The following is a 55007-nucleotide window of genomic DNA, read 5'->3' on the forward strand; positions in this document are numbered from 1 at the left end:
ATAAAACAAGAGTTGAAGGCCAATGAGAAAATAATATTTACAACAGTTTAAAACAAAAAATCATCCATTAACTGCCAAAGAGAGCAAAATTTGAGGGGAGGAAGGGTTGTCCTGAGAGGACCAACTTTTTCTTTTGAAGTAGGGAAGCACTTGCCTGAAATTCTTTTCAAGCTACCAAAATCTTCTGTGAGGTTCTTGATAAGGAGCACCTTTTTCACCCTGTTCGAAGGCAATTCGTGTCGGACAGCTCTTCACCCAATAGGCAAGATCTTATCCCAGAGCGACACAACGGACTTCCACTTGTATATGAAAAAGGAAAGCAGAAAATGAACCTATTTTGTTCTTTTTCCCTAGAGAGGTAATCAAAGATATGGGAATTGGGCGACGTCTTTTGCTAATCAAATCTGTCTTTAGGAGCTACTTTATCTTTTGATCTTAAATTCATATATATAAAGTGAAGACATTTATTGATTTAAAAATGTTCACGCTCAAGAATGTTTGACGCACAGAGCATCTAACATCGTCCCTTCTTTTCATCTCTCTCTTAAACTCAGGTAAAGTTAGAGTTCGTCGTCAAGGGCTCTCGTACTTAAAATAAAAGGAAGGCGAGAAAAATTTGAAGGGTCTGGAATCTGAAGTTTTTTTTTTTAAACTCTGGAGAAGTTATCCAGAACAAAAGATATCATGGACAATGTCTCCAAGGGGATTCAGGACCTTCTGTTTCCCCCTCGTTGCTTGGCACCTGTAGACAGAGAGAATTCTAAAAGGCGTCAAACAGGGACCAGAGGATTCAGGTAAAACGGCACGAGCACGACTACCAGTTAGATAAATAATTGGTGGGTTAGACAGGTAGACTTGAACAAGAAGAACTTTGTAAAACTTCGCCACGGTTTTGAACAACCAGTCAGATAAACAATTTCTCGTAGAATTGGAAAAAGAAAACTTTGAATAACTATTACCACCGAGCGCACTTGAGGGCTTCAGATGAACAACAACTTCGTGAATTTAAAATATAGAAAGCTTTGCTTTGCCCGTAGCATAAATTGAATTAAAAGCGAAAAAGAACCATCTTAGCATCATTGTGTGCGTTTCTGATTCAAACACTGGGGGAAAGGGCCCCCTTAATCGTAGCATCAGTGTGTGCGTCTGATTGCCGTAGATTTGAAACTTAAAAATCTGAAGATGCATGTGCTTTCAGTTGATTGTTCTGTTTTTTTTTTTTTTTCCCTCTTACCGGAATCTTAACGGAAACATGAGTTTCAGATCTGCTTTTCTATGTAAAATACTCTTTCTTCCAGTCAAATATTTGACTGGGCTATAAATTATTGGCAAATATTCGCAGATAATTTAGTTCAGAAAAAATCTTTATAAAAGAAATAACAGGAACTGAGACTTGGTTGTTTAAAGCAAGACCCCATCTTGCTCATTTTAGTACTGTGAAAATGGAACAATATCTGCCAACATGAATCACATTTTTTTTTTATTGGCCGCTGTACTAATTAAATATAATATAAAATAAGCACCGAAATGAATCGTCAACGAGGGCGTATTCACCTTGATGGAAGGACAGAATGAGGTCGGATTCTCGAGAGCTTGGTACCATAAAAAAAGGTCCAAATTAAATGTGACGTCGTTAAGAAAGGACAAAGAAACTGCCATGTGGTAAAGGCAACTGAAAAAGTTTAGTCTTCAAAGAGTTGGTTTAGTGGGACGGTTCTGACTTTCTGTTGATATATATAATCAATAATCAATGTTGTTGATATCGGTTCGCATCGACCCATATCAATTGATACGCTTTGTATCAATCAACTCCTTTAATTTATTAAATCAACGTAAACTATTTAAATTATTCCATAAATCCAAAACAAAATAAAGGCGATGCATGCCAATACGCAATGATGTGTATAGTCAATATAAATTTTTATATTCAATTTATTGAGATCAATATCCGGTAGGAAATGAAAATGCATATTTACATATGTGCCCGCTTAGAGAAGAAAAAAAAAACCGAAAAATAACCAAATAGAAGAAAAGGGAGAGAAACGCACCGCGGCTCCAACGGAAAGGGCGAAGGTTCCCAACATCTCCGTCATCGGCACCTCCCCGCCCTTCTCAATCCCAACCAATTGAAGAAAAGAAAATTAATAAAAATGAATCAAAATCAATAAAAACAATTCACCGAAAAAGTCAGGTCGGGATCTCCTCGAAGAGGAAGACGAAGATGAGAACCTCCATTTGCCACGCGAATCTGTAGTAGACGGAAGCGGCAGCCATGGACGTGATCCCGACGCTCGAAAGTATGGCGGCCGTTAAGTAGGTGTACCTCTCCATCTTCCTCCTCGCCGATCGCTCCATCTGCCTCTGGTTCGTCGGTGCCACAGGGAGCGTCAACTCAGGAAGCTCATTGTCCTCCTCTCCCTCCTCATTCTTCCAGAGCTCCTCCTCCGCTCCTCCTTCTCCCGATTTCTTTTCAAGTCTTAGCTTATGGTCAGCCGTTTCGTTCCTCTTCTCCATGAAGAAGCAGACGGTCAGCTTCCGCAACCCCGGCGACCTGTCGCGCCGCCGGAGGAAGAAGACGCAGCCGTTCCCGCTCGCGCCACGGAGACGGACGATCGGAACTTTACGGCAGAGGCAGCACGTCGTGGAGGCCGCAGCGGCCGAAATTCTGGCCGTCATCACGACGAAGAAGTCTTCTGCAAGAGAGGGGGAGAGAGAGACAGAAGGCAAATCGCTCGTCGAAGCAGAGCACCTGCACTGCCCCTGCAACTTATTTAAATGAACGTGTACGGTTCGATCCTTCTGTTTTCAATTATTTACGAAAATGTTCCAAACTTTTTGTCCCATTTTTTTTATCGGGATGTTATCGTCTCTGAAGTTATTGCCGTTAAATAATCTTTTATTTTCCTGGAGCCAGTTGAAATGGAACACGGATCTCAACTTGGGGTAAGAAAATAAGTTCCCATAAAATTCTAGTGGCGAATTGTCTTGAAACTAGTATTCAAAGCCATGAAAGAATTTAAAAGGAAAAAAAAAATAGTAGCTAATATCGTGTTGATAGTTGAAAATATCGCGAGTTGATAAATTGGTATGGATCTACACAACAAACTTACTAAAAAGAAATTAAACAATTCAAGAATTTGAACGTCCTAATATACGTTTTAGTAATAATCGGTTGTTCTAAGCTACCAATCAAGGTGATGGCCCTAAAACATGTGAGTTAATTTTCCGAAAATTTCGTATTTATCAATTTAAAAAAATTTAAGAGCATTTGAGTGTAATCTCTTTGTGTTGTTAATGACGGATCCCGTCCTCTAATAGTTTTGATTTTGGTACGAAAAAAACTAGGAATTAAGATTACCAATTACTTAACAACCACCAATTATAAGCCCTTGCAGATCTCTCACCATCTTCAATACAAGACTAAACGTCTCAACATAAAGGATGCTTATGTAGTTTTTAGTGATAATTAATTATCAACTTTAGTGAATGACAATCTTTGTTTGTCCAGTAATTACTTGATACAAACATTGAGTTCTTGGGTGGGTAGGGATGCTTATGGATCATATATGAGACAACTAAATGCATTGAAACTCAGGCAACCAACCAAAGAGAAAAAGCTTATATCAAATCCAACTTAAGAAGCACATTGTCCAATTGGTGTTTTCTTTTTCTAATGTTTGTTCAAAAGATAATAACGTCATTAGATCTTCTTTCAGTTTCTTTTCTCTATTTGCTTATTGAAAAACAATTATTTCATGGCCAAAGAAAACCAACACCGGTTTTAAAGATCGGTGGCCCGAAAAGTGCATGCTCGTCGACCTATTTTCATTCTGTTTTCACGACTTGCAGCGTCGCGCCAAACACAAGCACCATGAACAACATTCTACACCATAAATTTTATGGTGCCTATTGCTTTCACCCTTTTGCTTAATTTAGACGAAAAGCAAACGCGGAAAAGGGGACCTTTTAACTGTTACTGTCTCTACATAATGTAGAGTTTTAAGAAAATATGATGCAGAAAACCCCAGAAAAGAACCCATTATTTTGAAATCGTGGAACGGGTAAATTTTTTTGGCTTAAAATCTGGACAGGTGATTCACGTTTAAATGTTTCTATATACAAGCTACAAGTAAGGGTGAACACGAGCCGGGTCGAGCCCGAGTTCAGTCAGCTCGAGTTTGGCTCGACTAATGAAAGCTCGAGCTCGAACTCGAGAATAGCTCGATGGAAGTAGCTCGAGCTCGACTCGGCAGTTACGTGTTGAGCTCGAGCTCGACTCGATTAAAGCTCGACAAACTCGTTTGAATTGAATTGATATTCATTGTTATGTTTTGAGCTTTAGCTCGACTCGATTAAGGCTCGACAAACTCGTTTGAATAGAATTGATATTCATCGTTACTTGTTGAGCTCGAGCTCAACTCGATTAAGGCTTGACAAACTCGTAAACTCGTTTGAATATATCGACTTGATGAAGACTCGACGAACTCGATTAAGGCTTGAGTTTGACTCGGCAGTTACATGTTGAGCTCGAACTCAACTCGATTATTTGAATGGGTCGACTCATGAACTCGAGCTTGACTCGTTAAGCAAATGACTCGGATCGAACTCGTTCACGAGCCGAGCTTTAACGAGTCGAGCTTGACTCGTTGTTCACCCCTAGCTACAAGGTACTTGATTAACAGTCAAATGCTTATGGTGGAAGCTAGAAATGTTTTTTTCACGAGGCACAAAATATACAACTAACAATTTTTCTGTTGGCTTTGGAACAGTGACCCGGATCTTGTGGGGCTGTCCTATATAATTAGACCCAAATTGACTGATATAAAACATGTAAATTCAAAGTTTCAAATTGAACTTCATACCTATCTCTGTCTACCCCTGAAGATACCCTCTCATACCCTCAAGGTTCCGTCTTTAGCCTAGCTAGTCTGGTTGATGAGCAGGTCAAAAACCTATCGTCAGTTCGACATTTCGATTATCATGGGTCTTAGGCTTCTGCAGGCAAGTTGGCTCTCTTTTTCTCTTTGTCCTGCTCTTGATATTTCAAAGAAGAAAGAATCGAACACTCGACATGACAAGGTTTGAGAAAGACCAAGGCCTTCTTTCATTGAGATTCCAAAGAAGAAAAAAGAATTGAACACTCGACAAGACAAGGTTTGAGAAAGACCAAGGCCTTCTTTCATTGAGATTTCAAAGAAGAAGGAATTGAACACTCGACAAGACAAGGTTTGAGAAAGACCAAGGCCTTCTTTCATTGATATTTCAAAGAAGAAGGAATTGAACACTCGACAACACAAGGTTTGAGAAAGATCAATGCCTTCTTTCATTGAGATTTCAAGGAAGAAAAAAGAATTGAACACTCGACAAGAAAGGTTTGAGAAAGACCAAGGCCTTCTTTCATTGAGATTTCAAGGAAGAAGGAATTGAACACTCGACAACACAAGGTTTGAGAAAGACCAAGGCCTTCTTTCATTGAGATTTCAAAGAAGAAAGAATCGAACACTGGACAACACAAGGTTTTAGAAAGACCAAGGGGCCTTCTTTCATCCATGGCCGCAGTAAGTCTCCAATATTTTGAACAGCAGTTACAAGAGATGTTGGCCCTCTTTAAGACAGGGATCTAGAGACGAATTCACCAACGCTATGTTGATAAGGAAAAGAAGTTTACTTACTTCAGAAAGATAAAAAGCATGTAAAGGAAGTCCAGCTGAAGCGACTGCACTAAGTCTCGACGCTGTCATTTCGTTATTGACAAACTTTCCCATGTTCAGCACAAACAATAAAGTAACGACATAAAGAAAGTTCTTGTTTTAAAGATGAAGGTAATTTCCTAGCTCGGAAAAGGCCATCCCATCTTAAAGTCGACCTGATTGGCTACTTTCGGAATGCATCTAAATTTCCGCTTGCGTTGAAATTTGAATCCACCAAGTTAATGGCAGAACTTGCAAGCAAGGCCTATAATGGATAAATTCACTTAGACAAACTATTTCTAAGTTTGTCAACATCACTAGCTCGGTGCAGGAAGAGAGGAAGAGGAGATAATGGAGATAAGGTTTCCAATGGTAAATTTTTTCTGTCCAATTCAAGCAACTATTTATTGATAGGAGATGTCAATAGAGCGGATTGTAATCTGATATAATTTTAACTTTATCTCATTTTCTAGACGCTCACACGTTCGAATTGGAATATAAATTTAAAAAAAAAAGATTCTATACCAGATGATTAGTTTATGCCATATGCAAATGGGAAATGTAATTCACAAATCCAAATTTGTCTCTTAAATTCATGTTGACTTAAATCTAAATCTAATCCGATGTCATATTTTAACGTGAATCTGATGATGCTGATCTGATTTCTTAATTTAATGTTAATTTTTTTATGTCCAACTTTTCTAAACAGTTTTGGTCAGATATCTTATTCGAATTAGATTCATTCACATGTTTATTTATCTGTATAAAAATTGGAAATCTTATGTTAATTGTATTAGGGCGCCACAACAGGGTGGGAAGGCAAGTCTTGAAAAAAGGGCCTCGGTTTCTAATAACGATGATTGTTATATATTGCAAATGGTGGCATATGTTCTCTCAAATTAAAAGGCATAACCGTAAGTTCACCTCACCTAAATTAAAAGGCATAACCGTAAGTTCACCTAAATCCCAGTGTAACTCTAGACCCCGAGCCTCTCATTCACAGAGTGGGATTCACTGTCACTCACATTTGCTAATCCCGGAGCCTCTCATTCACACAGTGGGATTCACTGTCACTCACATTTGCTAACTTTGAACTTGGTGGATATATCTTATATCTAGGGGTGAACACGAGCTGAGTCGAGCCCGAGTTCAGTTAATTCGAGTTCAGATTGACTAATGAAACCTCGAGTTTGACTCGCTCAAGCTCGAGAATAACTCGACGAAAGCAGCTCAAGCTCGACTCAGTAGTTACGTGTTTAGCTCGAGTTCGATTTGACTAAAGTTCGACAAATTCGTTTGAATATAATTGATATTCATTGTTACGTGTTGAGTTCAAGCTCGAATCTATTAAGGCTCGACAAACTCGTAAACTCGTTTGAATAGATCGACTTGGTTAAGGCTCGATTGAGGATCGAGATCGACTTGACAGTTATTTATTGAGCTTGAACTCAACTCGATTATTGAAACGAGTCGACTCATAAACTCGAGCTGGATTCGTTAAGCAAATGACGAACTTGAAGGATATATCTCCTTTATTCAAAAGCACCTTGTGGGATTGGGGGGCTTAGCTCTTGGGTAGTTGACACGTGTACTGTGAAGGCAACGTGAAAGCATGTCCCATCCAAATCGGGCAAAAAAGGGAAAAGGGTTAGTGGTTGCTTATGCCAAATGGCATCTCTTTTTAAGGGAGACCAATTCAACGAAGCATCATAAATAAAGAGAAAATATCTCCCCATCCTTTCACCTGTCATGGCTTCTCACTCACTCCACAAGCCAAAACGCGTGATATTCTAAAAGCAATAACCCCAGTAGTTCTTCTTTTATCTTTTATAAGATTGTGATGCATTTTTTATAGTTTTTACAAGATTAATATTGCGAGCCTCTTGTTTACACAAAAAATTAAATTAAATATCACACTTTAGAATATGAACCAATCCAAAACTTTATAAGGAATGTTCCAAGAAGCATTATTTCTACGGAGATTATTAATTCCTTTGGTATGAAAGAGAGAAATCGCATGTAGCGCATGGCAACACCAACCTACTGCTCACAGTAGCTTCTTCAAAAACTTCAAGCTATTTCTACTTAAAATACATTCTTAATAGACTGGTTGGTCTAATCAAAGCGATTAAGAATCTTCCTAGGCTTCATCTTTCCAAAGTTTATGAAGATGTTTATCCAAAACTTCTCTCTCTTTCTCTCTCTCTCTCTCTTTCTCTCTCTCTCTCTCTCTCTATATATATATATATATATATATATATATATATATATATATTCTTCTCGTATTGTTATTGTATTCATCGTGAATCTGACCAAACTCTTAAAGGGAAGAGGCTGCGGATACATGTCAAGATTTCATTTCAAGGAAGCAACCTGGTCGCCATTTTCAGAGAGTCGGAAAGAAACATAGATTTTCTTGCTTCTCCCGGGCGAGTGAATTAGCTGGCTTCAAAGTTGACCGGACATCACAAAGTTTGAAAATATGTGCCGAGTCTTTTTTTTAAAAATAATTTTATGAGAATTATTTATTTTTTTCAAAAATTATAAGAGGTGCCAGTCTATATTTATTTACAAAATTAAAGTGGGCTGAGTCTTTTAAAAAATTATGTAGAAAATTGTTTTTTTTTTTTAGCAAAATCACAGGCCAGAAAATTGAAAAACATGAATATGTGAGCAGTGACGTTGCCAAAAAATTCAAGTATACGGGGATATATTAAAAAGGAATTCTGCAAGTCAAAATGACCATGCAACCTTCTACCCTCATATTTTAAAAATTTAAAATTTACACATTAAATTTTTTAAAAATCTGAATTTGACCTCTGTTGAACTTTTGAAAAATTGGTATTGGGCTTTGTAAAGAACTTTCAAAGGTTCTATCTATTGTGTCGTGTTTCCATTCGGTGGCCCTAAAGGCGAAATCATGACTCTTCTGCCCCTGTCCATGCCCCTATGGGCTCCGCCTCTGCCTATAAACATTCAGTCAACTACTACTACTCCTCGATTTTTCGAGCAATCCAGCCTAATAGAAATCGAGCAACGCTTGCGTTGGCCTTTACTTGTCTTCGATGCGAGACACTTTTCAAACCTGACTGGCCCAACCCACTGTACAATTAATTAACCATATATACTTGTTGTTTCCATATGGACCATTTTCAAAATTGACCCAAGCCTCATAAAGCACTTGGATGATTTTATTTGACATGAATGATTTCCATCTTCAGCTTTCATTGGTACAGATCTCTCTCTCTCCGTCTTGCTCATCCAAAACCCAAAAAGGTTTAAACAGTCCCCAAAAGGCATAAACAGTAACGAGTTCCTTTCATGTAGCCTGCAGCGACTTCTAAAAACATACCTAACTTATTAAATATAAATTTTGGAATCCCCCTTTTAATCATGGATGTAAAAGGTTCCAATTTATCTTGACATAAAGTAATCGAATCCAAATCTATTGATCAGTGCAGTTCCTTCATTCGAACTAAAATTGTACATACCAAATCTTAAGCCAGCCAAAACTAAAATTGTATGAGATTCTATAAGTTCAACTATACCACGTACATTCTGCCTTAAGGACCATCGCATAACTAGTCGGGCTGAGGGCTTGTAAACAGGCAGGTCTTAGTTCGATGCTCGAGAACACTATGCCTTGGCATCTTAAGTGATCCCACTTTTTTTTTATTACCCAAGGCTTCGATACATTTAGAAATCGAGAAATATCTACCGAAGCTATTGCAATCAGAGAACAATTAGTCAATCTGGATTTGCGAATCATTGTAGATCGTTCATTGGTAGAATGGAAGGAATTGGGAGAAGAAGGATCAACCGGGAATGATTGGGAAGATAGAGGAGCAAGATACCTAAATTGAAGGGTGTATAGTTGTCATTGTTATTACCAACACAATCCAGAACCCGAAAGGCAGGGTGAATGAAAGGGCGGCCTCTTTTCTCTGTAGTGGGTTATCAGCTTCTCGCTCTAAGGCAGTTAATATTTAGTTCAACTAACCTTTTATTTAAGATATACTGAACCAAACACAAAAAAAAAAAAGTATAGTTTTGAGCTCATAGGGTGGTGTGGATGACAAAGTAGGGCGCGTGGCAGAAGCACGCGGGTCTCGATTGGCCAGCCACCAATGGCATAAGAGCAACACACCACGTATCTCCGTTGTTGTTAGCGACACGTTGCCCCGCACCCCACCCCCACAATAATACACGTGGCTGTTATTCATTGGGTGGAACTATTTGACATGACTTCTCTTTTGTGTCATTGACCGCATAGCCACGTGTAAGCTGGTATAGGCATTTGCCGATGCAGCCACAAATTTCATGTTTTTACCGTTTCTAGATATTGATGCCCTCAACAATTTCCACATTTGTATGTATAGATGCCCTTAAGAATCTAAAATTTGCGTCGATCAGTGCTCTTCAGCCAAAAAATGCCTCTTAGAACTTTGAAATCATGTCTTTTCGATATCAATCAGACTGAAACTGATCATCCATGACGAAAACATTTATTAAAGAAAGCTGACTTCTGCTGGGAGTTGGTTGGTTTCGGATTAATGGTTGAGTCAGAAAGTTTTAGCTGAGGAGCACTTATATAAAATTGGGTCGGGTTGCGGCACCACATATCATTGGTCCCAGCTCCGCCACTGATCTAGATCTGGGTCACATTAATTAGCCAATATCTTAACCAACGCTTCCAAATACAACATCTGTTTAAGATGTAATGACCACTCGGATCCGGCTTGAGTGAACCGGGGCTTTAAACAAGTCTTAAATTCTCAGTTACAACAGGATCCAAATTGAGTTTTGAACATGGATCTAACTTTTTGAAGTGAAACCCATCGTAGATCCACTAAAGGCATACATTTATATTCAATCTACCTACTACCATTTTTGCTTTAGTTTAGATTGTGAATCATTAAGGGGGGGGGTGAAAATACAGAAATTTTTTCTCTGGCTTCTGAATTTGTGAGAGACCCTCAAATTCAACTAGTTAGCCCCTTTAATGCTAATTGTTGATTGGGCAATCAGACAAATACATGATCCACATTAGTGTTCTGGTAGGGGCCTCTTACATATGAGACGTGAAAGTAAAAGCAGCCATAGTCACATGGAATGGCCGTATAAAGGCATCTGCCTCCTCATAAATAATGTGGATTCGAAGTCAGAAGCAAAAAGGTGGATACTGTGGAATATCGGTGGAGCAATCAGGTTTTCTTTAACTATTGAATTGCTTTTCTGAAAAGGTATCCCCATATTTTTTGTAATAATCAAAAAGAAAAATTGCACTAAAGTTTTAAAATGTACATGATTCTCCGACAGGACCTCATGGGTTGTTTAAGCATTATGACTTCTGAGTCTTCTGTTCATTCATAAACTCTGTTGCTACTTTTAGGGGAAAAGAGTGCCGCCTTCACTTGTGGAGAACAGAATTCTTAGCTTTATTCTAAATGCGTTTCCAAGAAAACCCAGAAATCAAACCTGTTTTAGGAGCAACAACAAATTTCAATTTCCAAGTTATTTCAACTGGTTGGACTCTGATCACGGGGAAGAAGATATTTTCTCTGTGCATCGATGAAGAGACATGTGAATGTTTTGTTCCCGATCAAATACAAATTGTAGTTAGATTTAGATTATTGTTAGTTTTGAGTTGACAGCATCCATGTACAGATTTAACCCAAGCACAACATCCTTCTTGTTTTCTCTTTTTTCAGCTCCTTTAGTTTACGTATCTCACATGCGAACGCAAAACTATATGATGCACCAAGTTGCGTTTTGGATGAGTTCTTGATTCTCCAAGTCGAATTGTAACATTCACAGCTACCATTTTGATAATTGGTGAAACAGAACTCTGTGTAAAAGCATGATCGGTTGACACAGTAAACTGTTGGAGTTGCTTGGCTATTTATGCTCAGTTGTTATGTGGACTACAACATTCTTCTGCTTCCGAGTAGTTCAAGGGTAAGATCCTTGACTCCCCAATGCTGAATTCTCAACCTCTGACCCTGATTTGTGACTGCAGTTTCTTAAGTGACTCGTATAATCAATGCTTTTGCTTCTCATTTCTTATGTGCAGTTTTCATGGCACGTTCTTTTCTATTCTTTCTTCTCCTTCAATAAGATTTGAGGCTTTATCAAGAGTTTAGCCCGACAAATAAGGTGCACTGCAGAAGACTCTGCTTACAGTTGGCTCCTGTTCTATTAAGGTCCTATCCTATACTATTGAAAAAATAATTATATATATATATATATACATATATATATATAATTATTTATTTATTCTCTCTCACATGTGACTGCTGCTGCTGCTCTAAGTGCAGAGCTCCAATTTCGGCTTATGAATTGGAACCCTTTCCAGTGGAAAGGGGCAAGGGCTCTTCTGTGATCCCGGTGACAGCTGACGACATGGCACTGGACTAACATCACCGGACACACCATGAACATCAGTGCAGTTCCATGCTGGTGGCGTTTCACACTTTCTTGGTGCTAGAGAAATGGTCACATTAGAAATGCAGATTCCAGTGTATGGTGCACTCTGAATCCCTTCCATCTTTGCGGCCATAGTTGCGTTCTCGACGACCATGTTGCTGAGACTGATGCCATTGACAACGGGAAGAGCTTTTGGATTGTACTTATCATCAGCATGGTCCTTGTAGAATCCCTTGCTGTTGAAGGCATACTTCATGTTCTTCATGGTCATGCCCCTAACGTATATCCCCCTCACAAAGCCACCTCTGCCTGGTGCACTCTTAACTCTAACCCCAACCTCCGAGTCGATTGTTGTAATATCTTCAGCAAAAACATTTTGAATCCCCCCTGACATCTCACTGCCAAGTGCAATTACAGCACTTGTTGGGGAGATGCAGGTGAGACCCTTAATGTAGATGTATTCACTTGGCATGTTGACGCGAATCCCATACTCATCCCACCCACTCTTGATTGCAATGCAATCATCTCCAGAGACTATGTAGCAGTCCTGTATCCATACCTGGGAGCAGGAATCTATGGAGAAAAAAGGAAACCAACAAAAAGAGTGAAATAAGTACTGTGGAGCGGTATCTGAACAGAAAATATTGCTGCATGTTAGGTTCAGAGAATTTAATATGCAGCAGAGCTGAGAAAATGATTAAGAAAGAAAGATGTAGATCTGCTGCATACTAAATGCTTTCTGCAAGAAGATAGAGTGAGGATTCAAAGACTATTATATCATCATTCAAACCTACCTGGATCGATGCCATCAGTGTTTGGTGAGTTCACTGGTGCGAGAATTGTGATGCCTTGAACGACAATATTCCTGAAATTTTTAACCTTGGTTAATTTACAGATAATCAAGTTTTAGAACTTTGGGGCCTAGTTGATTACCAGAAGCCAGAGACAATGAGCTAATCAGATTTCATAGGCTTCACCTAAATCCAACTAATCAGATAGAAACTGGATAGTAATAGAAGGTGAGTGAGAGACAGCTTAGCAATGCCCAAGCTACTCCACTCCATTTTTTCATCTATCAGTCCAATCCCTGATTTTCAAGGTTAAACCTAAACCTGCTTCTCTGTTCCTGCAATATCCTGGTCTTAGCAACCTATTTAAGGCTCTGTTCCCACAATAACTTTGCAGATTGTATAATCTGTTTCCTCAATTGTCTTGATCATCTGATCTGGATTTTTACAAACGCATGGCTACCGTGGTTGATCTTCGTGAATTTGTGTACTGTATTCACTTTTTAAACAACTACATGCACCACATATGTACAAAGTACAAACATTTATAGCGAGTGAGGAGCAGAAGAAAAGAGAGAGAGAGAGAGAGAGAATGCAGACCTGCTGTAGACAGGATGAACGTTCCATGAAGGAGAGTTGAGGAGTGTGATGTTTGATATGACAATGCCAGTGGTATACACGAACTCTATGAGATATCCTCTTGTATACTTGAGCTCTTTCTTATGAAACTTATCCCACCAAAATTCACCCTGCCCGTCGATCGTGCCATTGTTGCCTTAAATCAACAAAAGATGCCATAAACAAATATTTTATTGTTTGCCAAGCATGTTTTAGAATAAAGATGAAGTCCTAGTGGTAATAAGAAGTGGATATGGGTTTTGACATTGCTAAACAACAATTAATTTTTCTGTATTCATCTAAAAATGTCAGTTTACTTCCATCAAGTTCACTGTTGAATGGCATTGAAGATTACCATTTTGAGCTCCTCAGGAAACTTCAGGCACCAATTTTAGACAACACCAAGTTAAGTTAAACCTATCTTTTATGGTGCTTCGATCATGTTAATGTTAACTTACTTCAAGGAAAATATTGAAGTTGTTTTTCCTTTTGCACTTCTTGTTCTTTGCTGAATGGCATTAAGGGTTCTTTCCGCGTCGATGTCTTAGAAGAACATGGCAGAACATGTCCTTTGCAGACGAAGGTTAACATCAACGATTCTCATAATAATGTAAAATTATATTTAGAATGCCATATGTCAACTATGGAAGAAAAAATCTTCATTGAGCTTGAAAAAAGAATGAACAGTACCTGTGATAACCACATCTGTAAGGTTCGTTCCGAAGATGAAGTTGCTGTATCTGGCACCAGGAGCATCCCTTCCCCTCCCATATGAAGGCAAGGGATCTATAAGGGGCCATTCGTTCATGTCCTGTCATTTGGTGGGGATAAGAATTTCAATCATTCCTTACTTTCCAGGTGAATAAGTAATAATATCTAACCATGAATCAAATAATAAAAGTTTATGTTTCTCTCCTAATTAAAAGTCACATTCACCAAGATTGCCATGCTCTCTCTCTCTCTCTCTCTCTCTCTCTCTCATATTCATTTCCCTAATGTTTAAAATCACCTGGAAAGTTCTAGATCTAACTAAATGAAGTTGTAGCAATAAACTTTGAAAAATTGATGGTTTGAGAAATAGAAAAACCAGAGTGAAATGCAATTAGGAAAAAAATAACAAACAAATCGGTAGATTTGAGTTTTAGTCTACCAGGTTAATAAGGGACACACAGACCTAAAAAAAATTATTAAAGTGTTTCTTTATGCAATCTAACCTTATGGATATGATCTTAAGAGTGATTTGATGAGGAACATATATTAAGTTAGACATTTTTTTCTTTAATTATGTTTTCTTGATAATGAAAAATGAACTGCTCTTATAGCATCAAAATCTTGATAGTAAAACATCAATGTTTTCTTTACAAAAATAAGTTGAATTAATACATTATTTACATTGAATTACTATTGATCAACATGTTAAGGTGTTCACACTGTGTTTACAATATTTTCTAACACAAAATTAAGAGGTCTGTTACCTTAATGGTTTGTTTTTTACCAATTACTCTCTCTCTCTCTCTCTTTCTCTCTCTGTCTATATATACATATATATATATACACACACACACACACTCACGCTAAATAGAAAAAAAATGATTTCAGCCCTTGATATTTTAGAAACCAATGGTTGAAAGATAAACAAGGAAAAAAATGTGCATAAACTGATACTAGATGACAAAAAATGCACCATCACTTTTTCTTACTGTTGTTATTTTTCAAGTTAAAAAATACCATAGGCTGAGATTGTTTTTTATCTGTTTAACATCTAAGTGTACAACTTCTATCAATATATATATAGATACTAGAGAACAAAAATGCGTCGTCACCTTTTTCTCATTGTTTTTTCTAAGTTGAAAAACATATGTTTTTAATCTGTTTAACATCTAAGTGTCTAACACACACACACACTATATATATACATATATATGAAATCTTTCAAACGGAAAAGAACATGAGACTAGAACCAGCAATCAAACCCAGAGTCCGAAACCCACCTGAGAGGCAAGGAGGACGGCATCCCGATCAAGGAAAAGAGTGAAGTTGCTGGTGAGGTTGAAGCCTCCCGTCAGCCACCTTCCCGGAGGCACGTACAGCAGCGCCCCTCCCTGTGCCGAGAATTGGCTGAGGTGGGCGACCGCGTCTCGGAAGGCCTTCGTGTTCGACGTGGACCCGTCGCCCACCCCACCAAAGTCCTTTATCGATGCTCTGTGCGCTCGGCATGACGGTGCATAGTGCGCCAACGATGTCGCCGGAGCTGGTGCACCCGGCTGCTTGCACTCACCCATCACGCAGAGAAGGCGAAGCGCTAGCGCCGTCACCCATGCCAATTTCATCAAACCCTGAAAGAAAAAATTCCGATGAGTTTTATGTAGAAGGCTTCCTCATAGAGAAATGAAACTTCTTATGCTCTCCCACCCTTATTCCCTTCCACAATAATCCACTAAAATGGATTCCATACGTGTATAGCGGAAATTCATGCGCAGAATTGGTGATTCTTGGCACATTGAAGTATGGAAAACCAAAAGAAAAGAGAAAAACAAATGTTAAAAGAGAAAAACAAATGTTCTTCAAAACAATATGATCTAAAAAAAAAAAAAAAGCAGACTGAATCTGCGTTACGAAAAGATTCGCACCCTGCAAATGTAATATACGTGATCTGTTTAAAGATCCCCGGCGTTTGAACCACCAACAAATAAAATAACTCGATAGTTGATGAACCATCTTCAGATTTTAATAACCTTTCGAGAAATCTTGTGATTAGAGAATTGAATCTCATCCTGAATCAAGCATACTGAATCTACCTATATGTCACAAACCTAAACGAAAGACATCCAGAATTCTGGCAACCACAAAAACAATAGTAATTGCCAAGAAAACAAGAAAATGTGGATGCATATATATATATATATATATATATATATAGAGAGAGAGAGAGAGAGAGAGATTTACGTTATTGGAGTGAGGATCCATGGTTGTACCAACAAGTGTGGAAGCCATGAAAGAAGAGGCCCTGTTTATATAGATGCTTACTCCCTTGAGTCCTGGTCCTCCAATTTTTTGGGGAGACCAATTTCTTCGCTTAAAATGATTCTACGAACCGAACGTTGGTTGGTTTTAGATTTCCAAAGATGGCTCAATGTGGTCGTGAAGTCGGAAAACTTAATAATAGGGTTCTCTAGATAAAAATTAGTAAACTTCTCAACTACAAAACCTACCTTTGTACGAAACTTTGAAAATCAGACCCGTAGGAATAAGTGGCCTCATTTAAAAATCTATCAGTTCACAGTTTATGCTATGAAACTGCCCATCCGTGAGAACGTTTTTCTTATCCTCCTCCGCTAAATATTTAATTAAGGACGTTACAAGTGATCTTAAAATAGATAATGCTTAGTGCCAAGAAGAGGAGATATAACGGAAACAAATTTCTACAAAACTATCCATCATCCGAACTCCAGTTGAAGAAAATGTTTCACTCACTAGAATTCTTTTCCCCTTCCTGCCAAACAAAGAATGAAAGAAAGAAAAAGGAGCTGTCATTTTGGAATTGCATATTTGCCTTAATTTATTTGAGCTAGTTGATTAATTTCTCTTGTTGTTCCCTTCTTCTTTGAAGTGAGTGGGGAATCTTATACCATCGATTTATGGTTCACGCAAACAGTAAAATTGTGTTGGTTCTTTGTTCCATCTTCAAGTCCAAATTATGCAACTGCAACGTCCACGACTCACTTTATTTGCGAACTTACTCTTAGATTACCGGAGTATTTATATTCTAAACCATTTAATCCCCGGCGTTTTTTTAATCTGGTTGAATGCTAAATCTCATTGATTTACGATGTGGGATTTGATAAGAAAATTAAACTTTGTGCTCTTAGAACACGTAACTTCAGATGAACACATGGTCCAAGAGTACAGTAGTTGGATATAATCACATCATATTTCTCGAAATAAGAATATGGGATTAAACATATTGTAGTAACAATATCGTATATCTATCAGACTTTTGATTAGATGGATCCTGTTTTCTCTTTTTTATGACATTTTTAATGCTAAAGCAGTGGATTCCGATGTCCCCGCTCTTTATTGAGGAGAGAGATGCATACGATATTATGATTATCTGCTGCCCATATTGTAATGCACTTAAAATCTGACATCCCCATCAAGGCTCCTGCAATTTAGAAAAAAGTGAGCCTTGAAGTGGTTTTCGATACTGTCCTCAAACCGAATCTACATTTGATTACTCGGTTTGGTAGTGCAAATCAGGATTTAATTAATAAGCAGCTATACCCAATTGGAATCAGATTCGGAAAAGGAATTTGCTGTCTGCTGAAATATCAACCTGAGAGTACAGGTAAAAGTCAGAAACCAACGCTAGCTCAGATTTAGAAATAACTTAAAAGAAGAAACCTAAGAGGTGGTTTGGTAGTATGGATATTATATAAGTGTTTCATGAGTATATCATAAAGATTGGAGGAGACTCATGAAACACAAAAACTAGGTGAATAAGAGTTTACTCCGATCTCTATGTCAGATTCATGATACACTTTGTGAGTGTTCCATGAATCTGCGGTAAAGATTAAAACAGATTCATGGACACTTAATTCTAGTGTCTCATGCATTCTAGTGTCTCATGCATGAATCTACTTCAATCTAGTGTCCACAAGTATAACCCAATCTTTAAAGCAGATTCATGAAGCCCTGATAAAGTGTTCCAACTACCAAACGATCCCTAAAGTATAATTTACGAAAATTCAACGAAGGGTTATAAGTTTCACCGGTTACAAGTTTCACCACTAGTTTACTAAAAGGTTTTCATTATCATTTGTAGAGATTTCAACGAAGATTTTAGGTTTTCGACTGAAAGCAGGATTTCAATATGAATGTGTCGCCTATAGCATCTTTAATTCGTAGATTTGATGCCAGAAACCTCAATTTTCCCTTGTCAGATGTTTATATAAGCGACAGTTTTCTCGAAAATGTAAGCTTGTATGTCTGTAAGTAGCTTGTCGATATGCGATGAATTTGACGAGCCTAGATAGCAGAGTGGTTTATGAGCCTGAGTTCGAGCCATGAGCTTCTTGGTTTGTTTCTCAACACTGCTGATAGGAGATGAGGACGGCCCTGTTTCGAGTCTGGAGAGATGCTACTACTAGATACAGGAGCAACCATTTAGTCGCAGAATTGCAACCAAGAGAGAGTCTGACATTAGGTTGAAATCTCAATGGAATTCTACCTACTTGACTAAGTGATTTTGGACTGGAGACTTTCAAGTTAAAGGAGGTCAAGAGTCTAATATTCGAGTCACATTTATGTTGACCTGCCATCGTCTAGTTTTCCTTTAGATGTCGATGGGAGTTTGAAGAAGATGATCTTACTTTTTATTGCATAGAGTTATCAAATCAGAAGTCCTATTTTCCCGTCAATTTCGCTTTGATTTTTACCAGCTTCCGCGGCTTCTGATGCTTTTTTCTCCGGCACTATCACATAGTCTTGCTTCCAAGGCCTATACGAGAGGATGATTCTCTTGAGTTTTGAACTTTGGCTGTCTTTTTGACAGACGAAGCCTTACTTTCTGCACCAACCATCCCCTTTAAATCAGCAGGCGACTCCTTCCAAGCCCCCCATGTGGCTCCATGGAATCTTTGTCAAGTGCATTAAAATCAAAGCTCACAGTGAATTATAATTTGGAAGGTCGAGAAAACATGATTTCCTTTGTCAGAAACCTCTATTTTCCCTTGTCAGATGTTCATAAATTTGGCGGATAAATCAAATCTACCATGAAATAATTTGGAGGTAAGTCTGCATCAGATTCAGCTTTCAATTTCCGATTTGAACTAAGCGTCTAAATCTTAAGGGTGTTTGATTGCGTCAAATTTTAAATTTAAGATAAGAGTTCAGCTTATATCTAACTTATATCTAATGTTGTTAGCACACACAAAAAGTTTGATACCCATAAAAATTAATGTCGTCATTATCTCCACAAATTCATGGAACTCTCTAGTCAAATATTTTAGGATCTTTGCTAAAGGTCAAGAAACTAAAACATTGATACGTAGGATCTCAAGATAGAGAAGATGAACTACAAGATTGACTGTGAAAGAAAGAAAGCAAGAAAGAGAAGGAGGGAAAAAATGCAATCATTTTTTGCGGTTCTTCACATTGGATATACAAATGCCAAACGGGTGTTTTATTTTTCCAACCCAATCCGGCCTGTCCGTCTCCACAACAAAGATTAGCAATAAACACCACGAGCATTTGGAAGAAAATCTAGATAGATGGGGGACCAAAAAGAGTCCGAATAGCTTTTCATCAAACAGATGTTTGAAATAAAAATCCCGAGTAATGCCCAACTCCATGCCGGCCGGCGAACGGAAAATCGCCGGCTTTGTTCCGGCGTCAGGCCTCTTTGGCATCGTAAGACAACTGCGGCGTCTTCCTTCGGTTCTTTAACCTCAGGAAATTATACAACTTCCTCAAGTCCGTGAGTGAAAGAATTTCCCGGCGGAAAATTCGGCCGGAGCCCGGCAAGTCACCCTCGTCGTCGCTTGGGTAGCTGATGCGGCACCTCCTAGCCTGCCGATTGTTGGACTGCAAGGCGTTGATGACCGACTTCAGGGCGCGGCTGGGAGAACACCGGTTCAGGATCATGATCTCGCCGATGTCGGCCGGAGTGAGCGACGAGCCGGCTTGGATGCTTTCCTCGACGAGGGGAAAGAGTTTATGGTCCTTCAGGCCGAGGTAATTGCAGGCGAGGGTTTTGAACGCCGCAAAGGTGCAGGCCGGGAAATACACGTGTACGTCGAGCCTGCCGGCCCGGAGGATCGCGGGATCGATGCCGTCCCTGCTTTTCATCGTGAAGACCATGATCCGCTGCTCCTCGCAACACGACCAGATCCCGTCCAGTATGTTCAACACGCCGGACAGGGTTACCCCCGTTGTCGTCCTTCCGATGGTCAAGTTCTTGTCAGCAGTCAGGGCCGGGAAGAACTCGTCTAGGTCCTCAACGACGAGAATCGACCGGCCGCCGGTCTGCTGGACGAGGATCTTGAGCTCGGAATCATCAGCAATCTGCGAGAGCTCGAGGACGTAGATATCGAAGTTGAGAAAATTCGCGATAGCGGCGATCGTCGTGGATTTTCCGGTGCCAGTGGCGCCATAAAAGAGGTAGTTGCGCTTCCAGCTCCGGCCAACGCGAAGATAGTATTGGCGGCCCTTCATGAACGTTTCTAGGTCGGACTTGAGCCAGCGCTTCACGTCCGGTTCCATTGCCACCGTAGCAAATGTGGCTGGGTGGCGGAAGGGGGCAGACCGCCACCGTTGATTAAAGTTCGTGAAGAGGCGGAGCTCCTTGCTGTGGCCGGAGATCTCCTCTGCAACAGCCTGCACGTGTTGGAGATACGGCCGGAGAACGCCGTCCTTGTCCTTCTTCCTGACTCTGAGCACGAAGGCTCGCCTTCCGTGACCGTCTTCCTCGTTCTTCCACCACAACTTGGCTCCAAGAAACGAGTCCGTCACCGTCCGATTGGCGTCGAGGCGGAGGGAGATCTCCGCCGAATTTGTCGCCGTGAAGAGAGTCGTAAACTCTGTGTCCTGTGCCGCGGGGAGCGAGTTCACATAGACGGAAGCCCGTCGGTAGAGTCCATTCTCATGGAACCCATCACCGTCAAATTCCGGAATACGGTAAAACTGATCTGCGTTCTTCCGCTCGTCCTCATTCCGCCTCTTCATAAAGGCCACGACCAAGAAGAGGAAGATAAGAGTCTGGATTCCGCAAAAGACGAGCAACAGGCCACTCCCCTGAACCATATTTCCGGCGGCGGCCAGAATGCCAGAAGCCCGGAATCCCAACTCCATTGAGCCTAGTGGGGACCCATCAAAATGCATTAAAACGGATGGAATCATGAGGAGGCAGCTGAAACAGGAAGCCTGAAAGGAGATTCGGGTGAATGGTCGGCGAGGCGTTACCACCACCGACGTAGACTGCCATTATTCTTCGCCTTTTCCGATTCCACCACGAGGAAAGATCAAGTCTGGTGGGATGCGGAAAAGCACTTGTGGAGTGGAGGCCACGAGCGACTGCTTCGGAAGGGAACGGAACAAGAAGCTGACGACGATGAAGATGACGATCAAGAAGAAGAAGAAGACGGAGGAGGAATGATAGCTGGGATCTGATACGGCAGCAGGAGGTGCGACGTCCGTACGAAATTTAGTAAAAGCTAAAAAGGGTGGAGCTCTCCATGGCTTGTTTAATTGGAAAAACCAGGAAGAAGGAAAATCTTTCAAGGGACAGATTCTTACCAGAATTTGAGAAAACTGCCACAAGTTTTTGAGTTTCTTGATATTGCCTCTACTTAGACAAGCAATTCGCAATCGTGAAATGGAGACGCTTTTTCTCTTACCGAACTCGGACTTGAATGAAATTGCAGTAAGCTTTTCTAAAATAACAGTGAAATGGAGTTGTGATACCAATATGGCTCTGTACATCCGGTTCTGATTCTTGGACTATTTGAATAAATTTTATCTGTGATCCAACTTTGCAACGGATTAATACTTTTTATCTCGAAAGAACAGTATAAAAATACAAAAAAAAAATGTATAGTTTATAACGTGAAATTCTTTTTCCCGTTATAACTTTAACCCTTTTTTTTCAATTTTACCAACCATGCACGATATGAACCGATATTATTTGCAAGACAATAAAAACTACAACTAGGTTTGAATTGGGTGTTGTATGCAACATATAAGGAAAGAATTTGATAGCTTCACATGTGGAAGAAGTCTACAGTTTGATGAAAAAATGGTGACACCACATATAGATATGACCGACTTAGTAGAGGGAAACGGGTGTTTGCTCGTAAAGCCGCTGATATCAAGAATTTTCAAAATACGGCTCATTCTGGAATTCCGGCAAAAATTCATGGGCCTTCAAGTGAAAGCAAACGGCTCCGATTTAGGTAGGGGAGGGGACTAAATTGACGTCGACGGTTCGGTCCAAGCTCTTGACAGTTTACGGCTGAACGTCGGTCCTGGAAGAAAGGACCCCACTTTTAAATAAAGGGAAACTTCTTTTCAGGCCTACCTTTCATTTAAACCTGCCAATTTGTTCGAATATATGCTGCACCTTTACCAAAAATTGCAAATAAAAATGTTACTTAAACTTCAGTAAACAGAAATATTAACAGCAGTTTTTTTTTTTTACTATTTATCACTAAATTGTTGCGCCCTTACTTTTTCTCTTGCTAATTTTAAATATTCCATCTAAAGATATTAAAACGTAACTTAGTGATAAAAAACGCAGTATGGAATAAAAAACTGCAAAAGTTAAATTCAAAAGCAATGTTGTAAACCTTGGTTTGGAATATATCATATGTAAAGAATAAAATTTAAAATGTAATAATTTTAATCATCCTTAACAACGCACAAGAGGCTGCGACATTAATAACACCACACCGTTTCTCTTATTGAATGCCAAAAATGGTCTCTATGTTAAAATAATAATTAGAAAGCAGCCAGAAAATGAGAATTTAACTACTGGGACAAAAATACACGGATCCAAAATCTTTTGTGGTGTGACTCACTCCAAAAAAAAAAAAATACAACCACAAATCTAATTGTGAAAATATGGTGGCCGGAGAACATATTTTGGAACAGTTATCCGGAAACCGGTTTTATACCCACATTGTTTTAGTAATTCAGTTCTCACTTTTGTCATTTATTTATCTATATAAACCTAATTGGTTCATGGTAACCTAACGAGACGATTTAGTACAGGTGTTACCCTCCTCTTTGGTTTTGTTATCCTCTGGCAGCCACTGTTGATACACCCAAGTTAAACCAGAATGGTCACGTCTCTCACATTAAGATGATATTTTCCTGGTTTTGGTCCATTGGTTTCACATGTTCTTGCTCAAATTCGTAGCTTTGTGGGGTGTTTAAGCAACTATCAGTTTATGCCAAGATGACAGAAGGCTCATCTGTGTGCAACACCAAGCCACACGAGAAAGCTTTCATTTGCTTACCACATCTAGGTGCAACTAAATGAATCAGAGTGGGACTTAGATATCAAGGAAAATTAACAAACTCGAGTAATTACATTTAGATGTCCATGCGATATCCCTCAACGAACCTGCAATGGAATCAGATATCTGAAAATCATATCAAAAAAATCTAAATCATATTAATTGAACACTTATGATGAATGTTGAAAATCATATAGAAAAAATCTACACCTTATAAATTGAACACTTTTGACGAATGTAGCTCATTGACTATCCTCCTCTCTGCTGACATATGCATGCGTGTGCGTGCGCTCGCGAGGGAGAGATAGAGAGAGAGGACGCAGTAAGGTGAGGGAATTCTCACTAGGTGGCAGTTCACCCAAGATGATAGCTGAGAGGCTGTGAGCAGAAATCTTTATATATATATGTACATAGAATATCCATTGCACAGTCTAATAAGACTACGCAATGTCTATTTTATAACCCAATAAAAGTAAATGATTCAAGTGATCATATGGTCGACTCCATTTGACTAGTGTAACCTACATATTTTGGAACCCTATCACTTTGATGAAATCAAAGGGATAAGGATTACGAAAGCAATGAATCATAATACCTCTAAATTTTGATAGCAGAAAATGAGTTTAAATCCATATGATTATAGTTAAACTAGACCTGATTTCAGTAACATGTGATGCCCACATTAAACCCCAGTTGGTGGCTCAAAGTGCTTCTCAGCAAAACAAAAAAAAAAAAAATCTAGCTCCGCCAGCCCATTGATTGGCAACTCAAACTGCCTCACAGTTTTGTCTTGGCCTTGGCCCTGAGCCTGGGCCAGGATTTTCTGAGCCTGGGCAAAACAAAAAAAAAAAAAAAAATCTAGCTCCGCCAGCCCATTGATTGGCAACTCAAACTGCCTCACAGTTTTGTCTTGGCCTTAGCGCCCGGCCGGCCCGGTTGGCCCTGAGCCTGGGCCTGGATTTTCTGGGCCTGGGCCGGGCTCTCTCTCTCTCTTTATATATATAGAGGCCTGGGCCGGGCTCTCTCTCTTTATATATATATATATATATATATATATATATATATATATATATATATCGCTCGAAGTTTTTCGATATTTTCTCTTACCTGATTTGCTTCCATCTGCATAATTAACAACTCTTCCCACGTGTCATAAGAGGTACTTCAACAGCCCCCAAACACATTTCTCCGGCTATCACCCAACAATCTCTTTCTCCTTTTGAGCTATCAGGGAACTCAGGATAATATATTAAAAATTCATACCCCAGGGCCCTCTACAAGGAAATTAACCCTTCTTGTCTTGGGATAAAAAAAAAAAAGAAGCAAATACAAGAACTTGAACCGACCCAAATTTTGTACCCAGCCCCTGCTGGTCGATAACACTTGGCCAGCAGATATCGTAAAATGACTTTTGGTATAAAGTGATCGGAGTTAGGCTTGTTGCTGGGCTTGACCATGACCTTTCCTGTGGTGGGTACTCCCACCTGGTGTTTAACGGACTTGGTTGGTGTTCACCCATCGAGCTATTTCGGAAATTATTCAAAGAGAAGAGAAGGAAGTACCAAAGGACTGGTGGAAAATTGCTAACAGCTTTCACCCTTTCAATTTAAAACTTACAGGGCAAGTTTTATTTTGTCAAACATTGAGAAATCACAGGCTAACGAGTTACAACGCCAAAATCATATCCGAGAGAGCTAGGTTACAAACTCTATATGGCTTTTGTTTTTCACAAAGGCTACTGAACTCACTATTTAGTTTGTGAGCAGCCATAAATGCCTGCCAAAATCCTTGACTGTTACATGGGCAGCCATATTTGAAATTTTGTCTGTTACCAGTCACTCCGTATAAAACAGCAAAGATCCTGGGTCCAACAGGTACGTACAAGGAGAATTTACTATTATTCGCAAGAAGGTTTAGGTCTAAATTTCTCTTGATGTTGTCAAATGCAAAGACACTCTTTGGGCAGTTAGAATACTTAGTTTTTAGTACGTAAAACCCTGCGGCTAACTGGTACCCTCACCTCCACAGCCTATACATGGTTGTGCTGCTTTGCTCACTGCTAAAGCACTAGTTACTAAACCAACCAACCTCACTGGAGCCACTAACTTAAGGTTGTGATGTTTCGGTGCACCAAGCATGGGATAATAAAGATTTCCTCTTTCCTGATAGCTCAAAGGAGAAAAAGACAGTGGAGTGCTTTATGTCGCCCATCTTCCAGCAAGACCAAGTACCCTTTCCGAAAATGCTCTTCACTATCTGCGAGAAGAAGAGAAGAGCCATCAGGTTACGCGCCAATACTCACGCTACTGATTTTTAAAATAATCATTACGTTGAAACATGGTTTTAGATGTATTTTTCTAAATAGCTAAACTTTGATATTTTCATAAACCATCCAAACCTCATACACAGAGCAGATGAGACAGGTTCAAAGGCCGATTATTCTTGCTGAATGAATCATAGTGTCGAAAGGATTCTAAACTAGTGAGGTTCAGTGAATCTGATTTAGGCATTCTTTGGGGTAGAGCCTTCACTGGGTTGGACCGACCGGAACCCAATCCCAGAGTCCGGTTCCTTGGGCAACGGGAGGCACCGAAGCCAATGGCTCGACTGACAGCGGCCAGTGGCTCAGCTGCTGGCAGCACGTGCCGAAGCAAACAAGTAAACTACAAGCTTACCCTCGCGGAACGAGCGTTGGGACGCAACCCACAGAACGCAAGGGAGGGCAATCTCGTCATGCCGTTCAGATGCATGTGACCTTCGAAAGCACCTGACAGCGACGGTTCCTCGGTCATCCAAAACCCGAAGACAGGGGGTCCTTTCGTAATTTTGTCCTAGTAAAACCAGGAGCCCCACCTCCGGCCCGAATCGCCGGTCAGACGCCGGAAATCAGGTGCCCGGGGCGTCCCGACGAAGATCAATGACATCGAAGCATTCGAGGGGAAACACAAACAATACGAAAATGAAACTGATCGATACATATAAATGGAAAGATCGCAAGATCAAACATCAACAATAAAGAAAAACAGAGACAGACAAACACAGCAAACAGAACGTGATAGCAAATCAACAAATAAAAAAAAAATGTTCAAGAGAAAGAGTTAACAGAATACGGAAGAGAGAGATTTTACCAGAGATGAGGGAAGAGGCCACGGATGAAGAGGAGGCTGGGAGCGAGTGGCTCGTGACCAAGGAAGGGGGTTTCAGGGGAGTGAGGGTTGTGGCCTTTAAATTGTGAAAGGGGAGTGGAAGCGCCACTGTCGTTCCCGTAATTTTCAAGAGTGCCACTCGTCCCTCCCGCTCGTTCTAGCTTTTTCTGTCTTTTGTCGCATGGGAGTAAATGAAAAGCAGTGGGGCTTTTGGATACGTCATGGAAGGCGACAGAGCTTGGAAAAGTTTGATGGGGACGAGCAGCGTTGGCTGTTGTGCATCGTCTACAAGGCCCGATAACGGAGCGACCGAACCCACCTGGTGGTTCCGTTCGATCCTTCCGGGCATTATACCCCGAGCTGTTGCCGGCGCCGGCTTAGACCCATCTACTGGCACCTTGGGGCCTCAAGATTAGCCCATTGGCTCTGGACTTGAAGCGGGGCTCTCTCAGGCTGAGCCGGCTTCCCACGTTTCCGTAACCTGTGTCCTTACGGAGCATAACAAAGTGTCTTCTTCTTTTTGGCTTGATTTGGACTCTTGAATGTCCTGCTGATATCTTTATTCATGACTGTACCTTCGGCTCAAAAAGTTGGGTCAGGAAGGGCGGTCTTTGGGACTTGATTTTCTAACTTTTCCAAATTATAGCATAATTTGTTTTCTAAATTAAAGCACATATACTTTATTTATGTAATACATTGTCTGCTAAATTACAAAAAAAAAAAAGTAAGGTTTTAAGAGCATAACTGGTTGTGTTGGCCAGGAGTTAAGGCATCCATCATCAGTTTGATTCCCATGTAGGGTAGGCCACCTTATCTGGTTGATGGTACATTGTCTCAACAATACAACACTGAGCAAGCGAAAAGAGAGACTTGGGCTCTCATTGTGTAGAGAATGAAATACTTTTTCTGCTCAACCAGGGCTTTTTAGAGAGAGAGGGCTTATGTAAACCTCAAATGTGAGTTCCAACATCGTACATTATTCAGCTTCTCTCTCTATAAACAGCCAAATATCGAATGGAAGGAAGGGAACCGCTTGAAAAAAATCCATACAGCTCTGGAAGGAAAGGACAGAGGACCACAGGAGCGAGTTGCTATTGGTTTGGATAGAACATTTCCAGCCATCTCAGCTATTTGACTACAAGCCTGTCGTCAACTGAACACATGGCTCGTTTTCTACCCAACGAGCAAGGCCTTGATGCTTCGCTTTGCCAGTGCTTGTTAGTTCCCAATAGGCACTCTCTGGGATTAGAATTATAATCATGGAACGTTTTGGAGTATGCACGAAAGACTACCGTCTACTGTATCAGAGGTTCAAGTATTACAATCATGTTGATATGAATACATGGGGAGAAACAAGCAAGGTACTGTGCTGTACTAAATTGTGGTGAAGTCCACCATGTCCAGAAATAGCACTTAGCTCTACTAGCTCAACCCAATTTGGATTAGAATGTACAGCCTCAACAGTGTTTTCTTTACAGAATGAAGTTCAAAAGTTCAGTGGTTTTAGGTGTGCTTGTTACAGTGAGTGTAAAAACAGCAGGACCTCTGCTTGCACATACATCAGCACCATATTTACACTGTCTCGTCTTCTGAAACTGCTGGTAAATCTTCTTTGAACCAAGTATAAAGACCACCTTCTAGGTGGAAGACATTCTCATAACCATTGAGAGTCAACAAATAAGCTGCAATCAGAGACCTGCGTGAAGGGGGGAAAACATTAAGTTTATAGGGAAGGCAAGCAGCTGCGTTATGCTGGTGCAGTGTTGCTTTAAATCAGACAATGTTTGATTCTAGGGGCCAGTTTCTTTTGGTTTGGACAATATTTCAGTCATTACCAAAACTTTTTGTTCGTGAAGGATTAATACCAGCAAAGTGGAGATGTGAAATGTAACTGGTGACTGAATGTTGTTGATGAGAAAAAAAAGGGCAAGTGATAGCGGGTAGAAGTGAGAAAAAACTGGTGTTATTTGGATAAGAAACAAGATAGTGGACATTGGAGAAAAAAGAACAGGGAAAATGGTGGTATTAGCAATAAAGATAAATAAAGGAGAAAGACGTACAGGGGTTTTAGCTGTCTGATTGGGATTTAAGGAAGCTGTGTGAATACATTCATCCTTTTTTTTTTTTTTAGTTATGAAGGTTGACCACTGTAATTACACTTCATCACTTATTTGAAATAATTATGTAGCCCTAGTCTCTTACCAAAAACACTAGTATTTTCATACAAGAGAAAAGAATACCTAGACTGTTGTCCTTCAGGGAGGTTTTGGGAGGGCTTCATAGTTCCTCCGGATGAACATGCTACTATTATCTTTGCACTTTTCTCTATTTTTGATTCCACATCTGCCAGCAGATATAATCCGAAGTAATACTTATAGAAGTAGCAATTGATTGATTGAATTTCAGGATGTATCATCACGATATCAACTCATAGGCTTGAGCAATATACCATGAGAAAGCAAGAAAATACCTTTCAGAAATTCTGGATTTTCTTCTGTGCCAGCAAATATCCCAAAGAAAGCAAATGCAGCACGTCGAGCAATATCCCATGCAGTCCATTCTTTTATAAGCCTGTAGATCTGGACGTTTATGGCCCCAGGAGGGTGGCCCTAAACATTATATGGTACCAGGCAAGGTTAAGTCAGGTTTACTGATCAAAGGCCGTTAACAGACAAAAACTAATCAATAATGCAAACTCAAAACTGATCTACCGTAGACCATAAAATATCATATTTATGATTATTCAGATAAAGAAAAAAGGAAAAAGAATCATGAGATGGTAAGTAAAGAAGATTGATATCAGAAGAATATATTTACAAGAAAACGACTGTTGTTTCCTTTCAGGATTACGAATCCAGGATAAGAGAAGAATGAAGAAAGATATTAGGCAAACAAGCAAGAAAACTTCAAGAGGGACAAGAAATTAACCTCTTTAAACTCTGCCTCAGGCCGCACATCAAGAATCACAAATCCATTTTCCTGCTGAAGGCGCAATGCTTCCTTTACCTCAACACTTCTCACCTGCAATAAAAAGCAGACTTTCATGATTAGCAATATATGAACTAGTCATGGCTTGAGTGGAATTATGGGCTAATTGCACGCTTGTTCACGTGTATATGTCATGGCTCCTTCTTATTATTTTGTTATCATAGTATACTTTTGGTCATGTATACACAAACAATGGAATGGCCTATTTATTTACCAACGAATTGAGGTTTCAATCAAGCATGAAAACCCAGTTGAGTTCCCTGTCATGATAACCTCAATATGATATGGATCAACTACAACAAATCACGAACTGGCACACCAGCTGCATCTGATCCTTTTGAGTCCAATTTTTTCATCTCAGGGTGCTAGTTTTCTTGGCATTCATGATCAACATATCCATTTGAAGTGGTTGAAAAGGCAATCCATAAACATATACAATAGCAAGCATGAATCATACATAATTAACTGATTTTTGGACACATACACCATAAAAGCACAGATAGCGACACACACAGGAAATACCCATTACATTGTAAATGGAAGTCTTAAATTATAAAACCATAACACAGTTCTCTTTGTAACATTGAAGCATTTGGCTATTTTCCAACAAGTTCCTATTATTCTGTTTTTCTGCTAGAACACTAGAAATTGATGTCTAGGAATAACTTTGTGGAAGCAAGATGTTTCTGTTAGCCTATACATGAACCTTACGACATAACTGTTTAGTGACAGCTATATCATCTTCTCCACATGATATCCCATTTCTAGGAGTTCCTAGCAACAGTCCAACATTGGAAAACCGAAGTATATGTGAATCAATACGGACAACAGATAATCAACCAATTTAATGAATTAAGCGACACTTTGGTTCAAACAAGCATCTGTAGACCGCAAAAAAGTGACTTCCAACTTCCAGCGCTCTAATTCAGTTCAACAAGCAGTAACTTGCAAAACCCTTCACTTACATAATAAGTACAGTGACAATCATCAAAATCAACAGTAACACTTCATTACCATCTAGCAAGTAAATAAGTACTTTGCACTTCACCATAATTAATCAATGTCATCGAAATTGTGCATTATATTAAGTATCATTCTGCACTGCCGAAGACAATGATCAAAATGAAAATGTGACTCTGAAACGTTCTCAGTCAATTTCTTCTAACACGTAAAATAGGTAGGAAATTAGCCCTTGGCATTTAAGACCAATCTTCTCTATATCCATTCTAAAGAGGACTAATAGATACAGATTTCCCATCATCATTATGAATACAGTATCTGAAACTTTATTGTTCACATGATATAACACTCACAAGTATAGGAAGATCAGTATGCCAATTTTACAAAACCGCTACTTAGACCAAGCTGGCAGGGGAATTAGATGGACATGGGAAGACGTACCTTTTTCTTCAATAGAAACTCACGTTTAATCTTCCAATCCTCTTCAGCTAAAATCAAGAAAAGAACAACAGCCACTCAGCACCATTGACAAAATAAAATAAGTATACATGTGTACCAAAATCAAATACCCCCTCCCTCCCCAATTAAAAAGAAAACTAAACAGAAGTATAAAGAGAAGGCAGAAAGGGAAAAAAAACCAGGTGTCTTTGGCGTCTTTGTTGCTGCATTTTTTACTGTCAACGATCTTGAAGCTCCCTCTCTCTTGAACGGAAGCAGTGAAGTTCTGCAAAAATGAACTCCATGGTTGGGTCTGGCAAGGCAAGTATTGGGGAGTGGAGCAAATGAGTGAGTTGAGATTGGAACAACACCACTCATCGCTCCTCCTTGCGCAGATTAAACAAAAGAAAACTAAACTACACAACAGGCAAAACCAATGACTATCTACGGGCGTAGGGAAGATGAGCAAGCACCACTACCTTGATCTTGCTTCCACGCCTTTTGGGAATCAAAATCTGCAGATGGGTGAGGCGAAAGATGGTGGGGCCATTGGTTTTGGACGCAGTTGAGGTCGAATCTGGGTTTGTGGTCGAGAGTTGAATGCCTTTATCACGATGGTCCACCATTGCTGCGGAACTCCAACCAACCCCACAAGATATCTCATATCTTCGCCTCCTCTCTAAATCTAAATCCAATTATTTGTCAAATCTAAATCCAATTATTTGTCAAATCTAACTCCAATTATTGTTTAATTCGTGCTTGACCCATAAACAAATCGAGGACGCCAATTGCCAAAGGTTCAAATTCAAAACAAATGTCTTTACTATATCGGTTTTCTTGAATGTTCACATTTTATTTAAATACAAAAAATTAAAAGTCTATGTCATATCCAAATCTAAATTCACAATTTCAATTCTTTTAGAATCTGATTTCTGACAACCAAATTCAAATCTGAACCCCCACGGTCGAAAAAAGAAAAAAAAAAAGGGAAAGAATTTATATCTTTCCATCAACACTCGAAAGAGATAAGGTAAAGGTAAGGACATTTTAAACGGACGGCATATTAAACGTGATTTATATCTTATTAAATTTAGGAAAAAAGCAATATGTTTGGATTGTAGTGTTTGAGATAATCAGGTTTATCGAAATTCCAAGAAGGAGCTAATAAAAGAATTACAAGTTTACGGTCACAAAAGGCAACGAACTAGTTAATTTATCCTCATAAAATGATATAGTCCAAGAAATTGAGAGCAGATCCAGATCGAATCGAGTTCGGGGTTCCTTTCTCCCCGCCCTCCGAGAAAGAGGGGAGTTCGCTTCGCTGGTGAACTACAACCGGAATTTCTGAATTGGATCGGGTCAAGGGTCCACCCGCCTTGTGGCCCTCCCACAACTATAAGAAAATTCAGGAAAAGGGACCAATTGAATCCCTTATTCGGAAATAAGCTTGACATTTCATGTATTTGTTTTTTAAATATGCGAGGCGACCTTGACCTCATCCAAAGTTGCGCGAGGTCTCTTTCGCGATCTTCCCCTTCCCCTTCTGCTGCCGTCTCTCCGATCTCCTCCTATCTCCCCACAGAAGTCAAGGTGTTTCTCTCTCTCGCTGTCTCTCTCTCTCTTCGTCATGATTTAGTGTCTTATATTTTGTTTTCTGTTGTTTTCGTTTGCTAGATTGTTTGATTGATTTCAGAACAGAGTGAAGCAGGGTTCGCAGAGGTCCGGATTCTCTCTCTCTCTCTCTCTTCCTCTCTCTCTTGTACTTTTTCTTCAGATTTTGATGATGTGTTTTGGCCTTCTTGTGACTTTCCGGATTTCAGTAAAGATGAATTAATAAAGCACAATTTTGCTCGTTTTAGACCGGTCTATTGTCTGCCACCATTTACTTTTTGTTCGGATGAAGTGGTCCTGCAATGTTGTTGATGATCTTTCCATATATTTGAGGATGCTTCTGTAGGGCTTCTGTTATATTGGGGTTTCAGGATGGATGGAACTATAAAGCTGATAGCTTTCAATGAGTTATGATGATTCTTATTTGTGTTTCGTACTTTATTTATGTTAGCTACCTTTACAGTGTATCTCTTGTTGACTTTCTTTTGAGAATAGCTTTTTCGCAAGGTTTTTATTATTTTTAGTTTAGTAGACTATATCCTTAAGACTGGGGGCTGGCAGGCTTGGAAGGTCTCAACCGTAGCGCAGATACAGCCTAGAAGTTTGTGTTCTTTTGCGTCATGATGTTTCCATTATTTGTGTTTCATTTTCTTGGTCTCATGCAGTTTTTGTTTATGTGGAATACCATTGCACTAGTAATTACATTTGAAATTAATTTTGATTAATGTTTCTTCTGAGACTAAGGTTAGATAACCTATTCATCAAAATAAGAGGAATAATTCAAGTAAGTTTCTTAAAATGACAATTTGATAACGAATATCCAATATTAATTGGATAAAGTTTCTTATGTTTCTTCCACCCTTGTTTGTAAGACCAGAAACTGGATGGAAAATTGACGAATTGTAGTTCTTTTAATCTATCAACTGTAATGATCACTTCGCCTTCTGCTACTACATTTGACGAGTGTAGTCTCGGTTACTGAGCTATTAATATATTTTGCATCTGAAAACAATACATAAATTCTTTTTTGACTATTGAATGACCTGATTTCTAGTTTCCCATGGAAAGGAATGTTCTGTATTATTTTCTTTTGTATTTATTAATTTCATTGCTCATGATTGTTTTTTTTTTCTGCTTGATTGGTTGCACTCTCTTCCATATTCCATCTAGTTCCTGCTCCACCATTCTAGAAAAAAAATGCAAGACACTTTGAAATCTTTAGAGCTTTAACCCTGAAAAATTGAGATTGATTTTATTTAAGCAGATATTTGCTATAGCCTATAGCACTGGAAGAAGTGGCCAGTTTATAGTCTAGCTGAGTACATAACAATGTCTCTGTTTCTTTGAGGACTTGTATATATGGAGGTAGGTGTTGAGCATCACCATCTTGGGAGCAAGATAATGGCAATCACACATGTTTATGGATAAAGTTGTTAATCCCGATGGAGTTTCTTGATTTATGTACTTTAACATCAATTGTGCTCCAATTTTCCTATTAGAGGAAATCATATGTTTTATATTACAATTAGTTACTTCTTTAGTAATTCAACATGCTCGGGTCTTTGTTGTATTACTCCTTGATGGCAATAAGAAGTAAGAATACAGTGGTCACATCACATGTTAACTGCCACATTTTGTTGTTGCTGTTGCCTTTGGCATAAATGGTTGTCATAAATCATATTGATGGTTATGGGGTCTTCACAATCATGATGCAGTCCATCTGGGATTCAGGATACTTCTCCATCATTTCTGGGGTACTACTTTAAATAAAGTTTTAGCTTCCTTTGATAATATCTGTTCTGAATCATTAGATTCTCTTACCAATTGTCTCAGTATAAAGCGGACATATATATGCGTGGAGCCTTGGATCTGTTTGGGTTCAGCTGCAACCCATTTTTGTCAGATTGTTTGTTGAAATAGTTGAATAGTGTGGTTTTGATGTTTTAGACATTTGCAAGGAGCATGTACTTCAATTCATTTAGAAGGTAATTTTCTGTACTTAGCTCCATTGGGGACTTCTTTTTGGAAAATTGGGTGAGAATTTAGGAAGTAGGAGGCACTATAGCAGGTTTTGGGGAAGAGTTATGAAGAGTTGTTGATTGTTACTATGAGATCATAGGTTACTGGCATTGTCAATTGATAGGGTTGTTGACTGGCGATATACAGTCCCTTTAAGGCTTGTGTATGTTACTATGTATCATATGGTAGCCTATGGATGGATGCCTGTGATGATGCCAATTGGCACACCAGTTTGAAGGGCAGTTGAATCTATTCTACTTCTATCTGTCTATCATGATAATTATCATCATTATGGCCAATCGTTCTTGAGCACCCTTTCACCACTACCAAATACAAATCCTTTTTTCTTTGCCATGACTGCCACATAAGGATCACCATTGTTAGTTCTTATTAACGCTATTATTTCATCTCCATCATTATTCCTGCACCTTCATTCACCACTATCATAGCCACTCTGTGAGCATTAATACTATCAGTTCTTTGCCCCAGCCCCACTGTTACCCTTTTTTCTTCCACCTTTACCCCTCTTAGCCTCTTTCTTTTCCCCTAAGTCACCCGGACTCTTCTATTTTACTGCTGCACCCGAGTCGCATCGAGTCGGGTGCGCACCGGACATGGGTGCGGCTCCGACTCACACCCGAGCCCAGTTAGAATGTCATATTACAAAATTACTTATATAATATATGTTGTTCTGATATTTTCCTATACAATGCAACTATTCAAGTATGTTATATACATTAATAACTAAATTGTAATAATAATATATACATGTTTATTCTGTTATAAATATAGTAAATTAAAAATAATAATAATAATAAAATACCATCGCCGCACCACCGCACCTAAATTTTTTGGGATGCGCTGCTCCGGCACCAGCATTCGCACCCGCACCCGGCACTCAGGTGACATAGCTTTTCCCTTCTTAATGTTGTTGTTTTGTCTCTTTCTTATTATTCCATTTCAAATAGTTTGATATCCAATTACTTATTCTACTAGGTACTTTTTATGTCTGTGATGGTAAGCAAGAACAATCACAGGGCATAAGAGAACTGCTGATATTAATTCTTAGCAGATGTCATTAGCACACTAATTCGTTATTTATCACCTAAATGCTGTTCCCTTAGGATTCTATCAATAAGGTGTATGATATCATAGAATATCTTAAATTGCTTCTTTGGGCATCTAATTCCAGATTCTCATAGAACTGGGTTTTAAGCTTCACATAATGTTCCTTGCCTACCTTGGATTCAAGTAATTGAAAGTTAAAACCAGTGTTAGAGATATCAGTATATATCGCAAGATTTTTATATCTCTTGCAATATTTACAAGAAAATCAAATAAAACAGAAATTTTGGGAAAAAGTCGTGAGGTTTTGAAAATCTTGCCAAAATGAAAATCTCACTATTTTATCGCTATTTTTCCAAAGATTTTAATCATTTTTTATTTTTACAATTTTTAAGGTCTTTTACAATTTTTTTTAAATTATCAAGATTTTCTCGAGAAGAACAGCTTCGCCACAACATACCTGAGAAAACCTCACCGATAATTTTCCAAGAACAATATTTGTGGCAATGGTTGAAACTTGAGACTCTTCTGGCGTGTTCCTAGTTCCTAATCTAAGATGATATTTCTCTTGCTATCATGTTCTTCGGTTCTCTAGCTATCATGTCCTTCCTACCATCCGAAAGCACCTTGTTGCACCTCTTCTGGTACCATATTCATCGGACTTGTGTACTCCTGCTGTCTAACACCATGGGATGGCTATCTTTCCTTTTGTTCAAAAATGACAGACTGGCGACCGCTATCCAATGCTTATTTGCTTTGAAGTATAATTTTCTTTTTCATATGAGATTGATAACGTTGTTTGTTCTGCTCTGGAAATGAATTAGATATTTACTTCTGCCTCCATGGTTTGAATAGGGTATGGCAGCACATAAGATTGCTCACGCAACCTTGAAAGGTCCAAGTGTTGTGAAGGAGATCCTTATTGGTCTCTCTCTCGGCCTCATGGCAGGCGGACTCTGGAAGATGCATCACTGGAACGAGCAGAGGAAAACTAGAGCATTCTATGACATGCTGGAGAGAGGCACCATCAGTGTTACACTAGATGAATAAACCTGTTAAAATATTAAACCTTGTTTTTCCAACAAATAATTGCTGGTATTCAGCCCTACTGTTTTTCACATGCATTCATATCTATTTGTGAGGCATAGTAACTCAGTACTCCACATTTGAGAAGGAAACTGATGACACTTGATTTATTCACTTAATCCTGCAACTGTGCTTGCTACCATGTTTTTTTTTTTTTGTCATTGTAGAACAATGCATCTCTCCCTCTCCTTCTCTCTCTCTCTCTCTCTCTCTCTCTCTCTCTCTCACACACACACACACACACACAACGGGTCTTTAAAAATATGAGCCTTTTATACCCGAGCCTGTTTTGTGGTAATCAACTGCCTCTTAGAACTTAGATCTGAAGACCTAAAATTAAGATCCTAAAAACTGAGTTCACCTTATATATAAAATATATGATCTGATGAATCTGTCCTTAAAAATAACACTTTGTCTCATGAATCTGTACTTAAAAATGATAAATTGTAGGATGATAATGTGTTATTATTGTCAAACGACCTCTTACAGTACATTTACAAGGCTGTGACCGAGGGGTATGTACAATCTTTTTTGCAAGTTGTATGAACACCTGGCGTGCCGATCACAATTGAAAGCAGAAGTCAATGTAGCGTAGTCGATGGAAAACACAAAAAACAAGTTCCCTGGTAATTACAAGTTGAACGAAAAGCTCCTCGAGGAGTCCTCTTTCGTTCTCACCTCTCCCTCCTAAAATGACTTCCGTTTGTTCTGAAATAGGAATGCAAATACATTGAACGTGGATCAACTAAGCACATTAAGTTCACATTTAGATCTTTCATGTTACAGGTAAAAATTGCAAAACCCCAAGTTATCTGGTCAATCTACAACCTTACGTGAAATTTTTTCCCAAGAAATCACACCCAAGTGGAGACTATGCTGGTGGCATGTTACCCCGAAGCTAGTATCCTTGCCCCCAAGATCTATGCATGCTTAGGTTTATGCAGAGATTGATGCATACAAAAATCAAAGTAGCGGCTCACCTTAGACCAGCCATTAGCCCAACCAGTGCCAAACCGCTTAGAGCATAGGGTTTTTGCTTTGTTATCCCGTTGGTCATTCAGATGCTACCACATGCAATTTTGGGTTGGGTATCTGATTTCCTTTGTTGAATCAATTCATATCCTTAGAGTAACCATATTCAGTTAACATGAGAGTATTTACATGTTGATTTCAAATCCCTTGAAGCAAATCAATAGTCCAATCTGCGTTTGGTTACAGTTTCCACCTCTGGCGCGAGTGGCCACAGAAGCTGAACGGCCGGACCTATTTCCTGAATCAGGTCAAAATCTAGTAGAAAGAAAAATCGACAGCGTCAGGGTGAGACGGTACAACTTTTACACCAAAAAAAAAAAACTTGTGATTTAAACCAGCCTGAGGTACATCCTAATATGAGGTTGATGTGGAGCTTCTTTTGACAATCTATTTTGAAGTTAATTTTTCTCACATTGCTCATGTTGCTATTTAACATTGTTTCAATTTTGACTGTGCATTATATTGTAGCTCTTGGATATCCATTGTCTAGTTTTACAGTCACTTTGCTCTCATTCCTCAACTTGCATGTTGTCTACCTGAGTTCGTCAGAATAAACCCCCATTCGTTGTTTTGAACCATGTTTGCTTATAATGACCTTGTTATGCAAGAGATGGAGCTGTCGGCAGAAGTAGACCAACGAGGTAGTCTCATCGAAAACTATGTGACTCAGTTGAGCTTTGTGTTGTCACGGAAAATGGCAGTCCAATTGCCCTTCAGGTATGGGTAGCAAGGTTTCAACATCGGCTAAAAGAGCAGGAGATACTTAGTCGGAAGTAAGTCCCACGATGACTGTTCTTTGTACAGTTTGCTCATACAATTGTGGGCAATCTGATATATTTCCTTTGTCCAGTTGCCCTTGTTTCTTTGCGATAAAATGTTAATTTGCTCACCGTTTGGTGATATGTATCAATGCAATCTTCTTGTGTCTTACGGCCTTGTAGACGTGAGCATGTTATGTGTGTTTTCTCAATATTATGCACGCAACACTGCGTCAGATGTCAGATGAGATTGTTATGTCAAAGTCTATTCTGTATTCTTCAACATCAAGTTCAACAAGCGTATCTTCAATAGATAAGTTTGAAGCAGAAGAATCACCAACCACAGGCTTTTCTTTTCTTGATGCATGTATCAGGTGCAGTGCATCCCGCCTAGTTTCAACTAACATATGCTCCCTGATCATGTATCTCTCTGTACTATTCAGAGGCGCATGTCTAGCTTCTTTACTTCTTGTGCCTGCTCCTTCCCATTGCTTTGCAGATGAACCTGCCATATATTTCAGTGATCTCTTTGGACCTTGAACCTCTCGCTCTAGTGGAGAAGGAGGGGGCAGGAAGAGGCTAATCGGTGACACAATTGAATTGTTTTCAGAAGACTGATTTGAAGCTCGAGCAGCCAGAACTGGCTGAGGAACAAGTGGCGCAGAACCAATCTTTTGCTTTGCAGGGATTAACCTTGCAGAATTTTAAAACCCGAATAACTCAGACGGCATCCATTCTCAGTTTTGCATACTGCACAAGACTACGTTAACATGGAAAAAACTCTTCCCACTATGATCTGTTAATGCACCGATTCTGAATATGCCCTACCACCATCATAGTTCCATGGTCAACCGCCCCTTAAACGACCAACATAGCATCTCAATTCGACCAAATTATCAACACGAAACTCAAAAACTATGCACAGTCTGCCTTAATTCTGATCATACGTTTAAGATCAATACATCAATATGACATGAACAACAAATCATCTACGGTTTCTCAAACAGAACAAAAAACAAAAAAAAACGAAAAGAATCCACCTCCAATACTTGGATTTCCAAAATTCCAAAACAAAAGGAATCGATAATAGAAAAACTCAGCAGAGGAATGCACAATTAATGGACGAAGTGAAGACTTCTCGCAGTAACCGAGGAACAATTACACAAGTTCAAGGACACGATCAAAGTGGAAACGGTAAATAGATCTCTTATTTATAATTAATTTTTATTTTCTTAATTTGTTTTTAGAAACAAATACAATTTTTAATATTCTTCCCAATTTACAACCAATTTAACCGTTGAATCAATTGATAGGCTGATTTGATTTTCAAAATGATTTCTTTGGAGGGCAAAGAGATGGCAGCAACACATCAGACAAGCCAAACTTGTTGCATCTTGAAACCAAGGTGTCACTTATGGCTATCCAACAAGTTCGGTTCACGAGAAATACAATCCCCTTTCATACACCTAAGACATTGATATCTTGCTTTCATCCAACACTTCCCAACAAGAAGCCTCTAACGCTAACCTTGGCTGTAGGCATCAGTATTCGATAATAGATCAACACAGTGACAATTTTCTAGCAATTTTCTAGGCATCCCAAACGTTATCTTCTGTCTTGTTAGGGTAAGTGCGGAAACAAATTCCTAAAATAAAGATTAAATTTGGAGCTTGCTACCTGATGGGATGGGGAGAAGGGCGAGGCTTCGGCAGCTTAATAAGCATAAAAATGAAATATTCTCTGAAAATAGCAACATCGATTCACTTCACCTCATACTCGATTCACTTCGATTCACTTCACTGCAAGACTAAAAGTTTTCTGGCTGGGACCAGTTAGTACTTCGATGGCAGACTCTGTGGCACAATCTTCGGCTCCATGTTGTAAAAGAATTTGTCATTTGCTATATAAAATAAAGAACAGCAGACACGGGCCAACTTGGCAATTATTGCAAAGCGATAAATGGGTATTGGCTTTTAGGGGTGCAAACGGTTCAGACATAATATGATATTCAAATCCAATTGCAAGTAGTTTGATTGGACAAGAAAATTTACATTATGATTAATGATCAATTGTTGATATAGTAGAAGGTTAAATTTTCACAGGCATCTGAATCCAAATTACATGCAAAAGTTTTGATACAGCTTTCCGTTTTTAAATGTTGGATCCAAAACTAATTCAGACCCATACTGATAATTATGATCCGGACTTAAAAGAAGATCGTATGAACGATTAGTCCCACAAATTAAAAGGCTAGTAATAAACAAAATCTTAGATTTCGTGGCTCTTTCAAAAGTCGATAGCTGTTGCTTAAACTGTAAACCATCCCCAACAGATTTGTAAGCCTAAATTTGCAAAACATAGTTTACAATATTAAAAATGATGTCATTTGCAAAATTTTACTAGAGGATCTCTTTCTCATCTCGGGTCTTTCTATTAATTCGTCTAAATGTCATCTTTTTTTCATTCATGCAGATCTAGCTACAGTATTTCTGAAGTTGTATTTGGAGGTTGTGTTTTTTGGGAGGAGCACAACAACAGGGTGACACCTTATCATCATCGAAGTCCATGGCATGCCTTGTGCAGGAGGATGTCCACTTTGCTATTCAGCTACTGCATCGTCTTTCATCTGCTCCATATATCTGTTCTCTGCCCACAACAACAACAAGTGTATTTCAGTTGGATGCAGTGTGAATGCATCTGTTCAACTTACTCTTCATATTGACCCCAACTTTTGCCCCTAACTAGCTCTCTCTCTCCTCCCCCCTATTGCTTTTACTTATTTGCTCTTGCTTTTTTGCTAATATTTCTCTTTTTGTCATTTTCATTTTTTGTTTTGATATTGCTTGGTAACACCTTATGTGAATTTTCAATTTGTTGGGACCCCACACACACACACACACACACACACACACACACATATATATATATATATATATATATATATATATATATCATAGCGTTTATTATGTAGCTATTAATGTGTTTTTGGAGCAAGACAACGTCAAGGAGGCATGCGGCGACACATAGTTATTTTATAATTACACTAGATTTTCAGAGAGTACAGGAGTCATACATAACACAACCATTTGAAAAATGTAAATTTATTGAAACAGGTTGTAAAACATGTGAAGGTGTCAAATAAAAAACTTTAAATATAACTTCTGATTGTTGCCATGTTATTGCATAATTGTCCTTTTAAACTTGGTGGTAGATCTTACCCTTAATTTTCTTAAAATAATGCGCTTGCATGTATATTGTATAGATACATTATATTTAAAGTTTAAACCATCTTAAAATGCTTCTAAAATTAAGATATGTTTTGCATGTCATCTGTTCTTAATCACTGTTACTTGGAAGTCATGTAGTACACTTGACCACCCTCGGTATGAAATTTTAATCTCATCTGTCTAAAATACAAACTTAAAAAATTGCGTAGCTTACTACATGGTCGTGCAAGTCGGATTATCAATTTTATTAAATAACCAAAAAGTTCCAAAAATATTAGGGAGACACAGAGCGGAGTGGACCCAGAAATTAAAGAACCTGAATCTCCCACTTTCTCTCTCCCTCTGGACTGAGAGGCGGCATCTGGTATTTAAACACGACTCGAGGTAGGCGGAGCAACGTTCTCCCTCTCTGTTTCAGAGAGGCCTTAGCTATGGAGCTGTTCTTCTACCTTCTGTTTGGGTCCCTCTCGGTGGTGGTGGCCGTACTTGAATTGAGCAAGACGAGCAAAGATCGAATTGCCACTACCTCTTCTTTCAATTCGTTCAAGAACAATTACCTCGTCGTCTACTCTTTGATGATGGGTACTCCCATCAATTCCTCCACTTTATCAGTTTTATTTTCCCTTTGCACAAGAAAGGAGAATAACGGATGCTTCTTTTTCTAGATGTTTTTTTTTTTCCTGACTTCGTTCTTGGCCTGTTTTGTGGTTGTGAAATGCACTTGATGGTGCTGGCATTTCCTGGTTAGATCTATGGCTCCACGGAGCACCCATTGAAGTTTCTACCAATTATTTTTTAAAGTTCGTCGTGGACTAAGATTTGGGGTTTCGTGAGGTTGGATCCGGACTTCTGGTGGCATCTTTTGTTTCTGGCGAAAATGTGATGATTTTAATGTGTTAGGGGAGTAGATTCCTTCGTTGCTGTCTTTGGTACGAAGAATTCATTTTTATTATTTAGTGTTGCTTTAAGTGGTGTAGATCTCATCTCTGCGGCTTGTTGGCCGTATCAAATTTTGGTTGATCTATCAGCCATGGTTATCATTCTGCTGCTTCTACAAGGGAGGAGGGGGGAGGGGGGGAGAGAGAAGAAGTAAAATGGGTACCAGTTACTATTGTAGAACATGTTACTGTAATTCTTGTTTATTTTGTATTATGTTGTACAGTTGCAATGATCCTTACCTACGTGAAGTAATTTTTATATTCTCTTTCGGACTTTATGGTTCTTAGGATTGTCATTCTGCCCTTGGGAACTATCTGTGTTTGGGAGGTGGAAATTTCTGAATTGGATTTGCTTACGGTCCTTGTGTTGCGACTTACAGAATTGATGGTATTTATCTTGTAGTCTATGACCCACCCTGGGATTAACTAGTTCGTCATGTTTGTTGGAATCTTTGTATCTTAGAAAAATATTTAAATGACTTACACGGTTTAGTCACACAAGCAACTGGATATGTGGTTCCTGTAAATTGACCATGTACAGAAGCTCCATGGAACACAACGCATTAGCCATTAAGGGGATTTTGATTGCGTATATTGTTTTCCTTTTTCTCTTGACTGAATGTTGGGCATGCTTTGTTCGGTATCTTTTGTAATTCCTATTTATGCTCAGTTCTTTTCAGTTTGATCTGATGATAGTTCTCTCTTAATAGTTAATACTATGTGTCTTTTGCGATTAATTCATCTGCTATTCATGCATCAATGTTGCCTGAAAAAAGTATGGTTTCTTGTCTTCCTTACCCTGACATTAAGGGTGGGGTGAAGAAACAAAACTTAGGTTCTTCTGTGAATTGCTATAGATCTTCCTTGAATGATCAATAACATTAGATTGTTATGAGAATTTCATGGTTAAATATTTTCTTTGCTCATTGCAGCTGGAGACTGGCTTCAGGGGCCGTATGTTTACTATCTTTATAGTCAATATGGTTTCGGAAAGGGGGATATTGGACGTTTATTCATTGCTGGTTTTGGTTCTTCTATGTTGTTTGGAACGATTGTTGGATCCTTGGCTGACAAGCAGTGAGTTCTCTCTTCCAATGATTGTTCATCTGTTCTTCTAGCCTTTTTTTACTCTCCCTCTCTCTCTCTCTCTCTCTCTCTCTCTCTCTCTCTCTCTCTCTCTCTCTCTCTCTCTCTCTCTCTCTGTGTGTGTGTGTGTGTGTGTGTGAGTGTGTGTGTGTGGGGTGACCAAGTAATTGGTTTGATGTGCAGAGGACGAAAAAGGGCTTGTATAACCTACTGCGTAACCTACATCCTTAGTTGTATCACGAAGCACTCTCCCCAATACAAAGTTTTGATGTTGGGGCGTATATTAGGAGGGATTGCTACTTCTCTGCTGTTTTCAGCATTTGAGTCATGGCTTGTTGCTGAGCATTTTAAGGTTAGTTTTCTCAGCTGCATAAGAAAGTTTTTCTAGGTTGATGTCATTCTTGCTATTATTATTCAACTGCTAACAACCCCTCTTTGGATAAAGCCGTTGGTCTCTGTTTCCTTTGCTGAGGGAAAGATTTTATGTATGCTAAATTCCTTAGGTGTATTGCTTCAAGTTCATCCCAGAGATAGTTGAACTTTTTTGTGTAGCTGAACACTCAGGGTGAGTCGGTTTTGCCCTTCCTTTAGAGTATCGTTGACCTTTCTTTCTTTGGCGTGTGCAAAAAAAAATTCTCTGTTTCTTGATCCTGGCATGCTAAGCAATTCTTGAAATTGAAGTGTTGTCTAAGTACATGTTACTATGTTAGACAGGATAGAGATACATATACTATGGTCGGGATGGAAGGAATAATCTTTCCATAAGTTGTAGATATCCATGATTACTTGTTGATAAAATGCAATTCTTTTGACTAGTGAAGACTCGAAGACAAAGTTTTCTGCGTTGTTTTGTCTGCCTTTTGTTTGGTGGTCTAAATTTTGAAGTTGTGACATTTTTTGAATGCTTTCCTGTACAGAGGGGATTTGAACCACAGTGGCTCTCATTGACATTCTCCAAGGCAATATTTCTTGGAAATGGTCTGGTTGCCATAATCTCTGGCTTATTTGCAAACACACTTGCTGATACTTTGTCCTTTGGTCCTGTTGCTCCTTTTGATGCTGCTGCATGCTTTCTTGCAATTGGAATGGCTATTATCCTGTCATCTTGGACTGAAAACTATGGAGATCCCTCAGAGAGCAAGGACTTACTTACCCAGTTCAAGGGAGCTGCAGTGGCAATTGCTTCTGGTGAGAACGAGAGGGAGAGGGAGAGGGAGAGGGAGAGGGAGAGGGAGAGTTTTTGAATTTGATGGCCTTTTGTTTACTTAATCATGTTATTTTATTTGCCTAGATGAGAGAATTGCTTTGCTGGGTGCCATACAGTCCTTGTTTGAGGGCTCCATGTACACTTTTGTATTCCTTTGGACACCTGCCCTAAGTCCAAATGAAGAAGAAATTCCTCATGGTTTCATTTTTGCTACCTTCATGTTGTCTTCTATGTTGGGAAGCTCTATTGCTTCGAGGCTGATGGCTCGGGTATCCTTGAAAGTGGAAGGTTACATGCAAATTATTTTTCTCATCTCAGCATCCACATTCCTGCTTCCAATTCTCACCACGGTATGACCATAAATCTTCTTCAGTAATTCTCAAGTTCCTTTCTACTTAGTTTTGACCAATAACCGGATGTGAATAACCTGAAACAGTTTTTGGTAGCACCTTCAAATGTAAGAGGTGGAAGCATGTCGTATGCTGGTTGTCTTCAGCTCTTTGGATTCTGTATATTTGAGGCATGTGTCGGCATATTTTGGCCATCTATTATGAAAATGAGGTCTCAATACATCCCTGAAGAAGCCAGAAGCACAATTATGAACTTTTTCCGCATTCCTCTCAACATTTTTGTGTGCATTGTCCTTTACAATGTAAGAAACCGTTTTGCCTATCATTCATATAATGCTAATATTTCATTCTTCAAATGCTAATCTGTGATTCGTGCATGCTATTTAAAGGTTAATGCATTCCCCATCACTGTCATGTTCGGTATGTGTTCAATTTTCCTCTTCATGGCATCAATACTACAAAGGCGACTCATGTTTGTTGCAGAGCTTCACAAGCAAAGTAAGTTGTCATTGCTCTTTGCAAAAAGGAAAAAAAAAACTGTCTTGCTGTAGCTATTCTACTACTCTTATGGTAACTGATTGAGCTGTTTCTTTCTTCATAGAACCACAAGATGGTTGGTCAGCAATTAAAGAAAGGAATCCAGAACAAGAGCCTCTAAACATTTGAAGTTACAGCCTGAGGTGGTCAGATATAAAAAAATGTGGCTATTTGGTCAGATAAAAATATGGCTATGTTCCTGAAACTGATAGATTCAGCAAATCATTTCTAGCTTTTTGTTCAGCACCGTTATTCTAAAGAACGAAAAAAGGATGCATGGTTGCAGCAGAATAATGACATTGTCATGCGGAAACCTGACTGAACCGGAACTCGAAGACTTTCTACAGGCACTTATGGAGGTTCTGCAACTTGATATATAGATGAAAATGTGACGGGTGAACTTAGCTGCACAAGTCTACACATAGGTGGTTTTGTAATTTTGAATTTTGTTGAACAGAGCAAGATCAGTATAGGTTTCTCAGCATTCTACATTTAATTCTTTTCTCTGTTCTTTTGTTTAACGTGAATTTTGTGAGCACACAAGTGATATGATTTTTGTGTAGTGGATGGGGACAAAAAATCAACTATTATTTTGACTCTACATTGTAACTATCCTATCTTAACTAAGAAAATATATTTGATTTTCAGTTATTATTGTCTATGATTAATGACCTTTGAGGTAAACCAACAAGTTTTCTGGATATGTCAACCTCACCAACTCTGAAGGTGTTTGTTTACCCTTGCTCCATTCTGATTTCTGGATGTCTCGGCACCTAAACCTGAGATTCCCTCTCCTTACCATCAGGTAACTCTTAAGTTGTGATGGAGGATGAACTCTCCTGTAATTGAATTCTAGACTCCAAGACTTCCACTTGAAAGGCTTATAACCTCCTAAGAAGGTCTGTATGTCCCTTGTGGCTGTGGGTTATAACTTAGTATTACAAAATGATTGAAAGCTGCTAAATTCTCTGCAAACTTAGATCACCATTAGATGGGCTTGGTGAAAAGACGCATCATCTTCCTTTTGACAACTCCATATCTAACCACTAATGCATCTTTTTCGAAGTGAAAAATAACTTTACTTCACGAAGATTTTTTTTGCGTGCCGAAACCGGGTTTTTCATATATATGTGAAGAGAGAAAAGCGGTTCTCATCCAGTTTTGCATTGATTACGATCTACATGTTAGGTTAATTTTTTTGCTATTTACGTAAAGAATCGTCTGTACCATATCATGGAATTATGACTTCTTCGATGAATTGGTGGACCATTGATTTTTCATGCAATGAAAAACAGATAAAATCATGAATTCTCCATAATCTACCATGTGTTTCTGATTATACAAGTTGTGGATTCCAAATCTAAGAATGTAATCAACGAAATATTTTTGTCGTTACGAAATGAGTGACGGTAGCATTTGCACACTATAGCTTCCTTTGGACTCATTTACCCCCTTCACACACATGCAAAATCGTGCACACATGCAAATACTGGAGCAACCTTGTATTTAAAGCCAGTCCATTCCAATAGTACAGTATGATTTGCTTACTGAAGAAGCAGCTTAACATTAGGTGCTTCAAATTAAAATTAAATTTCAAAGAGTGCCAATAGCAATACATAATGTAGTGAATACACATTCAGGCATGAGCTTGAAGGCTTGAAGCAAAATTCATGGGTCATTATACACCTTTGGTTCAATCTGTTCAATAGAAATGGAATCAATTGGATTAATAAACAATATCAATACAAACAATACGTCAAAGTGGAGCAGCTGTCTGGACAAATCAATTCCCACTAGAAACCTATTCGTATTGCAATGAATCAATGATGCCTACCATTGTGACGCACAAACAAATAAAGAAACTTGTTAATTTACATGAAAGAGGCCTCTGCTCTGTTCCTCTACAACAATCTGCTTCTCTTTGTGTTGCACATTGCAACTTCCAGATCTCCAACAAAGAACAGGATCTTGTCTAGAAGACCTAACTTCGGTTCATGTCCTTCTGCAGGTTCCTCAGCAACAGGCCACATGCTGCGAGATGCCTTTTCTTCCTTCTTTCCTATTATTGAACCCAAGTGGCGTTGGATCACACCTTGGTGAACTATGTAATAGTCAGAGCCTTCCCTGATGATTTTTAGTCCCCTAAAAAAGGAAAACATTGGACAGTAAGACTCTTTGCATGGTCAGCTGATTGTGTGGTGTGTGCGCCTGGGTGCAAGTACACATTCATGTGCACTTGCAGGTGCACAATGACCTGATGTTCATTGCCCCATCATTTCCTTCACAGAGATTGCCGGCAATTTATATGAGCTGCATTGTTACCACACCATAACTGGAAAACCATTAAAAAAGCAAGAAATGATATTGGGAAACAGCACAATACTATCACTAAACTTCACATATTTATTTACGAATTTTTTATTTTTTCTTGTAACTTTTACATCTTAGAACGTTTTCTCCTTTTCTGTTGTTTTTTCATAAACTTTACTTTTCTGTTTTCTGTTGTGAGATTTATTAAAAAACCTATACTCTCTTGAGTTATTGTGACGTATAACAAAAACAATATCTTCTGGACTGGTGTCTCTGCGTGTGTGCGTGGATTCTTTCATAGAGTGGGTGACTGCTTCACGATGTGATTTTTCAAATTTCATTTTTTGCTGCTATAATACATAATTTCAGAATATGAAAGTAAACATCCTTAAAAACTTATGTCCAATAACGGCAGGTGTCATGACCGACAATCACTGGCTGAGAAACTACAGCTGGAATTCCCCAACCTATGAGTTCTCTACTTGTACCCAAGTAGTCACCACTGAACTGGAAAGGAAAATTTCTTACAATCCAACTCGATCGCAGCGATCCTGGACTTCGTAGACATCTTTCCATGACTTGGTGCCGACAGGTCCATAAAACTCAGCACTGCTTTTTCCCCAGCGCTTCTTAAAAAGGTTGTGCCACAAAAGGTTCTGCGAAGCCACGCTCCTCCAATTCCTGCAAACTGGTTGATATTACAGGACTTTTAAATGCTTGAATGTAGAATTTATAGATTTAACTTGAATAATCTATGAAAGTTTCTTTCAGAGTAGATGAATGCAATCACAAGTACCATCAGAACTGTTGACAGGAAACAAAAGGATGGGAATGAAGGAGCTCATATCCTCTTCCCGCAGACACAGTAAACCATTTTATGGAGGTAAAAAGAATGATAAACCAAAAGACGTTCTTAGAAGTCTGAATTCAGATGCTTGCCCGCCAGCCATATTATGCATGTGTTGTGTTGGAGTCCAGTGTGATACAGTAATCAGTATTGCAGTTCTGATCACTTGCCTTTTATGGGCACATTCTTTAGAAAATCACATCCCAAATCTTCATTAAAAACTTTAAGAGGGATACTAACAAATTCACAGAAATGCAGGTCATACACCGTCCTAAACATATCATTAAACACTACTATCTGTGGAATATATATAGAATGAATTGGGGTTTTGGTTTAAGGGCATATGGAGATTCTCATTTGTGGAAGTACCTCTATTGCTAACAATACCAAATCAAGACCTTTTCTTGTCAGTTATTGTGAGCTCAATCCTAGTGAAAAAAAAAGTCCAAACCAGATCCTCAACATTCAATCCTCTAGGATCAAAGTTCTCTATGAAAGTCACCTTTGCAAAGAGTAACATGCAGAAAATCTTAGTTCCATTGAAAGCTTAGTCCCATTTCTTTTGCAGTTTTAGTGACACCAACACAATATTCCTACTAAAACAAGAATATAAGTAGAGGAAACCTCACAACAAGTCATATTTCAGATAAGTTTACCGTAACAAGAACTCCAGATTTACAAGGAGTGATAGAAAAACAGATTACGGTGCCCTGGTGTATCTCTAGCAATCAATATTAGTAAAACAGAAATTCCTCTGCACAACCTTAACATAAAAAGAAACTAATTTTCCAATTGCCATAGTTAAAATATACCATCATGAGTTTGTTAGTGGGAAGAATACTGGACTCAAAAAAAGTGATATAAGCAGGTAACTCCTTGGGCTTGTGTCTTTGGATAAAGTTCATTCCAACATCATTTCATGTTAACAAGATGCTGTGCGTGTCCTGATAACCTTCAATGTATAAGGAACCCCCATTTCAGCCAGCAGCCAGTACCTGAAACAACAACCTAGACACGCCATGCAGGATTTCATACTATAACCTTTCTGTATTAGATTCGTGAACATAACTGCTTCTCATACTGTCAAGTAACATACACGCTGAAAAAGGAAGAGAAAAGAGGGTTCCTGAAGGAAACTCAATCAGCATTCAGACGGTATTTCTTCCTGTAACATCTTATTTTTCTAGTTTCCCTTCTACAACTTCATTTAAATTTTCCTTTCCTTTTCACTAGCTTCCTAAAGTCCTTTTTTTGGATTCTTAAAGTAAATCGAACTAAGAACCCAAAAGCATCCAATTAACTACAGAGAAGGAGGTTATGAGAGGGTGAAGTTTTCGTTAAACTGAGGTATATGGAGGATCTAAGAGCTTCAGTTCCTTAACATAGAACAGTCTCTCCTGCAATATAACTGAACTCGACATACGAAATAAGAGCAGAATTCTCTTGACACAGACAGTAAGTATGAATCAACTGGTTTGACCAATAAATTACAAACAGTAAGATCTGTCTCATGTCAAATGTCAATCAGAATCACAAAGATCCAGTACCGTGGCAAAAGTCGATCACAGCCTCATCAAACTAACTACCATTTTCAAGTAAACCGACCCATCATCGTTTCCTCTTTGACTCAAAGCTAAAGAGCTACACATTACCCATCAATTTCCCAATTGTTGATCTGACGGACATTCAGTTTCCCACTTGAAGCAACGAGACAGAAGCAAAGCCAACAACCATTTCTCAGATAATTGTATCTACCTTACAATTCCTTCTTTCGAGACCAAACAAGAGAATTCTTCAAATTGTCATCTAAATTCCTTGTGCCCCTTCAGAATTCTAGGCCAAAATGAACCACTTCCTCCCTTGAAGCGGAAAGCGATTAAACGAGACAAAATTTCAAGGTCTCAGCAAGGAAGCATTCAACCAGATGCACACATAAACTGAAGAACTACATAAAGCGAAGCAGAAAATTTACCCGTTGTGGATCGATCCAATGACACGAACTGGAAGCAACGAACAAAACAACTAAGAATTAGATAAAGAAAAGAAGAGACTTGACCTTGTTGAGCAATCGCTAGATGTTGGTGGTCCAGTAGGAGGAAGATTTTCTGATAGATCTCGATCGGTAGTTTTTCCATCGTCCAAAGAAGGATCCGAGGGAAAATTCTTCTCCAAATTCTCTGAGTTGCTTCATCAAGGAGAGACACCTGCCGTTTACTTTTTACTCTTTTTTCTCTCCATGTGGCAACTTTGCTTTCACAGATTGGCGGAGCCTTTGTTGGCAGCTGCCACGTGTTCAGCAGCTGTCCCCATAAACCTTATTACGCCGTTCTTGAGCCATGGCGACTTCTTCTGCCAAATTCTGAGCGTCCATATGAAATCCACTCTCTTGCTGTCATTTCATTCAGATTTTTTTTCTCTCAATAGTCTGATACATATATCAGACTATTTTCATCTGCGTGCTCCCGATGTCCCTTTATATTAATTAGTTTAATTCATCAGATAGCTGCCAAAAGTTATCGACCTTTTTTCATCCAAAATTTCTAGACATTAAAATTGACTACTAAAAATTGTTGTAACATAATCTTCAATAATGACTACTTTAAGTCCTTTCAAGAGTCTTAAAATATTTTGATATCAAAAGTAAAACCCGGCCTCATGTACCGCGTCAAAATCGAAGTTGGTTCACAACCAAAAGAAACTATACTTAATTAGCACGAAATATGAGTATATAAACCCCTTATGAATTCTCAAAATTTTTAATCTAAATTTCAAGTGTTTTTACACATGTGGGGTATCATAACAATATATTCCCTATCTGAATCTTCGCTCAGCCTTTGGTTCTGTTCTGCCATGGGGTTCCCTTTGGCCTAATTCTAAGAAGGATTGAATTTTAATTTGCTGTATCCAAAGACATGCCTATATTTACATACGACATGAAGCACCGGATTATGATGGATCTGATCGGCCCAAAAAACCTCCAATTTAAAAGATCTGTGTTAGAAAAAGAGAAGAGGGAAATCATAGACAAAACGTTATTAATGTTTTCACAATATTGTCACTGATACTGATAACAATCACAGAACGCTGTAATTGGATGCTATGTAGCCATTGCATTATGTCAGCGTATTCTTGGTTCACATAAAATGACAGAAAAATAAAATGGGTTCTTATTCGGGCCTTAAACACATCATTTTCAGACCTATATATGAATTGCTCACTCTTTTTACCTGCATCAAGTGTCCAATCTTATACTAAAGTGAAGATGGGCATTAGGGGTGAACACAAGCCGAGTAGAGCTCGAGTTCAGTCAGCTCGAGCTTCGAGCTCGAGCTCAGCTCGACTAATGAAACCTCGAGTTTCACTCGGCTCGAGCTCCTCAGCAGGTACGTGTTGAGCTCGAGCTCGACTCGGCAGTTACGTGTTGAGCTCGAGGTCGACAAACTCGTTTGAATAGAATTAATATTCATTGTTATGTGTTGAGCTCAGGCTCGACTTGATTAAGGTTCAACAAACTCGTAAACTAGTTTGAATATATCGACTTGATTAAGGTTCAAGCTCAATTTGGTACTTACTTTTTTGAGCTCGAACTCAACTTTATTATTTGAACGAGTTGACTCATGAATTCGAGCTCGACTCGTTAAGCAAATGACTCAGCTCGAACTTATTCACGAGCCGAGCATTAACGAGTCGAGCTTGAGTAGCTCGACTCGTTGTTTGCCCTAATGAACATGTCAAATAGATCTGAGAGGCAAAGATATAAATCACTTGGATATAGATAGAGACTTTTGCAGCTTTTTAGCTCTACCAATATAAAATCAGGTCCTCTTTGATGTATCTTCGGGTGATCAAGAGGGTTATCCCACCGTCCCAATGAGAGCCGATGCTCCCTTCCTTCCCCATGCCCCTAAGGTCTAGTGTTGTGTTGGTATCAGGCGATGAGACCTCACATGCTTCAACTTATATGTAGAGACCCACCTCCTTTTTGATATAAGAGCCTAGCCCTCTGCAAGTAGACTTAAAGACACACAACATGAAAAGTTTCAATCTATGTGTTTGAGTTATATGCCCTTTGGAAGCCACTTCTAATGCATTTAGTAATGAAAATTCACTCTCTATTTTTACATAGTTAGGTTGACTTAAGATGTTAACTTGAAACAAGTCGCAGGTCCATTGTCAATTCAAACATGTTGCTTGCTATTACTCAAACATGTTCATAAATTTAAACTAATTCAGAAGGTTCATATGGCTAGCAGGTGGTGAGAGGGAAATACAAAGAGTGCCAAGTTGAAAATCATGGACGGAGCCCCAACCTCGGCGCTATTTCTCAAGGGCGTTGTTTTCAATGGCGGAGGTAGAAATTTTTGGCTAAAGGCACTAAGCGGCTGTTTGGAGAAAGAAGAGAAAAATTCTTCCATTAGTGGTCATAACTACACTTGAAGGTCCACCTACCTATCTGTTTAGAACCAAACACTCTTTTAATGCACCAAGAGAATAAAAATCAAAAGAAGAGAAAGAGAGAAAGAGCATACAAAGATTTACGTGGTTCGAAGGGAGTATTTTCCTACATCCATGGTTGCCATATAAAGCGGTTTTCACTGTCACGGAAAATTACAAAGTACAAGCCCAAACGGTCCCTCATGAATATGAAATTAAGGCAAAACACACGAAGCAAAAAATTAGTAAATTCTCTTACAAAAATTAAGAGAAGACAATCAAGTATGGATCAGACTCTACACTCCAACATCATCTGTAGTACAATGAAAACTCTAGGGCCTGGGCCTAGGTCCAGGGAGAGCACCTGTATGCCAGACCCACGCCCAGCCTCATTATCACTTTAGAACCTACAAGGCTGCCCCAATGTGGCTCCACCATTCCTTGTATTCATAAGAATTTGAAGGCTTGTTTATAGTCACAAAAAACACGTTTTTTTTTTACTCGAAAAAATATGAGAAAATTAAGTGTTGTTTAAAACTTAAAAAAATGTGTTTTTTTTTTAAAACGTTTAAAAAGAAAAAACTTTTAACACATTTTTTTTACTTTTTCCATTTTTTTAATTTTTCCCGCTTTTTAATGCCAAACAGTTTTTTTTTTTCATTTTGTATTTTTTATTTGTTAGAAATATACTTATCTTTTGATGTTTATGTTATTATTTTCTCACTTATTTTATTTTTCCATCATTTTTAGTTTTTTTAATATATTTTTCCTATTTTTTTCCATGCTCGCCGTATTATACCTGAGAAAAACCTTGTTGTCTCTGAAACATTATTTATCACTGCATTTATAACAAACAAAAGCACAACCACCACACCACCATGACACTTTAGTATCACCTGCTCTATCACTGCTACAAATAAGAGTCATAAGAACTGCAAATGAAAAAAGTAGTTGTTCACAATCCAGATTGTTCATACATAGGAACTTCCTTGTGTAATCTTTTTTTTTTTACTTTTATTTTGGTGAACTAATACTCTTTATAGGATACATAAAAGTTATATATAGCTGCAGATTGCTGAATTTCTTCATGTATGACACAAAAATCAGCAGCTCATCCAAAATGCAGTTTTAAAAGTTGGATAGCCATGTTTGATAGCTTTAGATATGAGGTCTGAGGTTGATTTTAAGTCCACGTTAGGTTGAATGCACTGTTTAAACAAACAATAGATTTCTCACTTGGAGATCTCAAATCTGTGTTACCTTGTAAACAGCATGGATTTGTGAGGCCATGGCCTGGGATCTTAGATCCGAGGCTATCATACATAGACTAAAGGTCCTGATTGCATGCCTCAAATTTCAAATCAAGAGGCGATTTGAGATAATGGGATCTTAGATCCCTAGGTTGTGGGATCTCAGATTCGTTAATTTCAATG

General features: G+C 38.9%; 7 protein-coding genes across 7 annotated transcripts in view; 2 read left to right on the forward strand and 5 right to left on the reverse strand.

The window, feature by feature from the left end:
• Positions 1-2738, reverse strand: part of LOC116248927 (beta-carotene hydroxylase 2, chloroplastic-like) — a 5129-nt gene extending 2391 nt beyond the window's left edge. Inside the window, exons 1-2 of the mRNA XM_031621966.2 lie at positions 2230-2738; positions 2049-2108 (exon numbers count right to left, since the gene is read on the reverse strand). Of these exons, the coding sequence (XP_031477826.1) occupies positions 2049-2108; positions 2230-2676 (507 nt within the window). The 5' untranslated portion in view covers positions 2677-2738. The remainder of the gene's footprint in view (positions 1-2048; positions 2109-2229) is intronic.
• Positions 2739-11291: 8553 nt separating this feature from the next.
• Positions 11292-16580, reverse strand: LOC116247177 (probable polygalacturonase). The gene is made up of 6 exons (XM_031619188.2): positions 16469-16580; positions 15514-15858; positions 14213-14333; positions 13505-13679; positions 12911-12981; positions 11292-12689 (listed from the first exon to the last, which is right to left on the reverse strand). Exons 1-6 carry the CDS (start codon positions 16514-16516, stop codon positions 11998-12000), a joined length of 1452 nt encoding a protein of 483 aa, XP_031475048.1. The 5' UTR covers positions 16517-16580; the 3' UTR covers positions 11292-11997.
• A 3100-nt stretch (positions 16581-19680) lies between these two features.
• Positions 19681-22123, reverse strand: LOC116247122 (AAA-ATPase At2g46620-like). The gene has a single exon (XM_031619095.2). It carries the CDS (start codon positions 21416-21418, stop codon positions 19913-19915), a length of 1506 nt encoding a protein of 501 aa, XP_031474955.1. The 5' UTR covers positions 21419-22123; the 3' UTR covers positions 19681-19912.
• Positions 22124-27958: 5835 nt separating this feature from the next.
• Positions 27959-31703, reverse strand: LOC116246871 (rhodanese-like domain-containing protein 14, chloroplastic). Its single transcript, XM_050075766.1, has 7 exons — positions 31509-31703; positions 31268-31461; positions 31071-31117; positions 29610-29702; positions 29152-29290; positions 28922-29024; positions 27959-28377 (listed from the first exon to the last, which is right to left on the reverse strand). Exons 1-7 carry the CDS (start codon positions 31691-31693, stop codon positions 28254-28256), a joined length of 885 nt encoding a protein of 294 aa, XP_049931723.1. The 5' UTR covers positions 31694-31703; the 3' UTR covers positions 27959-28253.
• Positions 31704-32513: 810 nt separating this feature from the next.
• On the forward strand, positions 32514-36967 carry LOC116249127 (probable cytochrome c oxidase subunit 5C-3). Its single transcript, XM_031622278.2, has 3 exons — positions 32514-32657; positions 32742-32786; positions 36618-36967. Exon 3 carries the CDS (start codon positions 36621-36623, stop codon positions 36810-36812), a length of 192 nt encoding a protein of 63 aa, XP_031478138.1. The 5' UTR covers positions 32514-32657; positions 32742-32786; positions 36618-36620; the 3' UTR covers positions 36813-36967.
• Positions 36968-42200: 5233 nt separating this feature from the next.
• On the forward strand, positions 42201-46634 carry LOC116246666 (uncharacterized). Its single transcript, XM_031618480.2, has 8 exons — positions 42201-42447; positions 43736-43880; positions 44073-44241; positions 44807-45077; positions 45181-45446; positions 45533-45748; positions 45836-45944; positions 46048-46634. The coding sequence occupies exons 1-8, from the start codon at positions 42297-42299 to the stop codon at positions 46110-46112; spliced, it is 1392 nt and encodes a 463-aa protein (XP_031474340.1). The 5' UTR covers positions 42201-42296; the 3' UTR covers positions 46113-46634.
• Positions 46635-47684: 1050 nt separating this feature from the next.
• On the reverse strand, positions 47685-51544 carry LOC116248823 (uncharacterized). Its single transcript, XM_031621814.2, has 3 exons — positions 51197-51544; positions 48822-48981; positions 47685-48125 (listed from the first exon to the last, which is right to left on the reverse strand). The coding sequence occupies exons 1-3, from the start codon at positions 51273-51275 to the stop codon at positions 47885-47887; spliced, it is 480 nt and encodes a 159-aa protein (XP_031477674.1). The 5' UTR covers positions 51276-51544; the 3' UTR covers positions 47685-47884.
• Between the last annotated feature and the right edge of the window lie 3463 nt (positions 51545-55007).

Source organism: Nymphaea colorata, chromosome 2 (assembly GCF_008831285.2).
Source record: "Nymphaea colorata isolate Beijing-Zhang1983 chromosome 2, ASM883128v2, whole genome shotgun sequence".
Taxonomy (NCBI): Eukaryota; Viridiplantae; Streptophyta; class Magnoliopsida; order Nymphaeales; family Nymphaeaceae; genus Nymphaea; species Nymphaea colorata.

Bases quoted from the DNA above. Each gene is read 5' to 3' on its own strand.
- LOC116247122 (XM_031619095.2), bottom strand. From the start codon at position 21,418: ATGATTCCATCCGTTTTAATGCATTTTGATGGGTCCCCACTAGGCTCA.
- LOC116249127 (XM_031622278.2), top strand. From the start codon at position 36,621: ATGGCAGCACATAAGATTGCTCACGCAACCTTGAAAGGTCCAAGTGTT.
- LOC116246871 (XM_050075766.1), bottom strand. From the start codon at position 31,693: ATGGTGGACCATCGTGATAAAGGCATTCAACTCTCGACCACAAACCCA. The intron at 31,462-31,508 runs GTCATTGGTTTT...TTTTGTTTAATC, and splicing joins CTTCCCTACGCCCGTAGATA to TGCGCAAGGAGGAGCGATGA. The intron at 28,378-28,921 runs GTATTCTTTTCT...CCCTTCACGCAG, and splicing joins CCTGAAGGACAACAGTCTAG to GTCTCTGATTGCAGCTTATT.
- LOC116247177 (XM_031619188.2), bottom strand. From the start codon at position 16,516: ATGGCTTCCACACTTGTTGGTACAACCATGGATCCTCACTCCAATAAC. The intron at 15,859-16,468 runs GTAAATCTCTCT...TTTTTCTTTCAG, and splicing joins TGGATCCTCACTCCAATAAC to GGTTTGATGAAATTGGCATG. The intron at 12,690-12,910 runs GTAGGTTTGAAT...TTTTCTCCATAG, and splicing joins CACTGATGGCATCGATCCAG to ATTCCTGCTCCCAGGTATGG.
- LOC116248823 (XM_031621814.2), bottom strand. From the start codon at position 51,275: ATGGAAAAACTACCGATCGAGATCTATCAGAAAATCTTCCTCCTACTG. The intron at 48,982-51,196 runs GTCAAGTCTCTT...AATATCAACCAG, and splicing joins TCTAGCGATTGCTCAACAAG to TTTGCAGGAATTGGAGGAGC. The intron at 48,126-48,821 runs GTAAGAAATTTT...TTCCTTTTTTAG, and splicing joins CGCTGCGATCGAGTTGGATT to GGGACTAAAAATCATCAGGG.
- LOC116246666 (XM_031618480.2), top strand. From the start codon at position 42,297: ATGGAGCTGTTCTTCTACCTTCTGTTTGGGTCCCTCTCGGTGGTGGTG. The intron at 45,078-45,180 runs GTGAGAACGAGA...TTATTTGCCTAG, and splicing joins TGCAGTGGCAATTGCTTCTG to ATGAGAGAATTGCTTTGCTG. The intron at 45,945-46,047 runs GTAAGTTGTCAT...CTTTCTTCATAG, and splicing joins TGCAGAGCTTCACAAGCAAA to AACCACAAGATGGTTGGTCA.